The following is a 66,751-nucleotide window of genomic DNA, read 5'->3' as shown; positions in this document are numbered from 1 at the left end:
TTAATCTCTCCTAATAATAATCCCTTACCATGAGTACCAACTGGCTCCTTCACGCGACCACGACGCCCGCATTTTGACCACACTTCTACAGGCTGACACACAAAAACATTGTTCCATCCGCTTTAGCTTAATGTACGAACTAATACATAAAAAGTTTCAATCAATCAATTCTACTTTTCCCTCTCACCTTGAACCATTTCACATCTTCTGGGTTGTGGAACATATATCTGACTGAAGCTTTCATTTTTGATACTCTCTGAGGATACCTGAACCAAACCATATTTTGAACAGCTTAGAATTACAGCAATTTTTGATATCTCAGTTCCATGTCAGAACATTAGTATCTATGCAAACTAGCATATGTGATTCTACTTGGAAAGAGGAAGGTGATAACTTTACCCAGTTAATATTATCTTCTTTAAAATTATTTTGTTGGGTTCAATGCTTTTCAAGGAACCAAGGGCAGCAACGGCAGGAGCACCTGACCCTTCAGAAATCTTCAGAACTACCAAAGGAAGTGGCGGGAAAGATATTGGGCCGTATATAGAAGCCAACGAGAAACCCCCAGGATGCAGGAATCTCTCCATCTTGTGCTTGTCCGAGCTAAAATTGTCGGTTGAAAATACCGGCCTAGAAATTTCCCCAGACCAATATTATTAAAGATTGCAAGCAAGAAAAGCTACTGCACCAGATAAAGCAGAGAAATAATTTGCTACCTTGCAATAAATTGACGGAATCCGACATGGAACACAAGCTCTTCTTTTGTTTTAAGAGGAGCTTCATAACCATCATACTTCTTTACGCTACAAAGCATAGACATAGGTGATGAGAAGATAGCTGGCACCCAAGATCTCAACAAACAGATATCTAAAGAGTGATTACCTAAAATGCAGAACCGACATCTTGGATTCATGCTGCAAAAGCCCAAATCCTATAATGGGTTTCGTCGTGTTCACAAGCGAGGATAGTTTAGAGGCGGCAACAAGAGGCACTTCTTTAATATGCATCCGTACATATGACCCAGTTGGTACACAATCATCTCTGTCTTCTTCTTCAATCTTCAGGGCTTGCTTGAGCACAAGCTTTTGAGTCCTGGCGACGTTATCAAAAGCAAAAATTCGGGCATAGTCCTGAGGTAAAGACTCCTGCATATGCCAACAAGAAAAAATTAGCAACAAGTTTAATAAAAATAATGAACTTCACATCAAGATCAGTGTTATTACATTTGGATCCCACGTGGAGGTTCTGAAGGATTTGAGACCCCTGTACTTTGCAAAACGTCTTCTTGCAGGAACATCAATAGGAGTCTCTACTTCATCTGGAAATTCTGACAAATCATAACAGAAATTTTTTATTCAATTTGTGCAATCTCAACGAGCAAAATACAGAAGCGACAAAATCAATAAGCACAAAAGAGATTCAGACACTCTACAAGGACTCATTTGAATATGAACATATATCTAGAACTGATATAGCAAATAACTCCACATAGGAAATAAACACCAACCCTCGTCCTCAGCATGTGCCTCTTTGATTTTCTTGATTTCCTCCTTAATTTGCTCCTCTGTCAAGTCTTCATCGTCCTGTTAATGAGCAGATTGGCTTAAAACTTTACCAAGATACTCAGATGATAATAAAAATACTGTTTCGTTAGTCACAAAAGAGAATTATGTTTACCATCATTTCAGAGTCGTTCTGAGTTGCACTATCAAAATCGCGCACGTTCAGTGATTTTTCATCATCCTCAAAGTCTTGGTCATACCTTCGTTCTTGATTGGAATCCTCTCCTCTATCAAAGACCATACCGTTATCATCGGAATGGCCATCATCAGAATCCTCTTCATCTGTGTCATCCACAATCCAAGCAGCCTGCAAACCAAATCATAACAACCAACATAAGAGGGGTTTAAATTATAACATATCTTTTGGAGAAATTGCACCAGAGGGAAGAATAGTTAAAAAAGGGGTACGAATATCATGTTAAAAAATCATCCAGAAACCTGATATTCTGAAGTCCCTCGCGGCAAATTCCTCTTCTTTAGCTTCCCCTGTTTCTGATTTTTGTCAGCCTCAGCCATTTCTTCCTCTGTTGGCCATGTCTACGCAATGGAAAAATTACACAACAAGTGACTTTCCAGAACAGATAACAAGACAAGCCAGCTGCCCGCTTCTTTAGTAAGAGAACTAATCAGACTTACCTGTTCCCCTGCTAAAGGATCTGGAGTGTTTTCAACTATTAAAGGCTCTTGTTTTATGGGATCAGGAACCAGAGACTTCAATACCTGGTCAAATTAAACACAGGTACAAAAGAATAAACTGAGTTGACAGAGGGAAGGCCGTGAAGATAGCATCATGAAAGCACAATAACATCTTATTTTTCAACTGAGAAAGTAATCGTATCATGATTACAGAAACCATATAAGCTGTTTGTCTATAGCTTTGTTTGAAGGATGTTGTTCTAGCACTAAATTCAAAGTATCTTTTATAATATAATATAGATAGAAGTTTGTCAATATGTCAGAGGAAATATCATATCTACCTCTTCATCATGTGAAGCATCCAACTCCATGGAATTCTGATTCTTCCTTTCATTCAAGGGAATTGGATCCTTCAGCACTTCAATTTTTGAGAATTGAAAATCGCCAACGCCAGAAACATGGACCTAATTTAATATAAATAAATAAAATAATAATAAGGCATCATAGAGAGAGTAGAGTGGCTTGATGAGAACAGAATGGCTGGATTACCAGCTGATTTACAGAAAGTTTGCGAGCACGCAAGTAACCAGAGAAAAGTAGAGTGCACATCCCTGAGCTTTCATCATCCACCACCATCCCAACCTAAATGCACCATTGAAAGTTACAACTTCTGTTCTATGAAACCTTTTTCACATATTCAAAATAGATGTTATGAATATAAGCATAAGGCAAACACCTTCTGAGCCACAACATATGGTCGTTGACTTCGCCAGTGAGGTACAGTAAGCCTTTGTGCCTTGAATAACCACATAAACTGCAAACATTCCCAGAAATATGGATTTTCAAGTAATTAAGGACATTAAAACTATTGAAAATAACTCAGTAAGATAATATAAGAAATCAGTCATTGAAATTTACCTTATGCAACTCATCTCTGGTATCTGCTGGATAAAACTTACAATCCTCAGGAAATTCAGAAGCAATTTGAGAGGCACATATCTTTTTCATCTCATTTTTCTTTTTCAAATCACTGGGTAAATCCTGAAATCATGCAAAACGACCATGAGAAGCTCAACGAAAAGCAAAGTTTGAGAGCTGGTGGCTATGAAAATATAGAGCACGAAGAACATACACGAATCAACACAGTGGTACTTGGTAGACCAATTGATCTAAGCACAGAAAGACACTGACTTCCGAAAGAATCTATGAAGTTAGATTTATTCTCTTCCCATGGAGAGCTTGCAGATGCTACAAAAGCCATCAAATCAGCAACCTATTACCAGTAAAAAAAAAGTCAGTAAGCACCTATGACCAAACTCTGCTCACAGAAAGAACCAACAAATGCAGCAATAATGCACATGCCTTGGCCATTTCCATACATGTCAAAAGATCCCCATAAGGCGCCTTTAACACCTGTGATACATATTCACAGCATTGACCACACAAGGAATTAGTCTTCAGCAGTCAATTCAATACATATAAACCAAACTTAGTACACCACCAACCATCAGAAATGGAATACACATACAGTTGCTCGTAGCTTATACTCAGAAGATGCAACTGTTGAAGAAGCAATTCCAGAACCATCAGAAGCTAGTAACTTTAAAACATCTTCACCAAGTGAATTCAATTCAGCAGAAGCAGAGAGGGGAAACAAGACCTGTCATCATTAGAAAACACAAAACGTAAGGGTTAATTCCAAACAAACACTACGTAAAACCGAGGGCAACAAAAATGTAAAACACTCACGATGACACGAGGAGCACTGTTTAATCCCCCAGATGCTCTCTTCTCCTTCAAAACTGCAGCCCTTTTCTGCTCTCGAAGCATCTTGCCACGCTGAACACGAGCAGCTCTAGCACCTTTAACATAGCTACTATCCGATTTCCCAATCCTGCCACCATCTGATTCCATAAAAACGGATCAATTTTGGGAGAGTTACTCAATCTCTGAAGATTAAAGGAGGCGTAAACGTTAAGGATACCTTTGAGTGAGGTTCTGTGGAGGTTGCGAGAAGATTTAGAGGAGAATCTAGTCTTGTGAGCTTTGTTAACTTGAACTCGAGAGGGTCCCATGGCTTCTTGCTGGATTTGGTGTGACTGTCTGCACAGCGAGAGAGGAGTGCGGCTTTGAGGTTTAAAGTTTAAACCCTAATCTCAATTTTTCAGTTTCTTTTCTTCCTCGGGGTTTCGTGAAGAAGACGAAGGAAATACTGATACGATCGTTGGTTAAAAGAAGATGGGCCTAATGGGCCTGTACATATTTATCACTTCTATTCACATATCTAGCCCATGTAAGAAAGAAGAAAGTAAGGCCGTGTTCTTTTACGAAGTCGTTAAAGGTTGGGGACACCTTATCCCGTTGAAGGTTGTTAAAGGATAGGGACCAGGGTTCGAGAAATATCTGGCGCACTAATAAACTACTGGTGAATTTGGATGAATAGTTTCTGTCAACAGTAAGGGGTTAGGATCGATGCCCTGCACGGCCAGCTTGGGGTCTGTTGGGGCAGCTAACGGGGGCTAATAGGATCCGCAGAACGAGTTGTCACAAATACATTTGTTCTTCATGCGTATGTGAATAAGGACTATTTGTTTTCAAGAGGTAAAGTACCATTTCTAATCACTTGATGAACGTTTTGCCAGCGAGCCATGCTTTGTTCACTCTCTTTACTTTCCTTATAATCTTTAGTTTTGTTCGTAAGAGAGTGAACAGAGCATGAATCGTCTAAATCAACGAAATATATGATCGATCAATCAAAAAGTTTTTTTATGTAGAAACTTCTTTGTCTTCCTTTTTCTTCACTCTAACTCTTCTTCGATTCTCCCTCTATTTCTTTTGATTACGTTAAGCCTCATTCATCACTACACATGCTTTGGGCCTAATTTCAATGGTAAATACAGTTTCTAGGCCATACCAATAAGCAACAAAACTTCTTAGTCAGTCTCGAAGATCGAAATCTGCGTACATGAATTGGGGTTATTGCTTTAATTTTTGGGATGAAATATTGTTTTACTAAATAGATTAAAAAAATTAATAGTTACTTAAAGTCTAATAAGATTTGGTTTTTATTAATAGCATATTTAAAAAGAGTTGGAGATTCAACCGCTCGTTTTGTTACCAACAAGATATGCAATTGAAACAGATAGATGAAACGAATGTGTAGGATATATAGTTAAAAGAGGCGGTTAGAAGTTTAAACGAGGTGGTTGACAACCGCTCAATAATATGTGAGATACAAGGCCCCAAATTATAAAACACACAGTTGGAAATTTTATAACTATTTAATATTTTCTGTTTTCTTTTAAAAAAAATATATTTTCCACTTATAATATTCTCTTAAAGAGTTTTAAAAAAAACTGAATTTTTGTTTATGTTATTTTTCTATAATAATAATTTTATTATTAAACTGCTTGTTACGAATCATAATTATTATTTAACCGCTTGTTTTAACTCAACCACATTTTACTTTCCATCTTTTATAACCATTTTATTTTTAACCACCTTTCAAGGGGCATTTTCAAAAATACCTCATTTTCCACGTTCTTTTTAAAAATACTCCTTCATGTTGACTATTTTTAAAACTACCCATCTTCATATACAAAATGACCAAATTACCCTTTTTTTGAATGACAACAAGAATGTATAGTCACCAAAATCAAAAAACTTTCCCGCCAAAATAAAAAAAAAATCCCCCCAAAAATGAAAAAATTTCCCGCCAAAAATGAAAATTTTCCCGCCAAAATAAAAACAAATTTCTCGCCAAAAATTTTTTTTCCCGCCAAATTTTTGAAATTTATACATTTTAAAAACCTTGTAAACGCTTTTAAAAACTTTGTAAATTCGTTTACAAGGTGTTTAAAAACCTTTTAAAAACCTTATAAAAACCTTGTAAACGTTTTTACAAGGTGTTTAAAAACCTTTTAAAAACCTTGTAAACGTTTTTAAAAACTTTGTAAAAGCGTTTACAAGGTGTTTATAAACTTTTAAAAACCTTGTAAATGCGTTTACAAGGTGTTTAAAAACTTTTAAAAACCTTTTTAAAAACATTTTGAAAACCTTTTAAAAACCTTATAAAAACCATGTAAAAACGTTTAAAAGATGTTTAAAAAACCTTTTAAATACCTTTTAAAACTCTTTTCATCTAAGGGTAAAATGATCATTAAAAATTAAATTAGGGCAAAAATAAAATTGCCAAAAAAGGGGTATTTTTGAAAATGGATATTACAAAAAGAGTATTTTTTAAAAATTATTTTCCTATAATTGTAAAAAATTAACTGCTTCATTTAAACGATGTAACCTATCGAACCCTTTGTCATGTTGATTAACCGTCTTTTGAAACCCATAAAACACTTTATCTAATAGTATTCATGTAATGTTGTAAGCTTAATTTTACAAATCAAATGTTATGGCATCATCGTCGAGAGAATTTATATTGATGCTAGAACATAAAGGGAGACATATGTTGAAGCTACATTTTAGAATCACATAATCAAATTTTTATGTTAGAACCCTAGGATTTCATGTGTTGTGACTTGTGATGTCAACACCGTGGATTCGTATTTGACAACGAAATTGTAAAAACAATGATTTGATATCAAAATCACAAAATTTATGTTTTGGGGCTAACTCGAACATTCAAGAACATCTCTTTGTAAAATAACCTCTTTTAAAAAATTCTCACATACATTAGAATTTTTGTCTTTTACTTCTTTTTTCAAAAACGTCATTTAATTTTTTTACTGTTTTCTACTGTTCACAAAACTTTCCAATCCTCATCAACATTTAATATTTACAACACATGCCATTGAGTCTTTTATTTTTTTTTTTATTTTTTTTTCTTCTTTATTATATGCACCATATAATCTAAATATAAAAATGCTGACTAATTAAAAAAAATTCTAAATTTTTTATAGAAATAAAAAATTTTATGTTTTTTTTCTTTATAATTGGATATGCATTTTGTTTGGTGATTTTATTTGATAATATTAAATATTTTTTACAAATTTTAGATCCGTACACAATATTAAGTGTATTGATGTCTGTGCACACTATTATGTGTACAGATGTTTGTACACATTATTAAGTGTATAGATGAAAATTGTTTAATTCTTAGGGTTTCTAATGTCTGTAGATATGCTTGTACTGCAATGTTTTTATACAAATTACATCTGTAAAGTTAATAATGTGTGCAAACATCTGTACACATAATAATGTGTATAGACATCTGTATACATACTAAGGTATACAAATACAAAAGATTTATATAATATATTTAAAAATTATTAAATAAAGTTCATATCTTATTGTAACGAAAAAAAATGTATTTTTTTGTACCTAAGAATTTTTCTAAAAATAGATTATATTAACAATTATTTGAATAATTATGATTGGAGGGAAAAAAAATTTTAGTTCTTACCCACACACATACCCATTTTTGTCATTTTCTCACCAAACATATGTCCCACCATTTCTCCCTATCTCACAAACTCTCTATTACACAACACCATACTTTTCTAATTTTAGATAGTGAATTAGGGAATCACATGTGTTGTAGCACGGGTTATATTTATTTTTAGTAATTTGTTTTTTTTAATTTTCCTTTTTCTTTCCACAGACATATAATTTTCTTTTTTCTTGGATTATGGACATCTTGGAGGGATAGCTATAACCCCAAATATACAAAAAAAAAACACAAATATACAAATCTATACACTATATAACCCCAAATATACAAATAAACAATATATAAACAAAGAAAATAAGTGAAAATAAAAAACTACATTACAAAAATACAAATTACAAAAAAAGTAACTAACAAAATATATAATCTCGTGCTGTAGCAATAATAATAATAATTTGTGTTTACGAATGTTTAATATCCAAAGTAAACAATAAGAGAAGAACAAATTAAAATAGTAACATTAGACATGACTTATAAACTGATGGAGGTATCATAGTCCTTCATTAACCGCTTCAACATTTATTGTATTTAACCTGTACACCAAAATAGAATAAATATAGAGTTATTAGTATAGATATTATTCAAAAAAAATTATGATTTACCAAATAATTAGGAAATAATTACCGTTCCTTTTCCTAATGGTGATTTTGGAAAACTTCTTTAAAAACAACATTGGTTGTCTTTGTTTGAGGTTTTCTCTCACTATCGTAATTTTTATTTGTTTGACTTTTTACTAAGTAGATAAAGTTGACAAAATAAAAATCTCAGATTTGTTTGAGATTTCACTTTTAAAAGTTTTAAGAGTGAAAATATTAATATTACTTAAATATTTTTTAGACTTAAATATATTATAATATTTAAACTTTCGACGGAGTTCACATATTTATAATAATTTAAACATTCTATAAAAATTTAAAAATTTATAATCTCTTAAACTTTTTTAAAAAATGTAAATATATTATAATATGTTTACTTTTTAAAAGTTTAAATATGCTCAAATATATAACCAAATTAAACTGTTAATTTTGGAGACCTGATAAATCAAGTTTCCTGCTCATTTGTACTCAAAACATATTAGTCATATATTGATAATGATTATGAATCATATTCCAAAATATTTAGTCGATGTGGGATATACAATACACATTTTCTGTAAATTAGTTTACAACTTTACATATATATAATTTCTGCGGTTTTTATTTTTTGCATCTATGCTAATCATAATTAATTACTATAATTTCGTTAAGGAAATATTAAAAAATCTAAACTAAGGGATGATTTGTTTTTATTTAAATGTATTAAGTTGATTTGTTATTTCCGTAAATATCTCACAATATAAAAACAAATCAAATAAGTTTACATATATATACAATTTCGTATTTAATCTATACTATTAAAGCAGAAATACCCACTATACTCAAATTGGACAATCACTTAGTTTTGGTACGTTTTTCATTAAAAATGATTAGAGAATCACTTAATTTAATTAGATTAACATATAGTTTCGAATTGTCTAAAAGACAATGATACCCTCCGCTCAACCACTTATTTACGACCAGGTCGGGACGCGGATCATGTATGACCCGGAAATAGAAGAAAAAAAACTCTCGGATTTGTTTGTACTCCAGGTTTATAATATTCGGATCATGTATGTTATTTGATTCAAGAATAGTTAAGCACACAACCAAACAGAGTTATAATCCCTAGAAATAAGAAAATTGGTATCTGAGTATTTAATGGTTTCAGTAATATTAAATATTAACTACTATCATACTTAATCTCTATAATTATTACGAATAATAATGAGAAATCTTTAATACTTATGGATTGTGACTTTTTTGCTTCCAAAATAATCAATATATTAAATACGAAATTGTATATATATGTAAACTTATTTGATTTGCTTTTATATTGTGAGATATTTACAGAAAAAACAAATAAAGTTAATACAATTAAATAAAACAAATCATCATTTAGTTTAGATTTTTCAATATTTCCTTAACGAAATTATAGTAATTAATTATGAATAGTATAGATGGAAAGAATTAAAAATGCAAAAATTATGTATATGTAAAATTGTAAACTAATTTACAGAAAATGTATACTGTATATCCACATCGACTAAATATTTTGGAATATGGTTCATAATCACTATAAAAATATGACTAATATGTTTTGAGTACAAATGAGCAGGAAGCTTGATTTATCAGGTATCCAAATTTAACAGTTTAATTTGGTTATATATTTGAGAATATTTAAACTTTTAAAAAGTAAACATATTATAATATATTTACGTTTTTAAAAAAAGTTTAAGATATTATATATATATAAGTTTTTATAGAATATTTAAATTATTATAAATATTTGAACTTCGTCTAAAGTTTAAAATATTATAATATATTTAAAGTCTATAATATATTTAATTAATATTAATATTTTTACTCTTAAAAAACCCAATTTTAAAATATAAAAAATGTTTGAGTTAAACCTGTTAAAACATGTTTTTAATCAAACTATAAATTAAATTGTTTTTGTACAATTTTTTTCACTTCGTAATCGTCCCAAAACGCAAATGTGTGTAATTGCGAGATATTTTTAAAGTTGCTTCGTTAATAATCATTTAAAAAGTTGAAATTATCTATATTAAAGCACGAGTACTCATGGACTATTTTTTGGACCATGACTTTGTTTTGGTCTTTAAAATAAAATGTTTAGTAATAAATAATTATTAATACATTAGTATATTATGCCATTAAAATTCTCTAACCATTCAAATTAAATCGGATCTCTTGACATGTCATTTAGTACCTGGTTATTTGATCTGATTTTCTCATCAAACACTATCCGTTGATTCTCAAAATAAAATTATATCTTGGCCACATATTTTTTCATTGGTTTTAATTAAAACCATATATTTTGATTTCCAAATCTTACAAAATGTTTTGATTGCCGAGATTAATTTTAACTGCAAATCTAAAACAATCTTTTGGGATAATCTTACACATAGAATATTTATCTTTTAGTTATAATAAAACAAGAAACAATATATATTTTGCTGAGATTATATATCAAATATTAACTTCTAAATGATAACCTAAATATACCTAAGCTCACTATAAATACAATGGTTTCCTAACCATTGAAATATCTCACACGAAAATTTAACAAGCAACTTCTCATCTTTTGACGACAAACCAAAATAAAGAAAAATTCATCCTCTTACAAAACTACTATTCGATATTGCGCTGTGTCTATCCTCTTACAAAACTACTATCCGATATTGCGAAGTGTCTATTCTCTTACAAAATTACTATCCAATACTGCGGTGTGTCTGTTTTCATGAAAAGCTACATTCTGCAAACTATTTACTCTATTAGGATTTCCAATTTACCGTATAACCCATATACAAATAAATACTATATATACAAATAAAATAAGTCAAAATAAAACAGTACATTACAAAAATACAAATTACAAAAAAGAGTAACTAACAAAATATATAATCTTGTGCTGTAGCATGGGCATCCCCTAGTCTATTGATTATTTTTGAAGCAACAAAGTCACAATTGATAAGTATTAAAGATTTATCATTATTATTAATATTCGTAATAATTATAGGGATTAAGTATGGTAGTAGTTAATATTTGATATTACTAAAGCCATTAAATACTCTGATACCAGTTTCCTTATTTATTGGGATTATACATCTGTTTGGTTGTGTGTTTAACTATTCTTGAATCAAATAATATACAGGGTCCGAAAATTATTAATTTGGAGAACAAACAGATCCGCAAATTTTTTTTCTTCTATTTTCGGGCCAGAGAGGATCCGCATTCCGATCCGGCTAGTTTTAAGTGATCGACCCAAGGGTATAATGGTCATTTAGATAAATCAAAATTATAGGTTAATTTAATTAAATTAAGTGATTCTTTAATCATTTTTAATGAAAAAACTATCAAAACAAAGTCATTGTCTAATTTGAGTTTAGTGAGTACTTCAACTTTAATAGAATAGATGTATTAGTTTTTCAATTAAGTTTCCAAAATGTATTAATTTGCTAACAAACCCTATTTTTAATGATCAATAATGTGTTCAAATGGTATTTTTTGTGAAATGGAGAGTATATATATTTGTATAAAATTTCCAACAATTGACGTGTAATTTTACACAACTATAGGTCCATCACATTAACTTTCAGGAATTTATTATTTCAAGATGAAGAATTGACAAGTACCCTTTTGTATTTATTTTTGTTTATTATATATGTAGTATAAATTAAGAATTTAAGATGCAGCCCTTTTTTCCTATTTAATTATGAAAAATTGGAACCACTTGCTCTTTTTTCCCTATATGTAGTTGTTTAGTTTAGTAGAAAACGAAGGCGTGGCGTTGGAATGATATAGATCAGATGAGTAACCATCATTACTTTGAGTGGGTCGTGAAAAGCTTGATTTATTAATACTGCAGATGTGAATGTGTTATATAATATTATTGCCAAAAAAGTTAACACTTTCTTTTTGAGCACTGGTGTTATTTTGGCACTTGTTAGAATAAGTCCTTCAAAGCCAAAACATTTTTCTTAATTTAAATAGGGGCTCCGTATTTGGAATCAGATTTAATTTTAAGGTTAAAGAAATAAGTATCACTGTATACAGTATACTCTAATGTTCTTTTCTACAAAATATTGTGAATGTGAATTTGTTAACTCTTGATGTAACATTTAATGTGTAATAAAACTGAAAGAAATATGCATGTTCAACTTTCTAGATTGTTAAATCTTGTTTGGGTTCGATAGGCCGCACATATCACAAAATGATGGTTGGTTATCGTTAATCTTGTTTGTTTTCGGCCATCTTTTAGGGAAAAAAACCTATGAATAAAACTATTAATTGTAATGTTTCATATAATGTTATTTTTTGTTTTATATAGTTTGTATGATCTGAGTTTTATTATTTCGTCATTTAGCCTTAGAAATTCAGAATGGTCCTAGCTAGCGGTAGTTATTACATAAATGGAATAATACAGAAAAAATAATCGAAGTTGGTACATACTAGAAGTTTGAACGAAGGTGACGAAGCAAAAAGATTGCAATAAGTGTCGCAACTAGCAAATGACGACCAACTACCATCTTTATTTTTATTGGGCTAGACAATGCAAACTTAAAAGCTGATTTAAGTTAAAAACGAATGCTCACAAATCCAATTTGTAGATTTGATTTCTTTACGCAATAAGTGACTGCATATTTCAATTTTAACAAAAAGAAAAATTGAAAAAATTTAAATCATATTTCAATTTTAATTTTAACTCAATTAACAAGATTACTATAAATCATTAGGTTATAATTTATATACAAATATCATTTGTTTTATTTTGTGTTCAATAGTCTTTTTATATGTTAAAAATGCTTGTTTAACTTGTTTCTTAACTGGCAATGATAAATATCATAGTGTAAATGGAATGAGCTCCGAAGCAAATAGAATTGGCTCCACAGACGGAATTATGTTTGAATTAATGTGTCCGATGTGGACCTCACGTTATATCACACTCTCATCATTACGGGCACTTCCTACCAACCCCTTAAACACACCCTCCTGGCTCAATGTCACCATCATTTATTTATGTTCATTTTTTTTTTTTGGGTAAGTTCATTTTTCAGCAAAATATGACAACCTTCAAAATTTACTACTAAAATCAAATATATTACAAAATATATAATTTTTGTCAAAAAATATTAAACAAAAACCCAAACTTTTGAATTAGAAACTTTCAAAAATAACTGGAGCCACCACCAATATTCTTATTTCAGATTTTGGCAAAGTTAACGGTAAGTTGCACACTTTAATCACCTGTATCATTTCGAACAAAAATGCTCAAAATAAAACTATAATCTAGGTAACAAAAATACAAGACTGTAATCTGATTAGCAACAATATACCAATCTAGTTGGCTCTATTGAGAGGAAAAATATTAACTAAAAAAATATAAAAAATGGCAGAATACAGTACATGTAGTTTATTCTCCTCCATTTTGTATTTGTTTTCATATGTCTATTTTCACTTTTATAAAAACTTTTCATTTTTGTAATTTCGATTACAATTTATTTTTTCTATCTTTTAAAATCCATTTTCCTTATTTTTCTTTGAACTATAATGTTTTTGTAACACCCGTAACCAGTTTATAGATTTTTGGTATGGGTATTTTTGGTATTGTTTTCAAATATAGACACATCACTAAGCTACCCTGGTATTCGGACTTCGTAAACTACAAGGTGTGCTGAGATGTTCCTCACGAACGCCTCGGTGAGCTAAGTGATATGTCACTGGGAGTACCATATGGAACTTGCCAAAAGAAATGCTTAATCTTAAGGAGGTCGTGGAGTTCCCATGCTTGGGCTCTTAAAGCCATACATGTTGGGGAATATTGTACCTCTTCCACCATCTCTCTAGCCAATCCATAACCTGATCTGACCGGATATTTTTCAGACTTTGAATAATGCCATACCATCTGATCTAGCTTAAAGGACTTGCTTATAGTCATACTCCAAACAATATGAATATCCTTCGGATCCATAAATTTTTGAAGAATAAGTAAAAGCCACTTCTTAGTCACCGGTTTAATTAAGTGATTAATCATTAATTTTGGATGCAAAAATCTGCCTCTACCATTAGCGGGTAGAGAATGGTGATTAGGAATCCAAGGATCGCGCCAAACAGAAATACTTCAACTATTTTCCACTAATCACCTTGCACCATTATTAAAAATTTTGTCGCTAGTAAATTGGGATCGCGTCATTCATATATTATTATATGTAAATAGTTGTTTTTAAAAAAGTTATTACAAATTGGGAAATCACCGTTGCTTGGGTGTTTTTCTAATTTATGTAATTAACTAACTAGTAGAAAGGAAAAAAAGTGTAACTAATCTTATCTGTGAAGGTTGCACAAAACTAGCCTCATTAAAAGAGTTGTGGACGCACAAAGTTTACGTGAAGCAATTGTGCGGCAGAGTCAAGTATGTATGTGTTTTCTGGTGGCCATCCCATTTATAGTTCATCTTCTTTTGTTTCTTCTTCTGTTTCATATTTTGTGATATTTCTCATTCAACTGTATTTAGGTACGTCATAACAATGTCCTCAACAAATCAGTGGACGCCCAAGCAACAACCACGCTAGAAAAGATGAGCTAGTGCCACATAACACTTAGGGAGAACAATCCTAATTTAGATATTTTTATTTTAAGATTAGATAAAAAGTATCCCAAGAGACCCGGGGATATATATATTTCATATAGATCATCAGGTGATTTTGGGATAAATTAATTTTTGTTGTTGTACCAAAATTTGTGGATAACAATAATAAAAATTAATTAAAAATAGTGGGTGATTACTGATGTGTATGATAGTGATGATGGAAGGAAGAGATGGAAGGACAAGATGCAAAGAGGTGCACATGACACATATGCACACCCACTCACATTGTTTTTATTTCCCACAATCGTTGGGTTGGTGTTTGAGACGGGTTTCGATTTCCAAAAGTTATATATAATCCAACTCTCTCTACTTTCATACTTAATAATAGTCTAAAATTCAATTTTAAAATTTGTTTCTATATCATCAAACTCACTATATATATAGAGAATAAGAAAAAAAAAACAATGTACGTCTGTCTACTCGTTCCTGTTTTAGAAATCGCTAGGTGCTAGTCGGGCGATTGGGGTGGACCTAGCGCCTAACGAGAAAATCGGAGATTAAACGGGGATTAATCGGGGACTAGTTTTAGGGTTATTTTATTAATTTAATAATAAAATAAAAATATGTAGTTTTAAATATATATAATTCTGTTTATGTTAAAATATAAATATAAAAATAAAATATAAAACTATAGTATTATCTTTAAAAATTACAGTAAACACATAAAACCGTAATTTTAAAAGAAAATTTATGATTTTTATTAAAAGTTTATACGTTAGTTATTGTAAAACATCATAAACTCTTAACTTAAATGTCTAAATAACAAAAAAAAAATTTGATTTATATTTGGCTCTAAAAAAAAATCATTATATACAAAATTAAGCAAAAATAATCATATTATTTATAATCAAATTAGATAGATATAATTTAATAATCGATGCTAAATAGGGATTAGTCACTAATCGAGACGGAGATGGTGGGCCTAGCTATTTTGCAGGGCATAATCGATGCTAGGCGGAGATTTTTAAAAGAGGGCTGGTAGTGATAGGTAGGTCATCTTTGCACACGAAGATGATAAAATGACTAGTCCGCTTTATTTATACAAATTTGTTAAAGATTAATACTAATCTCATACGAAATTCAATTTTTTTTACTTTGTTACCGTGGTTTTGCAAATTGAACTACAAATAACCTTGTCTGGTCAGCGAGGGCATTGTAATGTGCAACGCATGACGTGTTCGATGCTCGAGCAAATAAAACCTTTACTTTGTTTGAAATTCTTGCATGAACAGAAAAAGGAATCCGAATACTAAAAATATATTTTAATATAATGATATGTAAAATGGGTTAATTAATTTTACATTATATATTTATATATGAATTACGAATATGGTATGGTTTTTACATATCTAATAGTCATAAATATATCTCCAGTAATTACATTAAACTATGAGATATCCATAAAATAATAAAAATTATAATATAATAATAAAAATTATCGTTATATTTATTTTAAAAAATTATTTTGATTGAAAAAGTATTATTTATTTTTAATATTGTAATTATATAGTAAATCTACATATATCTTTTTTTTTATCGTCTGGATTTAGTATTTTTTTTTTTTGATGTATATTATCATTTTATATGAGAATTTGTTAGAAATACTTTTTTTGGATCCGAGTTTTCAAAAATACTATTTTTGAGCATTTTTATTTTTACCCTCTTTTACACAATTACAATATGTTAAAATAATTTTTAGAATTTTTTTTATGTTTGGATTCTCTATTTTACATTTAAGATATAATTTTAAGGGGTTAGGGTTTACTAGTTGGAGTTTAAGACTTAGAATTAAGTTATTTTATACATAGAAAAGAGGTATTTTTGAAAATAGATAACATAAAAGGATATTTTTAAAAAGTGATATAGGAAAATGTGTATTTTTGAAAATCCTCTATTTTATATTGTATTTGCATTTTTACTTTGTGAAATATTTAAAGGTATTAACTATTATTTTTAATTGTGAGTAAATAAAATTTATTAATTTACCAACCACATAAATTTAGTTTTACCAACTTGCTAATGTCGAACATTAAAACACATTTTTTTAGACTTAGTTATATATTTTCGTTTTAAAAAATTTAAATCACAACATATGCAGAAAACTATAGATTTATTTATTAGATGTATTATATGATAATTCAAAAGAATTTGTAAATGAATTAAAAGAAAGATGATAGGAGAATCATAATTTAAAATCTTAACAAATTTATTAAAATAAAAATTTGGATACTTAGATATAAAATCTTAAATTTTAAAATTCTGATTGGTTTAAAATTTTTAAAATTAAATAGTAATTTTCTTCTATAATTAATTAGAGAAAGAAAATATTTTATTTTTTGAAATTAATAATCATTTAAAAGGTTTTATTAGTCTAAGATTGAAGTTATATTTTCACCCTTACTTAAAAATTAAACATATTTACCTTAAGACCAATGGTATGACAATGTAATTATTTACCATTTATAATATTAGTTTCATATTTGTAATAATAGGATTATAAATAATATCTTAACAAAAATAGTGAAAATAATGTCTTAGTTAAATATATAATTTTAAATGTTTTTAGATTTACAACCAAAACTAAACATATTTTCAAAACCTAAAAATAAAAAAAGAAAAAAAAATTACTACATTCAATATTCTCATTCAACACCTAAAAATTTTTTTTGTTTCAAAGAAGATAGAAACAAAAATCAGTTTCCGGAGGAACCGCGTAATCCTTTCTCCCAAGTATTACGGAAACGCCCTCTACGACGAAACACGTCAGAGAAAACAAAAAAAAACGAAAGAGAGGGTAAAATAGTAAATTATTAGAACTCTCTCTCACATCCCTAGGACCTGAGATGGCAGAGCTTTGTTGAAGCACACACATAATAATACACACAGACACACTGTGTAATGTGTATATAAATATATATTATAAAACCTCTTTCACACCTTTTGACTCCTCCTCTCTTCCTCTCTTTTGTCTCTCTGTTATTTTCTTCTTCCACGCCCAGTTTCCTTCTGATGAGATTCTTCTAATTGAGATTTTCAGAACCAAAAGGAGATTTACCATATTGCCGACGAAGATTATGAGGATTCTTGTTTTCTCTCTTCTTCTTCTGGAAAGTCCTTTTTTTTTTTTTTTTCTCTATCCATTTGCTTCTCCTCTCTTTTGGCAAATTTGTTTCTGCATTTTTTATTTATTTCAGAGATTTCAATTCGGATTGTAGCATTGATGCACACACTTTTTAGGTTTTTGTATTTTTTTTTTTTTAATTTTTTGGTGAAATCACTCAATCAGTTGATACAACAAATTGTGATTTATCAAGGAAAAAAAGTATTATTCAAATTGTGGAATTCTTTTTGTTGTTGTTAATTCATATTGTGATGATTAACGTATTGATATACAAACTTTTCACCTTTTTGTGTGTTTGAAATTTTTGTAGTTGGATTTTTTTTTTTTTTTTTTGAATTTCTCTGAATTTGATGTTATTGTGGAATTTTTTTTTACCAATGCAGATTCTGTTTGTTGGTTATGGAGTAGAAGCAAAACAATCAGCAGGATATTGTGCTATGTATGACATCTGTGGAGCACGAAGCGACGGGAAAGTACTAAATTGCCCTTTAAACATACCTGCTGTGAAGGTGAGTATGTGTCGTTTGTGTTTTTTTTTTTTTTTTTAAATTTATTGCTCAAGAGATGAAGCCATTTTTGTTGTCGTCGTCTCTCTGGCTACTAATTCCTTCTCTCTCTCTCTCTCTCTCTCTCTCTCTCTCTCTCTCTCTCTCTCTCTCTTCTTCTAGCCTGATGATTTGTTATCTTCCAAGATTCAAAGCTTGTGTCCAACAATCACTGGCAATGTTTGTTGCACAGAGACTCAATTTGATACATTACGTTCACAAGTTCAACAGGTATTATAAATAAATCCAGGCTTTGGATTTTTTTTTTTTTTTTTCATGATTCAAGATTCACTGAAATTTGAAATGTGTGTGTGTGTTTTTTGTCAGGCTATTCCCTTTATTGTAGGTTGTCCAGCATGTTTGAGGAACTTTCTGAATCTTTTCTGTGAACTTACTTGTTCTCCGGATCAGAGTTTGTTTATCAATGTCACTTCTACTACAAAGGTAACAACTTTTTTTTGAATGATGCACCTGTCTGTCTAATTGCTGCTGCAATTTGACCATTGCTGTGTTTTGTTTGGCAGGTCAAGAATAATTCGACTGTAGATGGGATTCAGTACTATATAACTGATGATTTTGGAGCGGGGATGTATGAATCCTGTAAAGATGTGAAATTTGGTAGCTCAAATAGCCGTGCTTTAGACTTTCTCGGAGCCGGTGCAAAGAATTTTAAGGGTAGATATTTTTGTTATATGCCTCAAGGACTAGTTCGATTGAGTTTTTTTTACTTAGCTTAATCTTGGAATAACTGTGATGTCTGTTGTGTCCATCAGAATGGTTTGCATTTATTGGCCAGAAAGCGGGTGTCAATTTGCCAGGCTCACCATATGGGATCGCGTTTTTGCCAGCACCACCTGTATCATCTGGAATGAGGCCTATGAATGTGTCTGCTTATTCATGTGGTGATGATACTCTTGGCTGTTCTTGTGGTGATTGTCCTTCTGCAGCTACTTGCTCCAGTAAAGCGGAACTTCCTACTCAGAAAAAGCATTCTTGTTCAATCAAAATTGGATCACTTGAGGTATATATGGATTCCATATTTTACTAGTGCTTGTGATAATGAATTCTTTGTTTAACATGGTCCTCCTGGTTGGTGGTGAATCATGCAGGCGAAATGTGTTGATTTCATACTAGCCATTTCGTATATTTTATTGGTTTCTCTGTTTCTCGGAGGGGGTTTACTTCACCGAGTAAGGGGTAAGAAGAACACCTCCCCGATGAGACCATTTTCAGAAGCTGGTGGAGAACGAAATGCTAATAATCTGCAAAAACCCGACACTATTCATGCACAGGTATTTTTGTGCTTAGCCTGACCACTACTTCAACTTATGAAGTTTGAGCTGCTGACTAATAATTGGGATGCTCATTGCTTTGTTTTGGTTTCCTCAGATGTTACAAAATACACCACAGAGAAACTGGGCTCAGCTGTCGACAGTGCAAGGACACTTGGCCAATTTTTACAGGTAATTGAAATTCATACACTAGGCTGCCTAGCTTCAAAGTAGGTTTGTTGACATTGTCGGGTTTTCTGTTTCCAGGAAGTATGGGATTTGGGTAGCAAGACACCCAACTCTTGTTTTGTGTTTGTCAATCTCTATAGTTCTTCTACTTTGTGTGGGCTTGATCCGATTCAAAGTGGAGACACGGCCTGATAAGGTAGCTATTTGAATTTTTTTCCCTCTTGCTTATTGTTTTTACAATGCTATGCTATTTGCAACCATATTTGACCTTTCCGGACAATGTTTATATAAATTTTTTTCATACTGTATATTGCAGCTATGGGTAGGACCAGGGAGCAGAGCTGCTGAAGAGAAACAATTCTTTGACACCCATCTTTCTCCTTTCTATAGAATTGAACAGGTTTCCCCATTTCTATCAACTTGTCTCTGTCACTAAAAGTTCTTGTGGCGCTGGGTTGTGCAGCATTTGTTTTTCATATGGGTATCAAACATTCAAACTTCTCTTAATCAGCTTCCTTTTCACATTGTTTTGGAAATTTATGCAGCTAATACTAGCAACAGTTCCAAAATTTCCTCATGAAAAGGCGCCTGAGATTTTGACAGATGACAATATTAAGTTACTTTTTGACATACAAAAGAAGGTATTTGCTTTCTCGTTTTCCATCATTTTAAATCCATCTGATCACCCACATAATGTTTTTCTGCACTGGACATGTAAAAAGTTGTTTAATATGGTAGGTTGATGGACTTCGGGCAAATCACGCAGGTTCTATGGTTTCTCTGACAGATATTTGCATGAAACCCCTTGCAGAGGATTGTGCCACACAGAGTGTTCTGCAGGTTGCACTCCTTTCTTTTTATAGTACTATGAGTTTAGCTTTTCCTCAATAGACCAGTAGTCCCTAACGTATCTGGTGGATTTTTTTGCTTCTGGATGCAGTATTTCAAAATGAAACCAGAAAATTATGAGGACTTTGGAGGCGTCGATCATGTTAAATATTGCTTTGAGGTAACTGGCGAATTGATATACTATTTCATTTTTCTCATTGTAATTTCTCCGTGACTGCACTCCACATTTTTAGCCTATTTTTGTTTCATGTTATTAAGTTTGTGGCAATATTTTTAGATATCTAACCACTTTATAATATGCTCACTACTTTCTTCAGCATTTCACTTCGACAGATTCATGTTTGAGTGCATTTAAGGGTCCCCTTGATCCAACTACTGCACTGGGAGGTTTCGCAGGGAACAGTTTTAGTGAGGTAGTATTCTTCAGTTTGTTAGACTTGCATAGAGCAAGTCCATTCATACGATGAGTATCTAATACCCCTTTAATTGACATGCTTAGGACAGGCTTCTGCTTTTCTTGTGACTTATCCTGTGGACAATGCTGTTAACAATGAAGGCAACAAAACTGAGAAAGCAGTGGCATGGGAGAAAGCCTTTATCCAACTGGCCAAGGTTGGAAATTTCATATTTTTAGTTATTTAATTTCACTAATTTTATGATGTACAAAGCTTCATGCTACCGTTCTTGTTCTTTCTTTTACGTTAGTACTCTTTATATGACAGGATGAATTGTTGCCAATGGCTAAAGCAAAAAATTTAACTCTTTCTTTCTCTTCGGAAAGTTCTATTGAAGAAGAATTGAAAAGAGAAAGCACCGCAGATGTCATAACTATAGCGGTGAGTTTCCTTATTTTGTACCTTCAAGATTCTATGGTCTATGTTATCTTAATATATTTATGCCATCTTTTGCTTCTATTTTTTTGTTTTTTATTTTATTCCTACTCTGTTTGGTTTCTAATGTCTTTCATGTCTTCTATTTCTCCTGTTTCTGTCCTTCAGATAAGTTATCTTGTCATGTTTGCCTATATATCACTCACACTTGGGGATGCACCTCGCTTAAATTCCTTTTACATTACCTCAAAGGTATGATAATGATTAACGGTTAGAATGATCAGAATCATAGTGTTACTCTGAACTTAACGAAGTTTCAAACCTCAAAGGATTTCCTTATACTTTATTCTGAAATGTAACCTTCTTAATTTCAGGTTTTGCTTGGTCTATCTGGTGTGCTTCTTGTCATGCTTTCTGTCCTTGGCTCTGTAGGATTTTTCAGTGCTGTTGGGATGAAATCGACTCTAATCATAATGGAAGTCATACCTTTTCTCGTTTTAGCTGTAAGTCATGTCTGATAAAATTGTTTGCAACTTAAATATGTAACTGATGTTGTTGCAAACGATCTACATCTTGTTCTTATTTTTTCCTTACTTCTACTTGAATTATCTATCGACAGGTCGGTGTTGATAATATGTGCATACTGGTTCATGCTGTCAAGAGACAAGATCAAGAGCTCCCTTTGGAAAGACGAATAAGCAATGCCCTTATGGAAGTTGGACCATCGATTACTCTTGCAAGTTTAGCGGAGATTTTAGCTTTTGCTGTTGGTGCTTTTATTAAAATGCCAGCTGTTCGAGTGTTCTCCATGTTTGCTGGTCAGTAAAACCTTTTCAGTATTTCAGTTTGAATACTTTGATTATCTACCTTCTGGCTTTTTAACTATTCTATATTTCTATGCTTCATGCTTGCAGCATTGGCTGTCCTTTTGGACTTTCTTCTCCAGGTTACTGCTTTTGTTGCTTTGATTGTTTTTGACTTCCAACGGACAGAGAATAGGAGGGTTGATTGCTTCCCATGTATCAAGACATCACAATCATCAGATAGTGGTGACAAAGGTAATCACTTTTGGGTTTTGATATATCACCGAACCTTTTTTTATTGTAGAATTTTGTGAAACTAAAGTTTCATTGGAGTTGCCTGGTATCACTCTCAGGGATTGGTCAGAGAAAAGCTGGCCTTTTGACTCGATATATGAAGGTACTTCATTAATTAACTCATACCACCTAGTACACCATTGGAGATTTGGTTTCTGTTCTACATAATTGAGATTTCCCTTGAAAAGAGAACATTTTACCTTATCCTAGCATGCATTTTATTCTAGGCAATTTTTCAAACTATTTATTTTGAATTTTTTATGCTCCATTCTACACTTCAGGAAATTCATGCACCCATCCTCAGTCATTGGGCAGTCAAAATATTGGTTATTGCCTTCTTCTTTGGCTTAGCAATGGCTGGAATTGTGAGTTGATACATTTTCCGGCCCATAAGAGAAATGTTGTATTGTTCATTTAGCTGTTGAAATAATCATTTTTATTTATCGTGTTCATGGATTATGTAGGCATTGTCCACTCGGATTGAGCCTGGTTTGGAGCAACAAATTGTTCTTCCTCAGGATTCATATCTTCAGGTTTCTATTGAACTTTAATAATGTAAAGTATCAAACCTAGGTTATCTAACAAGTGCCCCTCTTTTCCTTTTAGGGTTACTTCAACAATATATCTACATATCTTCGTATCGGTCCACCTTTATACTTTGTTCTGAAAAATTATAACTACAGGTATCTCACGTTCTGTTTCTCTTAGCTGTAAGCGTTTAGCTAATATAATTTGGTCCATCTTAATCTTATGATTAAAACTCAATTTGCCTCATGTCTCAGCTCAGAATCAAGACAGACAAATCAACTTTGTTCCATTAACAAGTGTGATCCTAACTCTCTTTTGAATGAGGTATATATAGCTTGTACGCCTTTATTTCCGTTTCTCCTCACAATAATCTGGTTAGCTGTCTTTGATATATATCAAGATTTTCTTACTTTGGTAAGCTAACATTCTTAATCTGTTCCACAAGTCAATGTGGAAAAGAATTAATACTTTATATGTCCTCACAAGATTTTAAGACATGGTACTATTAATTTTCACAACTTCTTTAGCTGTTGGCATTGATTGTGTTTCAGTAGTAATCGAATAGGCACATATCTAGCAGAGTATCTATTCTTATTCTCTACGACTGTCTAACATTCATTCTTGTCCATAGATTGCAAGAGCTTCTTTGACTCCAGAACTTAGCTACATAGCTAAGCCAGCTGCTTCATGGCTTGATGACTTTCTTGTGTGGTTATCTCCTGAGGCATTTGGTTGTTGCCGAAAGTTTACAAATGGTACCTTTTGCCCCCCTGATGACCAGGTAGGTATATGTTTTAATTTCACTGCCAAGGTTTTAGAGTCAAGATACTTTAGATGTAGTGGTCCCATATTCTACACACATAGGTGGACTTGAATAAACTGACATGCAGAAGAAAGTAGCTTCAATTATTATAATCATTCTCATTTGTTATAAATGGGACTAATCATTTCATTGTGTTAAAAAGTCACATGGGCATCCCCACTCATAATCTAGCTTTTAATTGGACTTGGTGTAGGGCCTACTATGGGATAGGCTCTTAACACATTCTTACAGATATTGGAAAACTTATTCAAAAGTAGCACATTGTGATTATTCAAAACGTATAAAATATCATACTTATTTATGAGGTCCAAAATATTATGGTAAAACTGTGTCGAGCGATTTATAACTTACTAAAGGCTAATGTTCTCGTACTTTTGTTGCATTTCTAGCCTCCTTGTTGCCCTCCTGATCAAGGCAGCTGTGGCCTAAGTGAAGTATGCAAAGATTGTACCACGGTAATTTATTCAATTAATTCGATTAGTGGGGATGTGTTTGACATCTCTAATGATGACTTGCATAATTTTTTTCTTTTCTGGTTGTCCAGTGCTTCCGTCATGCAGATTTAAGTAGTGACCGCCCATCCACAACCCAATTCAAAGAGAAACTTCCTTGGTTCCTCAGTGCGCTTCCTTCCGCTGATTGTGCTAAAGGTGGTCATGGTGCTTATTCTAGTAGTGTTGATTTGCAAGGTTTCCACACTATCTCCTTTTTCTTTTTTAGTCCACTTAACTGTCATCGATTGTAGCATGGTATTGATTCTCAAATCTGTAATATGTATGTTCTCCTTTCTTACCAGGCTATGAAAATGGTATCATTCAAGCTTCATCGTTCCGCACTTATCATACACCTCTTAACAAGCAGGTACTTTCCCATCTCATAAAATGTAGAGCAACTATTCACGTTTGTTGTTAGTCTCTATTCTTGTGTTAGTTTATACTGAAAGTTAGTTTTCAGGTTGACTATGTTAATTCAATGAGAGCTGCTCAAGAGTTTAGCGCAAAAGTTTCCCGTTCCTTAAAGGTACCATATACTGATCGATGCAAGTCATGATTTCATATTTTGGTATCTACTTGATAAAAAAATGACTAATACTTTTTTCCCCATGGTTTTCCTAATGGAAGCTGATCTAACTTGTCGCAATTTCTTCATCACTATGGTAGTTTCTTTTTATTGAACTTAATGTCTAACTTGTAGTTTATTCTTTTTCAGATGGAGATTTATCCATATTCAGTATTTTATATGTTTTTTGAGCAATATCTTGACATTTGGAAAACTGCATTAATCAACCTCTCCATAGCCATCGGTTAGTAAATCTTATATTCTCAGATCTTAGCTTGAGTTTCTAGTTGGTAGGTCTTGATTCTAACTTTTGACTTTGAGCTGACTTTGAAAGTTTTTTTCTTTTTTTACAGCTGCCGTGTTTGTCGTGTGTTTAATCATCACATGCAGGTATCACTCTAAAGCTCATTCCCACTGGAATATACTCTAAACTTTGTGTAAACATAGTTTTCTTGCTAGATATGGTTTAACCTGATTCTTTTTTCCCTCTGTCTGCTTTCTAACTCAGCTTTTGGAGCTCTGCAATTATTTTGCTGGTGATCGCAATGATCATTATTGATCTCCTGGTACTTTACTCTCTCATTGTTATTAAAAAACCGATCTGTTTCCATACTCTCAGTTTACTAATGTGATACTCGACCAACCCTTGATTTACAACATGCTAGGGAGTTATGGCAGTCTTTCATATCCAGCTAAACGCATTGTCGGTTGTAAATCTAATCATGTCCGTGGGCATAGCGGTAGAGTTTTGTGTACACATAACTCACGCTTTCTCGGTCAGTCCCCCTCTGTCTGTATTAACAGTATTAACAACCAAAATGCTATTTTCATCCTGACGGGAATTTCCAAAATGCTCAGATAAGCTCTGGGGACAGAAACCAACGGATGAAAGAGGCGCTGGGTGGCATGGGAGCTTCAGTTTTCAGGTATTTTGTCTCTCTTCAACTCGATCCATGAACATAGAACATAAAGCAAAGATTCTGTTTCCCTCGGTATAAGCTGATAAACGCTTAGCAAAGCCCATAACTTCCCCACGCGCTTACTTGGGAAGGATCTCACAAACAAGAATTGCTTCCTATTTATTAGAATTGCTTCCTAATACAATCTAATGTCCCTATTTTAACATATGTTCTGTATTTTGAATTATTCTAATATTCGTATCATGTACTGTGGCAGTGGAATTACATTGACTAAGCTAGTTGGGGTGATTGTGCTCGGTTTCTCAAGATCAGAAGTCTTTGTGGTATGTGTTTTTTTTTTTTTTTTTTTTTTTTTAATTCTTTCCTTTCCGTTTCTTATTTGGCTTCTGAATTTGTTTTTGTATCCCCCCCACAGGTCTACTACTTCAAGATGTATCTGGCACTAGTCCTACTTGGTTTCTTGCACGGCCTTGTATTTTTACCAGTAAGTCATATGATCATTCAAACATTCACTCATGTTAGATATTTTTCTTATGTATTATGGACATATTGGTTTGAATGATGAAGGTGTTCTTGAGCATGTTTGGTCCATCACCAAGACACGTACAAGGAGAAAGGCAAGATCATAGGCCTTTGGTTTCATCGCTGCCATAGTTGAATTAAAGTTTTTAGATTTTCTTTTTTTTTTTTTTTAATTTATAGCCATCCATTCGTAGATGATTAAAATTGTTTACCACCCACAGCCACAGGGATAGCTAAGTTCAATGCATAGAAAAAAAAAATCACACCAAATGTTCTTCGTTCGGCTGTTGTTACTGTTTCCATTATTACCCATTAATGATTTATATTTTATAGTGATAGTAAAGTATTATAACATCCCTACACTCATACAGTGAGCCTCTCTATATGAATGAAAACTTTGATTTGATAAAAACAGTCTTGCAAGCTAAACTGTATCATCAAATTTGTAGATAATTTACACATTTTGAAAGATGATACGCACATACTAAATAGTTTGAAACCAAGTCCAAAAGACTCCACCAAAACTTGATCTGGCAACAACTCTAGAGTTGTGTCCGACGTGGCTACAATTTTTTCTAGAGAAGTATCCGACGCGGCTAAAGCATTCGATTTCATTGGTTCATAGCAACGTATCAAAGTGATGACGTGTTCTTTACATAAATTCAAAGAGAGAGAGAGAGAGAGGGGTACAGATCGGCAAGTAAGAATGGCGAAACTGATGCTCTTCACCGCCGTAGTTATCGCGATTTTCTCACACGGAGCCTCCGTCGATGACAAATGCGCTGCTTGTAACGCCGTCGCGGTACGTCGAAACCCCTAGCTTTACTTACTCTCTTCGATTTCGTGTTATACACCGAACGCCGATTTAAAGAGATCTTCGATGGATATGTTGTCTATTCCCTAGTAACCAAACGAGTCATTAGAAATTTGCAATTGGGGGTTTATGTTTTCAAGATCACAAGTCTTTTTGATTCTAGGGAATGAGTTAGGGTATCTTCCTTAATACTAAAAATGGTGATTGGTGTTGTGCAGGAGGAATTAGAGTTACAGCTTTTAAAGGTAAGAAGAACGTCTTTAATATCTATCTCTCATGTTGGTACTTTATAGCATTACCAAAGCTTGCCTTTTCCTGTTTCAATGCTTTTAACCTTTCTCTAAATTAAACAGGAAAAACCACGAAACCATCTTGATATGAGAAACCGACTCAATTCTAAAGGTCAGCGTGAAGGGAAGGTTATTGACTACCGGTACAAACATTGTAGCCTCATTGTGCATTGATTGTGTATTCTTTGTTTTTTATGTGCACATCCTGAAATATCAGTATGGTAAAATAGGACACATGGGACAGGGAGAACATATTTTGCTCATTTTATGTACATTTGCATGATTACTTGATTTGTAACTGTGATATTTATTACAAGTAGAAGTGCGGATTGAAATCTGGATGGGAGTTATAAAATGTGATAACTAGGGTAACGTGTATCTGCTGTTAGGAGCAGTGACGAAAGGCAAACTATCCTAACAGTTGGACACTTTTAAGAGCGGGTGTCTGTAATTGATGTAAAACAACAATTGATACACTATGATTTCTTCAAAAATTGATAAATTGTTCCCGTAATATGTTGTTATTTTTAGTCATGGTGAATGGTCCTGTAACTTTTCTTTCTTTCTTTTTAATCCAAATAGAATAAGCGACCTGAGGGTGGTTGATTTGTTGGACGGGCTTTGTGATAGAATGCAGGACTATACTTTACAAAAGGTAAGCTAAGATCTTGTAGAATTCTTATCACACCCCTGTTCCGGTAGCAACATCTTTGTAATTTTTCAGCTATTATATCTCAGAGATTCTTATTGCCACACTTCTGCAGGTGGAATCAAAGAACAGTCAATGGGTGAAAGTGGGAAATTTTGACAATCTAACAAGTAATGTTTACTTTCCTTTTAAAACTTGCGCTCTGTGACATATTTGATAAAGTAAGCTTAGATGTCTCTCTTTAATAAGTTAAAGGGAAAAAATGCTGTTCTGTAGTGTATCCAGTTGTCTACTAGAACATACTGTCATTTGGATCTGCTGTCCGCTTTATCTGTTTTAATTTCTCATGAGCAACTGTGAGAGAGCTTTCATGATGATGGAAAATTTGGAGTAGTATCATAGCTGTGAAATCCTCATCTCTAGACACTAGTGAAATGTCTATATTTGTCTGTTTTCATATAGATAAGCAGGAAGCTAAAGCCCATGCAAATGACATATCAACTTATTGTGGAAGGTAAGAGAATAAGAACCTCTTCAGATCCGCGATATGGGTCGTCTCAGTATCTTGTTCCATCTTATAATTCATCAAGCTCCTCTAAAATCTATATATGTGATTTCTTATCACAGATTGCTGGAAGAAACTGAAGACGAGGTAAACTTGCGGGTAGCCTTTCTCTTTATTGATGATTAGAGTTTGATCAAATATAGTTGATGTTGGTGAGCGGATTGCAGCTCGGTGAGGTAATAAAGAATGGCTCCCTAAAAGCAGGAGAAGTTAGCAAGGTTCTGTGTCAAACTTTAAGTAACCACTGCAACCAATCAAGGTTAGCACAAATGTTTTTTCTTCCTATATTGTTCTGCCTCGAAACCATGATAAGAAATCTGATATGGTTCTGCGTTTTCGTTTCCGAAAGTAGTGAAACAGACTCTGAGGCTGAGGAGGACGACGATGCAGATGAATTATAGCTGATTCCAGCTAGTGAAAAGCTCACCACTTATTTCCCATCAAGTGAAGGTCTCATTTTGGTAGCATGTTATTGAGACATCTATGTACAACTCATATGTACCTCAAAATACCTTTCCATATCTTATGTTCTGTTGATAATCGGGTCTCCATGTCTTTTGTCGTCCCCATGATTTCCTGTAGTCGAACTCAGCTTAACTTAATATGGAGAGTTTACAATGGTTTATTTTGGAAGCTTAGGTTAACTAACCCATCTAGCAAAACTATACAACGAACTATAACTGTTCGTAAAGTTACAGAATTATATATGTTGTTGACTTGGCTCGTCAGATAAACAGACATTTCTACATAAACCCAAGTGTTCAAATTATACCAATTAAACAAGTGTAAAATACTAATAAGGTTAAAATATTGACAAGTGCTCAATCCTAATTACACTTCAACGTAGCAGCGAGACTTACCAAAACTACGTCGTATTGGTCATTTTTGGGTATTTTATAGCAAAAAATAACCAAAAATAAAGTCTCAAAACACACCCGAAAACAGACTCCAATATTCCATTTTTTGTCAAACGCTCTGTTTCTTACCACAACACACCTAAAAATGACCAAAACAACTTAGTTTTGGCAATTCCCAGTGTCATGTGGATGCCACATATCGTCTGACTCAACATAGTTAAACTCTGATTTAATACTATTCAAAATTAGGTTGAAATTAACAACAATTTATATAGTTTAGGTAGCAAATTTGATTTTTAATATAATTCATGTTGTTATTTACAACATATTGAAGTTCATCTATAAAAAAGCATTTGGTAAATAGTTGGAATTGATTTTGATCATTTTTCTCCTCTAACTATCAAGTATGAACTTAACACATTTAACATATGAGTTTAAATGTTTTTACTAAATTATTATATTTTCTGACTGAGAAAAAAGAATCAAAAGAAACAAGTTGAAAGGTTTCTTTCTTCTTTAATCCAAAAGAAAAAAAAGACAGAAGCAAAGACACACGTGAACGTGAATGTGTCCCTTCCTCACTTCTTTGAAGAATATGAGGTTGGGATTAATCTCAATTCATCAGCGAATCTGATTCCGTCACTTTGTTCTTTCCCCTTTCTTCTCCTTCTTCAATCCTCTTCTCTCTCTCTCTCTCTCCCCCTCAATATCCATATTTGGTTCATTTTTTTCTCATTGCTAGTTGCAGCAGCTTCACAAGGTACAGCTCACTAATTTTAATCATTTGATCAAGACATGTAAATTTTTGCTGCTTTAACTCTTACCATTTCTGGGTTTTTTTTTTTTTTGGGTGTGTTTGGTCCTACTGAATCACGCCAATAATATTTTGCTGCTTTTAGAAAATTTCCAACATATTTTTTATGTTACATGTCTTTGTCAGTAGAGAGAGATGAAGCAACAACAACAACTCTGGGCTTTGTTCTTCTTGTCTTTAGTTTTCGGAAAAGGGTATTCTGGGAAACCAAAAGTTGTGAAAATCGGTTCTATATTCAGTTTCAATTCAGTGATTGGCAAAGTTGCTAAGATTGCGATAGATGAAGCAGTCAAAGATGTGAACTCAAACCCAAACATTCTCACCGGTACAAAGTTTTCAGTTTCGATGCAAAACTCTAATTGCAGCGGTTTTATGGGCATGGTTGAAGGTACACTTTTAGTAATGTTTTTGGATGTTATCAACTTTGAGTTGTTTTTTACTTGAGAGTTTATTTTGTTATTGTTGTAGCGTTGAGGTTTATGGAGAAGGATATAGTTGGGATAATAGGACCACAATGTTCTGTTGTTGCTCATATGATATCTCACATGGCTAATGAACTCCGTGTGCCTCTTCTCTCGTTTGCTGTAACGGATCCCGTAATGTCGCCGCTACAGTTTCCTTATTTCATCAGGACGACTCAGAGCGATCTATACCAGATGGACGCTATTGCTTCCATCGTTGATTACTACGGTTGGAAAGAAGTGATTGCTGTGTTTGTTGATGATGATTTCGGTAGGAACGGTGTGGCTGCGCTTAACGATAAGCTTGCGAGTAGGAGACTTAGAATCACTTACAAGGCTGGTTTGCATCCGGATACGGCTGTGAACAAGAACGAGATCATGAACATGCTTATCAAGATCATGTTGCTTCAGCCGAGGATCATTGTGATTCATGTTTACTCCGAGTTGGGTTTCGCGGTTTTTAAAGAGGCCAAGTATCTTGGAATGATGGGAAATGGTTACGTTTGGATTGCTACGGATTGGCTCTCTACTAATCTTGATTCTTCCTCGCCGCTTCCTTCTGAACGGCTGGAAACTATTCAAGGTGTTCTTGTTATGCGTCCGCACACGCCTGATTCTAGTTTAAAACGTGAGTTTTTCAAGAGGTGGCGTAAGATTTCTGATGCTCCTTTGGCTCTTAACACGTATGCTCTCTATGCTTATGATTCGGTTATGATATTAGCGAGTGCTTTGGATAAGTTCTTCAAAGACGGTGGGAATATATCGTTTTCTAATCACTCAATGCTTAATACCTTGGGAAAAAGTGGAAACCTCAACCTCGAGGCGATGACTGTCTTTGATAGTGGAGAAACACTGCTTAAGGATATTCTCGGAACTCATATTGTTGGTTTAACAGGACAGCTTCAGTTCGCTCCAGACAGGTCCCGGACCCGCCCAGCTTACGATATTATCAATGTGGCGGGAACCGGTGTTCGTCAGATAGGTTACTGGTCGAATCATTCTGGTTTATCAACCGTATCACCAGAGTCACTCTACACAAAGGGTCGACCAAATATGTCTTATGTTACAACAAGTCCGAAACTAAGGAATGTGATATGGCCAGGAGAAACATTTACAAAACCTCGCGGATGGGTGTTCTCTAACAATGGGAAAGAGCTAAAGATCGGAGTGCCTCGTCGCGTCAGTTACAAGGAGTTTGTGTCACAGATTCGTGGAACGGAGAATATGTTCAAAGGGTTCTGCATTGATGTCTTCACAGCTGCTGTGAATCTCTTACCGTATGCAGTCCCTGTCAAGTTTATTCCTTATGGAAACGGGAAGGAGAACCCGAGCTACACGCATATGGTTGAGATGATTACATCTGGTGTGAGTGCCTATTTTATTATACGTTCTTTCTAATGAAAGTTATTTTAAATGTCATGTGTTTCTTTTTTCTTCTTCTTCCCGTTTCTCCTTACTTTTAAAATGGAAATTACTTACAGAATTTTGATGGGGTAGTGGGTGATGTTGCCATTGTAACAAACCGGACAAAGATTGTGGATTTTACACAACCGTATGCAGCATCTGGACTAGTTGTTGTTGCTCCCTTTAAGAAACTGAATTCAGGAGCTTGGGCCTTTCTCCGACCTTTCAATCGGCTTATGTGGGCAGTCACGGGTTGCTGCTTTCTCTTTGTTGGCATTGTTGTTTGGATCTTGGAGCATAGGACTAACGATGAATTCAGAGGCCCGCCGAAGAGACAATGCGTCACAATTCTTTGGTCAGTTTGCTAGGAGTAGCATAGATAGAACAAAGTCCCACTTTTCTTAACTTCATGTTTTCTTCTGCTGATCCATTTATCGTTTGCTTGATATCTGCAGGTTTAGCTTCTCGACCATGTTTTTTGCGCATAGTACGTGGGAAAAATGAAAAGAAAACTTACTGGTCACTAGAGTGATTGCTGTATTTTGACTGACACAAGTCTTTTGCCTTGGTTTTGGCAGGAGAGAACACAATTAGTACACTTGGGCGGTTGGTTCTGATCATATGGCTATTTGTTGTACTAATAATAAACTCGAGCTACACGGCTAGTCTCACATCGATTCTGACAGTTCAGCAGCTCTCCTCACCCATCAAGGGAATTGAAAGCCTTAGAGAAAGGGATGATCCGATCGGGTATCAGGTGGGTTCATTTGCAGAGTATTATTTGCGGAATGAACTCAACATATCAGAGTCACGGCTTCTCGCACTTGGAACACCTGAAGCCTATGCCAAGGCTTTAAAAGATGGACCAAGCAAAGGAGGCGTTGCCGCTATTGTTGATGAACGTCCCTATGTCGAACTCTTCCTCTCCAGCAACTGCGCCTATAGGATCGTTGGTCAGGAGTTCACCAAAAGCGGCTGGGGATTTGTAAGTATAAAATATTCTTACTACTGTATTTGGTTTCTTATATATGCTCATTTCGTAAGTATGAATGGTTTTGCATAGGCATTTCCTAGAGACTCTCCACTCGCAATAGATCTATCAACAGCGATCTTGGAGCTGGCAGAGAACGGAGATTTGCAGAGGATACACGACAAATGGCTAATGAAGAACGCATGCACTCTAGAGAACGCAGAGCTCGAATCAGACAGGCTTCATCTTAAAAGCTTCTGGGGACTGTTTCTCATATGTGGAGTTGCGTGTCTCCTCGCTCTCCTCCTCTACTTTGTTCAGATCATCCGTCAGCTCTATAAAAAGCCAAGCGATGATGCCATTGCGAGAGATCAGCAGCAAAACCATGACTCTTCCTCCATGCGCTCCACTCGTCTACAGAGATTCTTGTCCCTCATGGATGAGAAAGAAGACGTTTCCAAGTCCGGAAACAAGAAGAGAAAGATTGATGGATCAGTGAACGATACTTCAGGGTCGACACGATCACGAGGCTTCGACAGAGAAAGAAGCTTCAATTCGGTAAACCCTTTAGATTGAAAATGTAGTTACAGAGACGTATACAATATTTTTTTACTGATTTATAATTTCAAACTGTAATGATCTTAATCTTAGGCAAAAAGTGTTAACATAAAACACGGACAATATAGAAACACTGCAGCTACATGAAATAAAAATTAAATTTTTCGTGTCATTTATTATAGTGTATAGTACTTTTACACCTCACAAACTCTTAACAACCGCACAGTAGCTTTAGCCTATAGGACTAACGATTCTGAAACGTTGAACGAAACCATACGGGCGGCATTAAATTATCTGGGACCATAAGGTTGGTGTCTCTTTCAGAGTTGAGAGAAGGCCACGACATTCTAAATCCTCATCCAATCCCTTCACCAAATAATAAATTTTTTTCCATTTTGGACAGACCGAAACAATGAAACCTATCAATAACTATAACCACACAAACCCCAATTAAACCCTCATCTTCCTTATCCTTCTCCTGGGGAACAAAAAAATAAAATAGCTTCTTCTTCTTCATGGCAGGAGAATATTCCGGTAGCAGGAGTTCCAACACGCAGCTACTCGCTGAACTCGAAGCCTTAAGTGAAAACCTCTACCAGAAACCTCAGGTTTCAGTCGGTAACCGGAGAACCAACTCTCTCGCTCTACCGCGCAGTTCTGTTCCATCGCTTGTTACCTCTGCCGATGAAGTGACTACAGCACGAATTGAGGATCTGACAGTATCGAAGCGCCGGGCTCGGCGTTTGTCGTTGTCTCCATGGCGGTCGAGACCAAAGCTTGAGGTAGAAGAGGAAGAGAATGTGACTCACAACAACAGAAGTGTCAAGAAACCAGAGGAGTCGTCATCTGGATTTAGTGCCAAGGAAGAGAAGAAAGGGATATGGAATTGGAAGCCGATTCGAGGGCTGGTTCGGATCGGAATGCAAAAACTGAGCTGTTTGTTGTCAGTGGAGGTTGTCGCGGCGCAGAATCTTCCAGCGTCGATGAATGGTCTACGCCTTGGGGTTTGCGTGAGGAAAAAGGAAACAAAAGACAGTGCCGTTCAGACGATGCCGTGTAGGGTTTCTCAGGGTTCTGCGGATTTTGAAGAGACGTTGTTCATCAAGTGCCATGTGTACTACTCGCCAGCGAACGGGAAAGGTGCTCCGGCCAAGTTCGAGGCTCGTCCGTTTTTGATTTATCTCTTCGCCGTGGACGCCAAGGAACTTGAGTTTGGAAGGCACGTTGTGGATTTGAGCGAGTTGATTCAGGAGTCAGTGGAGAAGATGAGTTACGAAGGAGCTAGGGTTAGGCAATGGGATATGAGTTGGGGGCTTTCAGGGAAGGCTAAAGGGGGTGAATTGGTTCTTAAATTAGGGTTTCAGATCATGGAGAAAGACGGCGGAGCTGGGATTTACGGTAAACAAGGTGAATTTGGGATAAAACCGAGTAGTAAAGCTAAGAATTTCTCTGGTTCCTTCGCGCGAAAGCAATCGAAGACATCGTTTAGTGTTCCGAGCCCGAAGATGACAAGCCGGAGCCAGGCCTGGACACCACCGAGTGGCGTGGATCCAGGATCGGATGTTCAAGGAATGGAACATTTGAATCTGGATGAGCCCGAGGAGAAACCCGAGGAGAAACCGGTTCAGAAAACAGAGGAACCAGAACAGAGAGCTGAAGATGAGCAGGAGGAACCTGATTTTGAAGTTGTGGACAAGGGAGTCGAGTTTGATGACGACATAGAAACTGAGAAATCTTATGGAACCATTGGTGAAAGATCCGTTGAGATGAAGGAACAACATGCTAATGTCGATGATCCTCGGCACATAATGAGACTTACCGAGCTTGATTCGATTGCGAAACAGATCAAAGCGCTTGAATCGATGATGAAAGATGAGAGTGATGGCGGAGACGGTGAAACAGAGTCACAAAGGCTAGATGAAGAGGAACAAACGGTGACAAAGGAGTTTCTTCAGTTGCTTGAGGATGAAGAAACCGAGAAGCTCAAATTTTACCAGCACAAAATGGACATCTCCGAACTGCGGTTTGGCGAATCCGTAGACGATGAATCTGAGAATTATCTCTCAGATCTCGGGAAAGGTATTGGTTGTGTTGTTCAAACAAGAGACGGTGGTTACTTAGTTTCTATGAACCCTTTCGACACGGTCGTAATGAAGAAAGACACGCCTAAGCTCGTTATGCAAATCTCGAAACAGATTGTGGTAAGGGCCTGAATTAATAATATTTCCATAACAAAAGATTCCTAGAATCTGAAATCTTTATTACAGGTACTACTAGAAGCCGGATCAGCGACTGGATTCGAACTATTTCATAGAATGGCGGGTTTGGGTGAGGAACTAGAGTCGAAGATATGTTCGCTTATGGCGATAGATGAGCTAATAGGGAAAACAGGGGAGCAAGTTGCTTTCGAAGGAATAGCATCAGCGATTATACAGGGAAGGAACAAAGAGCGAGCGAACACTAGCGCAGCACGGACTGTTGCAGCTGTCAAAACGATGGCTAATGCGATGAGCAGCGGAAGAAGGGAAAGAATAATGACCGGAATCTGGAACGTGGAGGAGAATCAAATGACGTCGGCAGAGGAGGTTTTAGCCGCCTCTTTACAGAAACTAGAGGAAATGGTGATTGAAGGACTAAAGATTCAAGCTGACATGGTGGAGGATGATGCTCCTTTTGAAGTTTCTGCTGCCAAAGGTCAGAAGAATCCACTCGAATCGACCATTCCGCTTGACGAGTGGCAAAAGGAGAAGCGAAAGCAGAAAACGCTAACGGTTTTGGCGACAGTACAGCTCCGCGACCCGACAAGGAGATATGAGGCGGTGGGAGGGACAGTGGTGGTAGCGGTGCAAGCGGAAGAGGATGAAGAGAAAGGGTTAAAGGTAGGAAGTTTGCACATTGGGGGAGTGAAGACAGATGCAACTGAGAAGCGGAGGCTCACGGCGGCGCAGTGGCTTGTGGAACACGGAATGGGGAAGAAAGGGAAGAAGAAGAGTAATGTAAAGAAGAAGGAGAAGGAAGCAGAGGAGGCAATGTTGTGGAGCTTGTCATCTAGAGTTATGGCAGATATGTGGCTCAAATCTATAAGGAACCCTGATGTGAAATTGCATAGCTGATCTTGGAGATATTCATATTATACAATAAGATGCGTTTGTTTATTCTATGTTTTTTATATTATTCAAGAGTTTCAACTTACCGTCCACAAACAATAGTAAATTGTGTTTTACCAAAAAATTTTGATTTCAAAAAGCTATAAAGAGTACAAATGCATAATTGTTCTACCTTACTAAAAACTATTTGTACAAAACTATCAAAATGGACATGGTAAACATGTAGAACATTAAACCATAAGGAACTTATATTATACAAATAATTACATAGCTAAAGCCTATGTTTCCATTAAAAAATGTGTATAGAATATTAAGTAACCAAACTATAGACCGTTAAATTTGGTCAAGTAAGAGGAGATCCATAGGTCCAATTATTTCTCACTTTTCATTCTTTTTCCTCGCCTTCTTATGCCATTGTTCTAATGCTCTTGAAGTTTGTTCATCAAACACTGATCGCTTCATTGTGGATCCCATCTATAAATGAATTATGCATGAAGACAACTATTCTATGGAGAATATAAAATTTGAAAGAAAACAAAGGTAGAATTGTTGCATACTTGAGTGACGAGAGCATAAAGGGGGAATGTGATATAACTGCATAGGAATTGCACTCCCACCCTAAATCCAATACCATTAGTTCAATTTTCACAAACTCAAAAACTTGAAAATAATTGTTGATGAAATATTACACACCCCAGACACACACGAATGGTTATAAGGCCAAAATGGTGATGAAAACATGATCTTAGCCCAAACTCATACTGCAACAAGAATCAAAAACTCATTATTAGAAAACTTTATAGAAATAAATAAATAGAAACATAAAGCAAAACTAGATGAACAGACTCTGAAAAGTTTACCCACATCCAAAAAAAGTACGTAATCTCAAAAGCATTCTGAAAAGTTTCAAAAAAAAAAAAAACCAGTATTCATACTAAAACATCACATATATCAATAACATCAGTCATTTATATTACCTGAAACAGAACGAAGTGGATCATATGAAGGACTAAAGCAGGTTGTCCAAACCAAAAATGTTGGTCGGAGACATTGACAACTGGCATCCCTTGAATAAATGCATGTCTCTCTTGAATCTCCAATGCCATGTACGATATAATGGCTTGAAACTTTGTTCCTATGGCTAGTGTTAACTTCAAACCAACCACAATTAGCTCAAGTATAAAAAATTGTTTGGTCTTCTTATATAGTAGATAAACTAATCACTTACTAGAGGAGGAACCATGGTGATTACGGCAGTAACATACCATCCTGTTAAGTATAAGAAAAAAGCAATTACAGTATTAGCTTCTATATATGTTGGAGGTGAAAGAGAAGATATTACGTATGATAAAGGAAATTAGACTAACCGTGAACACCAAAGAGTAAAAAAAGCATTACAAAGGCCCATAGCTCAGGTCTGTCATTTTGAATGGTAGATTTTAAATTAGAAAAAGTAAGACAAATGATGACCGAAAAGGCGAAATTGTAAAAAAAAAAAGAAAGATACATTATTCCCACAACCACCTTGAAGTCGTCTTCCAACGATCTTTTGATGTACTTTTGAAAATCAAACTTCATACCAGGTGCCAAATGAACCTAAATACAGAGGTTTTTAGAACAGCAACTGAATTGTTATGGAGAAGTAATGTCGTATGTCATATCAATGCACTCTGCACTCACACTTATGAGTCCATGTCGCATTGTCAAGTAATCAGACTTTCTCACAGATCTAAGTATCTGATGGAAGAAGCACATCTGAAAAAATAATAAGTATTAGAATAGAGAGATAATAACCGACTGATCAAGAATAACAACACTTAATTTCAAGAAAATCGTACAACGTAGAAAAAGAATTTATTGCTAGCCCAAGAATTGACATGTTCTCGGACAAATGATGTCTCATGTGTAAGTCTAAATCTTGATGGGTCTGTATAACAAGTCAAAAAACAAGTAAGGATAGTAAAAATTTTCGATTGGCTTTCGTTTTGTGTGGATGGATATATCATCTAAAAAAAAAAGTTTAATCTACCATTCATCATTTCTTGTTCATGAATGATTTCTTGCTCCCATACTTTCCAACCACGAATCTGTGTTTACGAAAAACGAATTATTTCAATTAAAATTAAGGATCATCACGAGAATGACACATGCATTGTTGCAACCTTAGACATATACCTTTGCTCTTCCAAGCATCATGGTTATAGCACTATATATCACATGAAATACGGCCAAGAAGAATATGAATATATGCACTTGATGTAGTGCGTTTAGCGATCTAAGTGCGACATAATCCTGTAACAATAAAAATCAAATTTCTAATAAAAAGTACATATAATTTTATGCTGAAATTGTAATCATTAATATTACTTTCTTGCAATTCACTGGAGGAGCGTCGGCCGAAGAACGACGTTGAATGGAGAGGATACGCATTGCGTGTTCAGTATTCTTGAGCTTTTTATCATTATCATCATCATCACTAGGTCCATCAGACGGACCACAAAACGACATGGCATGGCCGTATCTTGATGGAACACATATGCTCGCAATGTAGTTTTGGCCAAATGTTAGAAGCAGAGATATAAATCCCAAAACCATAAGCTCTACAATACGTGACATAATATTGAGTTAAATAGGAACCAAATCAAATCGATTTTCCTATGATTTCAAAAGTTAAATTTCTAGATGATTACCACTTTTTATCTTTTCAAGAGCTTCAAACAAAGCTTTCTTTTTCTTTTTTACGAAAACCTACAAGCATGGAATTTAGTGTAACCAAAAAAACGCAATAAAGACAAAAAAAAAAAAACATATATATATACATAAAGTTGTGTATGAAATGACCTCGCCCACTTTGTGAATTATGAGTTCCAAAATAATGGAGATCAAGATGATCACACCACAAACTGTAGAAACGGCCCAAGTCGGGGTCTGATCTAGCTGTCTTGGACCTTCGCCTCCTCCACCGCCACCACCTCCAGCCATTTTTTAAAACCGTGATGATTAATCTTATCTTTCTTGTGTGTTAGTATGATTTTATTATCATAAATTCAATATCAATAGAGAAGAGACAATCAGTGCCGGTCTGATAATTACGAGTGCCCTATGCAAAACTAAAAAACATGAGCTTTTATATATTACCAAAAAAATATAACCAATTGTATATAAGACTTTATGTTTAATGTTTTGGAATTTTATTAACTTAACCAAAACCAAAACATTAGATTTGATGAAAGAGTTTATCTTATAGTTTAACAAAGCAATCATTTAACCTCAAAAGGGGGAAAAAAATTAAAATCAAAATCAAAACTAACAATTAACCTCAAAGTCTATGTTTTTTCACTTAATTGAAGCCTACATAGTTGTAAAAACCTTTAGATATATATAAAAGTTTTATAAAAAACTTACAAAAAAATGCCCCTAAATTTTTTGATGTCCTAATCAATTGTTTGAGTTGATTGTCCTATGGGCCCGGTCTGGAGACAATGAAAACGAAGTCAAAGAGATAGAGAGAATGAAAAGGAAGAGGATGATGTTGCCATTGACGTGCATGCGAAAATAGTAGAAAAAGTGTAGACAAATCCGGTGAATTATTTGTTTTATTTAATATATTTTGAGTTTTATGAATTTATTTCGTGCTTTTTGTTTTCTTTCCTATTTTACAGGTTTCCACATTGTTTAAGTGGGAATGTATGTATGGAGAGGAACGAGTGCGGAGGAATATTTAATGGACGAAATTTAGAGAGAAAAACAAGAAATCGACGTTGTTAGCTAACTGAAATAGACATCATTTCAGTTAGCTAAAGAAATAGACAGACATCATTAAACAATTGGACTCGAGACTTATAGTATTTAATAGATTATCATTCTGAGAGTTTGATCGTTTATGTTGTAAATCCACAAATTTTTCGTAATTTTAACATCATTCTCTTTTCATATTTGTCAAACGTATTGTTACGTATTATTATTATTATTATTGTTACTAGGACTTAAAAGGAATATATCTTATATAGAGTATTTTCAGTCCAAAATATCAAAGGAAGAGTTATTTTCGTCCAAATTCAAAGCAGCATATATTTAAGGGTCTGAATAGTAACAACGGTCAAAGCAGAGCGGACGCAGCGGACAAAACAACATCAAAACCGACACAACGACCAAAGCGGATGAAGTGGATCCAAAAAGCGGTTTTATGAGATGAATGGTAAAAGGCGGACAAATTAGACTATGACATGAATGAATATATATTATTTATCTTGATTAATGCTATTTTTTTTTATAGTAAACAAGCTGAACAAATAATAAAAATGTTGAGAGGATTTTTTTGTGTGTATTTTTTCAGTTTGTAGTGAATTTTTGTAGCAAAAGATGAGAGTGGATGATGTAAGTTTAGTTTCTCCCGATTATAAAGACAAAATATGAGAAAAAATTAAATTCAAAAGAATTTTTTTTTGATTGGTTGTCAAAAAACAGACCGCTTTTCTGTGGACTGGACCAGTCCTCTTGTGTGGGGACTGCTTTTCTGTAGCTCAACTAGAGCACTTTCTAGAGTTGCGAACCCTGTGGACCAGCTAGGGCTTCAATGTATGAGCCAAATCAGAGGAAGAGGAGCTCAAGTACCCGAGAACAACCATTTTCAAGGTACTCGACCGGGTCACTCGAGCACCCACTCGACCGAGCACCTCCAATATACTCGGCCGAGTTCCAGCCCAGATCAACCTATGGCTTCCCACCTCCAGCTGCTTATCCAGGTTACCCTCCCATCCCACCCCAGTACTTCATGGATCCAGTACTCTCCCAGCAGTTCTACCAGCAGCAAGGTCAGAATTTTGACACTCGTGGTCCAGCTCGACCCCCCCACTCGAGCACGTACTCGACCGAGTCCCGGTCGATTCCCATCGTCGAGCTACCCCAATCTCCACCTCCAAGTCACCAGCAAGACCCCAACTACTCCTATGACAGCATGCAGATGGATGTGGACAACTACTTCCACAATCCCTAAGGTACCACTATCACCTTCAATTGTAAATATCATAGCATTTGACATTGTGTTTTGTGATTGTTTTTCATCTTGAATCCTCAATCAAATTTCTTTCACACAGGGACTGTGTGATTTAAGTTTGGGGGAGAGTTTGAGATAGCATTTGACATTGTGTTTTGTGATTCTTATTTCAAATTTTTAGCATCATCATGTTAATACTTGCATAGCATCTAAGGCATAGAAAAACCCTATAAATTTGAAATTTTTTGAAAATTCTTTATAAAAAAAAAAAGAGTGTTCATGTAGTTTGCACTGCACATTAGGATCTTGTTTAGCATGTTTCATGTAGGATTGTATAGTATTTGCATTAGGGATCTATGATGAGTATTCCCTTGTTAGCTTGTTTATTCACTAGACTAGGATCAATGCCCAAATTAATAGTACTTTGATGCTAGTTGAGTGGTTAGAAGCATAAGATTGAACCAAGCCTTGAATTCCTACATTGCATTTGGTCTAAATTGAAGCATGTTGAGATTTGAAACCATTTTCTATTTATAAGAACCTAATATTGACTTTCAATTATCAATGTGTGCATTGTTTTAAACTCATAGATACCATATACATATTTGGATCATCTTCTTCCTTTTTACCACTGTTGTTGATCCAAATAGCTGATTTCACTTTTAAATCAGTTTCTCCTACCCTTAACCAACCCTTCTTTCAAGCCATGTTTATTCTTGAGTGTGTGAGGCCTTTTTGGGATTGAGCTTCGTAGAAAGTGTTAGGTTTGAGCTGACAAGAGTAAAGCCTTGTGTAGTTCTAGTTTGCAATTTTCAAACTAGATAGGACTAGGTGGTTTAATTGTTGGGTTAGGGACTTGGTTGTTTTGAAAAAAGAAAAGAAAAGAAAAGAAAAAAAAAAGGAAAGAAAAGGTTAGAGTCTTTAGGAGGGAAATGTGTTTAAGAGAATTTAAGCTCTAGTGAAAGAATGGGAAGTATAAAGATTGTTGAAGATGGTTCTAACTAAAGAAAAGAAAGAAAGAAAAGAAGAGTCTAGCAAAAAGCTTTTATGTCTTAAAGATTAAGAAGAAAAGGGAACCATATCAATTAGAAAGAAGTCCCCATTCCACTAGAAAGATCAAATAAGAAACCTCTCCTAAGACTTTAAAATCAAAAGAGAAAAGGGTGAAAAAGAAGAGAAGAAGTTAAAGGGTAGCACTAGGATCAATTGGGTTTAGATTGATAGGATAAACACTTTGGGTGCCTTTGGGTAGACAAGGTTTTGTTCTTGTATGTGTCTAAGTGTTCTTACCTTTAGTATTCTTCTAAAGCTCAATCCATTTTTTTATGAGAGAACCTTGAAATTGATAAACCCCACTCTAAAGAGAGACCATCATTGTCTCTAAACCTTTTACTGCCAAGCCAAATGAGTTTAAGCATTGCATATAATTGATTCATGTTCTTGATTAATGAATGTTAAAGGGAATGGTTGATTTGAATGCATGTGGACATCTAAGGCTCAAATCAGTAAAGGTTGTGATATGCTTGTCTAAAATCTTGAAGTATAGCTCATTCAACTTGCATCATAGTACTAGTAACTTGGACATTGATTCTAGATAGTCTATTTGCAAGCTTTAGGAGCTGAGATCCCACTTTCAAACCTCACCTACCTTCTTTTGTCTTGATTATTTGCTTGAGGGCAAGCAAAGACTAAGTTTGGGGGTGTTGATGTTCATATATTTTACCTTGTTTTCCCTTAGTTTATTCACAACTTTTGCATCTTTTGCTATCCATTTAGGCCATTATTGTGTAGCTTTAGGACTAATCATGCATTAGAGTATAGTTGCATTGCATTTGCATCTTTCATGCATAAACAGGTGATTTTGGAGCTTAAGGAGCATGAAAGCAATGCTGAGGAGAAGTGAAGCAATCCTGAGGAGAAAACAAGAGTGTTAAGGCTGAAGAATCAAGGTCCGGAGTCCAACTCGACCGCACACTCGACCAGGCACTCGACCGTGTGCTGAGAAGGACTCGACCGAGTGGAGAATGCACGAGAGAAGCCAGCTCGACCAGCCACTCGACTGAGCACTGGTCGAGTTGACCGAGCCGTTGACTGCTTTGACTTTTTGTATTTTTAGGGCTTCCACCTCATCTCCTATATAAGGCCCTTGTACCTGCAGCCACCAAGGAGTCCAGCTTTTTAGAGAGTCTAAAACCTAGTTTTTACCTTTTTTAGATTTTATTCCTTTTGCACTTTCTTTTATTTTAGATTTTGTACTTGTTTAAGAAAGAAAGACTAGATTCTTGTATTTTGTTTGTTTCATAACTTTCAAAATATTAAGATTTCGAGTTTTATTTCTTCATCAACATTGTAGATCTCTGTTTCATCTTTCTAATGATGTAAGTTTCAATATTTTCTGGGTTTTTGACTTATTTCACCATGTGTTCTTGTGAGTAGTTTGTTTAGGACCTTGAGGATGGGTTAGGCTGGGTTGATCTTGTGGTTTATTTGATTTGGTCAAGCTTGATTGTTGTAGATCTCTTCTAGGCTAGATGTTCTTAATGCTGATCCTATATCTGAGAAGGTAGGGTTTGATTTCAAGCATCTTAGCATCACACCAATGTTTAAGGAGCATAGATAAGGCTAGATCTAGAGCTCACCATTAGGCTTGCTAAGAGATTAGAAGTCTTGTTTGGTTTGAGATGTATTGCTTAATGCCTGCTTGTGTAGATTCTTTACTTTGTGAGAACAAGTCTAGAAATGCATAGGTTTGATTGTTTCTTGCTATGAGAGTGGATTAAACATGTCTTAGAATAGTATGTTTAGAGATCAGCTCAAAGTTTGCTTGAGATTTGTTGACCAAGTTAGATAACCACAATGATTAGTTCAGCCCATGAATCCCTCCTCAAGGCCTTCTTTGTTTATTAATATCTTAGTCTAAATATCATTGCTTGCTTGTTATTTGATTAGTTTTTGCATTGCTCTGTTTTTCTTGTGTTGCTCTGTTTTCACGTTTAGGCTAGCTCGACCCTGTACTCGACCTACACTCGGTCGAGTGCTGCTCGAGTTCGTCCCCAGAACTTGTGTTTATGATTTGTGATTGTCTTGTTTCATTCCTGTTTCATTTCCATTGCATTCACTTAGTTTTCTGTTCATTACTTGTCTTGCATTAGTTCATCAGCATAATGTCTATTTCTGTTCTAGTTTCATTATAGCTTTAATTTGTCTGTTCTGTTTCCATTTAGTATCTTGTTCTAGTTGTTTTTACTTTCTGCATTTCATATCTCATTATAGGATTGTTAGTGACAAACAATCTTTACAATTGGCTTGACTTAGACTCATATGCACATCTTGATTGTTCACAAGCACTCAGATTGGATTGACACCTCTTATACTACAATTGCATAAGGGGAATTGAAACACCCTGACATCTATTCATTCCATACATCATCATTCCATACATCATTCACCCAACCACAAAAAGAGTCAGTTTCAAGGCCCTTGTACCTGCAGCCACCAAAGAGCCCAGCTTTTTAGAGAGTCTAAAACCTAGTTTTTACCTTTTTTAGATTTATTCCTTTTGCACTTTCTTTTATTTTTAGATTTTGTACTTGTTTAAGAAAGAAAGACTAGATTCTTGTATTTTGTTGGTTTCATAACTTTCAAGATATTAAGATTTCCAGTTTTATTTCTTCATCAATATTGTAGATCTCTGTTTCATCCTTCTAATGATGCAAGTTTCAATATTTTCTGGGTTTTTGACTTATTTCACCATGTGTTCTTGTGAGTAGTTTGCTTAGGACCTTGAGGATGGGTTAGGCTGGATTGATCTTGTGGTTTATTTGATTTGGTCAAGCTTAATTTTTGTAGATCTCTTCTAGGCTAGATGTTCTTAATGCTGATCCTATATCTGAGAAGGTAGGGTTTGATTTCAAGCATCTTAGCATCACATCAATGTCTAAGTTGTTAGATAAGGCTAATGCTAGAGATTATCATGAAGCATGCTAAGAGATTAGATGTTTAAAGTGATTTTTGACATTGATGATCTGGGTTTTAATGCCTGCTTTGATATGTAATAGCTAGTGAGAACTAGGTCTAAGAAGTATCTTGGCTTGATTGTTATTGTCATGAGAATGGATTAACATGTATTAGAAGATCATTGTCTAGAGATAGCTCATTGTTGATTGAGGTTTGTTGACCAATTTAGATAGCCATAGCTTGAGTCCATCCCATGAATCCATCCTTAGGATTTTGTTTGTTTATTGATTTCCCTGTTTAAGTATTGTTAATTGCTTGTTGTTTGCTCTGTTTTCATTATTTGCTCTGTTTCTGTTCATTCGCTTGTCAACTCGACCCCCCACTCGACCATGCACTCAACCGAGTGCTAGGTCGAGCTCCATTTTACTTTCTTGCTTATGCATTGTTCTGTTCCTGTTTTCTTCTGCTTATTAGTTAATTCTACTTAGTCTTGTTTATTGCACTTGTTATATAGTTTAATTCAGCATCAATATTGTCTTAAGTTGCCTTAGTTCATTGCATTTCATTATTTTCAATAGGTTGTTAGAAAGAAATCAACTTGATATTTGGCTTAACTTGAATGCATTGATCACATCTTGACTGCTTACATATCACACTCTTTATGGATTGACATCCTTTATGCTACAACATCATAAGGGTATTGAAACACCTTGCATTACATTCTGATCATTCATACTTATGTTTGTTTGTTTGATTGCATCATTCATTCATTCATAAGTAGATACTTGAAAAAAGTTCTTGTTTCAATTGGCGCCGTTGCCATTAGGGTGTTTATATGTTCCAGTCGAGATTTCATTGTTTCAAGATTAAGCTATGTTACTTTTGATTCTATTACTCACCTCTCTCTTGTTCTGGTGTTGTGTTTTCATTCTCAGGTACCACTCGACTAGGCACTCGGCCGAGTACCTCCATGCAAACGGTCGAGTGCTTGTTCGAGCACCTGGTCGAGCACTTGTTCAGAGTCTCAAAAAAACAGAAGAAGAGGTGGAAATGGAACTACAACAGGATCAGATTGAACCTCCAAGGAGAAGGAAGATTGGTGATAGTGATGCTCCCACTACTCATAATCAGAGATATGGGATAGTGCCTCCGCCTGTCCACAACACAACCTTCACAATCAAGACTAGTTTGATCTCAATGGTTCAGAGCAACAGATTTTATGGACTGCCTAGTGAAGACCCCCTTGCACATCTTGATGAGTTTGATAGGCTCTGTAGCCTTACCAATATCAATGGAGTTAGTGAGGATGCCTTGAAGCTGAGGTTGTTTTCTTTTTCTCTAGGAGATAAAGCACATCAGTGGGAGAAGACTCTACATTCTGGAAAAATCACCTCTTGGGTTGATTGTAAGAAAGTCTTCCTTGCAAAATACTTCACTAGTTCAAGGACTGCACATTTGAGGAATGCCATTTCAGGATTTCTCCAACAAAATGGTGAATCTTTCAGTGAAGCATGGGAGCGCTTCAAAGGCTACCAGAGACAATGCCCACATCATGGATTCAACAGGGAAGATTTGTTGTGTACTTTGTATAGAGGTGTTCTTCCCAAGATCAGGATGCTCCTAGACACAGCCTCTAATGGAAGCTTCATGAATAAAGATGTAGATGAAGGTTGGGACTTAGTAGAGAACTTTGCTCAGTCCAATGGCAATTACAGTGAGAAATATGATAGAAGCTTAAGAGAAGGTGTTGCTTATGAGGAAGGGCATATAAAGGAACTACAAGCCTTAGATGAGAAGCTTGAGAAGCTAGATAAACTACTTCTAACCCAACAAAAGCAAGTACCTGTTGTTTGTGATGATGAGAAGTTTATGGTTCAAGTCTATCCTCCACAACAACTCCAACAAGCTCCTGCTCTAGATCAAGAGATGAAGAGTATGCTTCAACAACTGCTACAAGGCCAAGCTATTGGAGATATGGAAAAAAGTACTAAGCTCACAGAGATGAAAAACAAGATAGACTCCACCTATGGTGCCCTTAATATCAAGATTGAAGCTTTAACTTGCAGAATCCTTCACCTTGAGAGCAAGAGTGAATCTTCTTCTTCTAGAAAACTCAATGGGACATCAATTGACAATCTAAAGGAGTATGCCACTGCCCAAGCTATCTCTATCAAAGAACTACCTTCAAAGCTCACTGAGGACAGTGACAACCAAGTTGGGGAGAATTTTCTTCAACCAGAGCTGCAGAATGAGAAGAGAACTGAGCTTGAGACACAACTCGACCATACACTCGACCATGCACACGGTCGAGTGTCTGTTCGAGTGGCTGTTCGAGTCATTTCTCAAGAATCTAGCAAGCCGGTTCGGTTCATTCCTCCTCCCTATCAACCACCTTTGCCATTTCCAGGACGGTTTAAAGAGCAAATGCTGAAAAAGTACAAGGCTTCTATTGATCAGCAAGAAGTGATGGTCTTGAGTCATGAACCTTTGTTAGAAGATGCTGAAATGAAGGATAAGCCACAAGTGAAAGAGCTTGAGCAGAAGAAGCCAACTATTGATGGACAGACCTTCAGGATTAAAGAGAAAAGTCATGAAACTAAGTCTGAAATCTTTTAAGGTGTGAATGAGGTAAAAAGAGAAAACTCGACCTACTGTTCGGCCTACCACTCGACCGAGCACATTAAGTCACTCGACCGAGTGGTACCAAGTCACCCAAAATGCCCAGACTTCATCCCCAAGCTTCACCAACAACAAGAGCCAAGAAATCCTTCCTCTGATGGTTTGTCTGAGCTTCAAACTGTCAACATTCTGCATGATTCAGTGATGGAGTTAACAACTAAGGATGAGGAGATAAGGGGTAAAATTAAGAAGCTTCATGGTAGAGTGAGAAGTTCCTCTCCAAAGAAAGCAAGGCAAGGTCTGAGTATTATTAGCAGACACAGTTCTTTTAACATTGACCCAGGAATAAGAGGAGCAATGCAATCTCTAAGAACTGAGGGGACTTCACCACCTCTCTATCACCCTTCCAAAGCATAAGAAGTATGCAAAGTCAAGCTTAGAGACTTTAAACAAGCTCACTTGGGAGGAAGTCCCAAAGGTATCCTTGTACATATTGGTTTAAGTTTCTTGTTATTTTGATCTTGTTTTCTTTAGCATTATGGTTCAGGTACTAGAGAGGGAGCTTAAGCACTTGGTAACACTTTCATAAATGAATCCCACCCTCAGCCCATCCCAAGTAATACTCCAACTCTCTTTGTCTATACAATTGCATTTCTTGTTTTTATGTTGTTTCTTGATTCTTAAATCCTTTTCCAAATTTTTCTTACACAAGGGACTGTGTAATTTAAGTTTGGGGGAGGGTTTGAGATGACATTTGATGTTGTGTTTTGTTTTCTTATTTCAAATTTTTAGCATAATCATGTTAGTACTTGTATTTCATCTATGACATAGAAAAACCTAAAAATTTGAAATTTTTTGCAAAAATCTTTACAAAAAAAAGAGTGTTCATGTAGTTTGCATTGCATATTAGGATCTTGTTAATATGTTTCATGTAGGACTGTTTCATATTTGCATTAGGGATCTATGATGAGTTCAGCCTTTTTAACTTGTTTAAATTAGCTAGACTAGGATCAATGCCCAAGTTAATAGTACTTTGATGCTAGTTGAGTGAGCTAGAAACATAAGATTGAACCAAGCCTTGAATTCCTATATTGCATTTTGGTCTAAATGGAAGCATGTTGTGATTTGATGTCATTTCCTACTTATAAGAACCTAATATTGAGTTGTAATTATCTGGTTGTGCATTGTTTTAAACTCATGGATACCATACACATATTTGGATCATCTTTTTCCTTTTTACCACTCTTGTTGATCCAAATAGCTGATTTCACTTTTAAATCAGTTTCTCCTACCCTTAACCAAACCTTCTTTCAAGCCATGTTTATTCTTGAGTTTGTGAGGCCTTTTTGGAATTAAGCTTGGTAGAAAGTGTTAGGTTTGAACTGACAAGAGTAAAGCCTTGTGTAGTTCTAGTTTGCATTTTTCAAACTAGATAGGACTAGGTGGTTCACTTGTTGGGTTTGGGACTTGGCTGTTATGAAAAGAAAAGAGGAAAAAGAGAAAGAAAAGAGGGTAGAGTCTTTAAGAGGAGAATGTGTTTAAGTAAAAGTCTAGTGAAAGGATGGGAAGTAAAAAATGTTGAGAATGGTTCTAATTAAAGAAAAGAAAAGAAAGAAAAAGAGAAGTCTAGCAAAATGCTTATATGTCTTAAGAATAAGAAGAAAAGAGAACCATAGCAAATAAGTAAGAATCCCCCATCCCACTAGAAAGATCAAATAAGAAAATCTCCTAAGACTTGAAAACCAAAAGAGAAAAGGGTGAAAAAGAAAAGAAGAAGTTAAAGGGTAGAACTAGGATCATTTGGGTTTAGATTGCTAGGATAAAACACTTTGAGAGCCTTTGGGTAGACAAGGTTTTATTCTTGTATGTGTCTAGGTGTTCTTACCTTTAGCATTCTTCTAAAGCTCAATCCATTTTCATGAGAGAACCTTGATATTGATAAGCCCTACTCTAAAAAGAGACCATCATTGTCTCAAAGCCTTTATTTCCAAGCCAAATGAGTTTAAGCATTGCATAGAATTGATTCATGTTCTTGATTAATGAATGTTAAAGGAAATGGTTGATTTGAATGCATGTGGATGTCTAAGGCTCAAATCAATAAAGGTTGTGATATGCTTGTCTAAAGTCTTTAAGTATAGCTCATTCAACTTGCATCATAGTACTAGTAACTTGGACATTGATTCTAGATAGTCTATTTGCAAGCTTTAGGAGCTGAGATCCCACTTTCAAACCTCACCTACCTTCTTTTGTCTTGATTATTTGCTTGAGGGCAAGCAAAGACTAAGTTTGGGGGTGTTGATGTTCATATATTTTATCTTGTTTTCCCTTAGTTTATTCACAACTTTTGCATCTTTTGCTATCCATTTAGACCATTATTGTGTAACTTTAGGACTAATCATGCATTAGAGTATAGTTGCATTGCATTTGCATCTTTCATGCATAAACAGGTGATTTTGGAGCTTAAGGAGCATGGAAGCAATGCTGAGGAGAAGTGAAGCAATCCTGAGGAGAAAACAAGAGAGTTAAGGTTGAAGAATCAAGGTCCAGAGTCCAACTCGACCGCACACTCTACCAGACACTCGACCGTGTGCTGAGAAGGACTCGACCGAGTGGAGAATGCACGAGAGAAGCCAGCTCGACCAGCCACTCGACCGAGCACTGGTCGAGTTGACCGAGCCGTTGACTGCTTTGACTTTTTATATTTTTAGGGCTTCCACCTCATCTCCTATATAAGGCCCTTGTACCTGCAGCCACCAAAGAGCCCAGCTTTTTAGAGAGTCTAAAACCTAGTTTTTACCTTTTTTAGATTTATTCCTTTTGCATTTTCTTTTATTTTTAGATTTTGTACTTGTTTAAGAAAGAAAGACTAGATTCTTGTATTTTGTTGGTTTCATAACTTTCAAGATATTAAGATTTCGAGTTTTATTTCTTCATCAATATTGTAGATCTCTGTTTCATCTTTCTAATGATGCAAGTTTCAATATTTTCTGGGTTTTTGACTTATTTCACCATGTGTTCTTGTGAGTAGTTTGCTTAGGACCTTGAGGATGGGTTAGGCTGGATTGATCTTGTGGTTTATTTGATTTGGTCAAGCTTGATTGTTGTAGATCTCTTCTAGGCTAGATGTTCTTAATGCTGATCTTATATCTGAGAAGGTAGGGTTTGATTTCAAGCATCTTAGCATCACACCAATGTTTAAGGAGCATAGATAAGGCTAGATCTAGAGCTTACCATTAGGCTTGCTAAGAGATTAGAGGTCTTGTTTGGTTTGAGATGTATTGCTTAATGCTTGCTTGTGTAGATTCTTTACTTTGTGAGAACAAGTCTAGAAATGCATAGGTTTGATTGTTTCTTGCCATGAGAGTGGATTAAACATGTCTTAGAATAGTATGTCTAGAGATTAGCTCAAAGTTTGCTTGAGATTTGTTAACCAAGTTAGATAACCACAATGATTAGTTCAGCCCATGAATCCCTCCTCAAGGCCTTCTTTGTTTATTATTATCTTAGTCTAAATATCATTGCTTGCTTGTTGTTTGATTCGTTTTTGTATTGCTCTGTTTTTATTGTGTTGCTCTGTTTTCACGTTTAGTCTAGCTCGACCCTGTACTCGACCTACACTCGGTCGAGTGCTGCTCGAGTTCGTCCCCAGAACTTGTGTTTATGATTTGTGATTGTCCTGTTTAATTCCTGTTTTATTTCTGTTGCATTCATTTAGCTTTCTGTTCATTACTTGTCTTGCATTAGTTCTTCATCAACATAGTTTCTATTTCTGTTCTTGCTATTATAATCATTCTGTTTCATTTGCATTTAGTTCTTAGTTCTTGTAGTTTGCTTTCTGCACCTTGCATTTTCATTATAGGATTGTTAGTGACAAACAACCTTTACATCTGGCTTGACTTAGACTCATATGCACATCTTGATTGTTCACAAACACTCAGATTGGATTGACACCTCTTATACTACAATTGCATAAGGGGAACTGAAACACCCTGACATCCATTCATTCATAAGTCATCATTCCATACATCATTCACCACACCATAAAAATAGTCAGTTTCACAACTATAAAGAGCAAGTTTAATAAGAGATATACATAATACATGAAGACATGAACCTGGGTTTGCCGAGTTTGTGTGACAGGAAACAAAACCATAAAAACGATGAGAAAGGTAGGCAACCATGTAATATCATGCATAAATTTACATGTTCAATAAAACGATTAAAATTCAGAGAGAAACTTATTCAAATATGATAGTAACAAAAATTCTCTTCAATAAAGGATCTCAACTTTAAATAATAAAACTTCCTTCATCATTTCTAAATCATTAGATTATATTATGTATCATTCCCAGAAAAAAAAAATTCAGAATTTAATACTATTCAAACTGCAATTGTATCGCTATGAAAAGAGGCCAAGACCCTAGAACTTCTCCCAAAGTGGGATTGACTGAAACGTAGGGGTTAGTGAAAATTAGTTCATTTAGTAATATAATAGTTTATTTGGTGTTTGGTGTAGATATGAATTGGCGTTGGTGTTTTGAGAAATGAGTTTAAGAAAAAAGCTTTACGATTTTATCACAAAGTGCAGTTTATTATCTTTTCCACCAAACCGATCAGGCAGCACTAATATGTGTCATTGAAAAGCTTTTGTTTCTTAAATTTGTCCTATCAACTTCTTTGAGAATATTTCATAGATTATGAAATTATTCTAATTTTTGTAGAAAAAAATTATGAAATTTGAGGAGTTCCATTGGGATAGAAGTTAATATGATGATGTTGATGATATTAGGTTGATAATGACAAAATTGATGGGTTAGTGATTAATTCATAGACCCATTATAACTAAACTTATTTGATTTAGGAATTCATTTAATCATCAACTTATTTAACCCATCAACTCATTAGAGTTAATATTTTCAACTCATTAGGGTTCATGAGTTGAGTTGAATTGGGTTGACTCATTAATCTTATCCATTTTGACACCCCTAGATAGAACAATTGGCAATTCGTCAATACATAGGGAAAAGGATTTGTAGTATTCATCACATTCGTGACACTCTTATTTTTTCCTCATCAACGCCATGTGCCATATTTAAAAGATGACTAGGGTCGTAAAGAGATTATCACAACAATAGTTTGCTTTATTGTTAGCTTCATCTCTCATGGAATAATTTTTATTATTTGTAATTTATAAAATAAATTGAAATGGTTACCAAAGGGAAGAGAGGCTCTTGTAAAGCAATGTAACCACAAATGCAAAAACGTACACTTTGTCCTGCCGCAACCAAGATTTGCTCCCCGAGTTTGTTAATAATCTTGTCACACCGAGCTTTACAGATATCTTGATTGTTAAACTCGGCCGCTGGCTATTCAATTTCCTTGAAATAAGATTAACATTTCTATCTATAGCAAACCCACTTTTGGGGATCACTTTAATCAAATGGATGAGATTATTTATATTATCTCATCTAACGGTTTAGAACTATTAAAGATCCCAATAGTTGTAAGTTTTTTTTCCAATGATTGGTTTTATTGTTTCATCTAACGGCTTAGATTTGGTAATCATCTCAAAATTTGCAATGTTTTGATCCAATAGTTGTGTTTCTTCGTCGTACTCCTAATTTTCAATGTTTGCAATTGTTAGTTTTTGCACTTTTTTATTTCACACCTCTTTGTTTATATATACAGATTTTTATGAACTTTGAAAAGTGTTTTTGTTTTTTTGAGTATTGCTTCACACCTTCAAGTTTTAAAAACTCTGAGTATTATTTTCTTTCAATTTATTAATCAACATTGTTTCACTCATCTTCATTAAAATTTGGATTGTTTTATTTATTGATTCCTTCAATTAACTTTTGTTTAGTGTCATTTTCCATTTATACCAGCATCAATCATCTCTTTCAAATATTAATCTAGGTAATTGATTGTGATTTCTAATTTTTCATAGATTTATATGTTTATATATTATAGCAAACCCACTTTTAGGAGTTAATTTAAATCTAATGGATGAGATTGTTTTTATTATCTCATCTAACTGTATAGATTTGTTAATGATCTCAAAAGTTGCAATGTATCGATCCAACAATTGTGTTACTTCGTCGTACTCCCACCACCTTTCAATGTTCACACTTGTTTGTTTCGCACATTTTTGTTTCACACCTATTTGTTTTCACACATCTTTATATATATATATATACAGATTTTTATGGACTTTGAAAAGAGTTTTTATTCTTTGAGTATTGTTTAACACCTTCAAATTTAAAAATTCTGATTATTATTTTCTTTTAATTTATTAATCAACATTAATTTACTCATCCTTGTTAAAATTTGGTTTTTTTTATTTATTGATTGATTCATTTAACTTTTGTTTGGTGTCATTTTCCATCAAATACCCACATCGATCGTATCTTCCAAGTATTAATTTAGGTAATTGATTGTGATTTCTAATTTTTCATAGATTTATCTTTTTAGTCAATTTGGTTGGTTGGTTGCAGGCATGCAGCTATGCGCTCTTTCTCCCTGCTTCTATTATTATTATTTTTTGTAAATTTTGATTGAATAATGATTTAAATTTTGTTTGATGTGAATATCTTTCAACATTGATTATCTGAGTATGATTCAGCAAACCTAGATTCATATCTATATATACATTTTTAAAATATATTTTGTGTTCTACCCTTTTAGTTATGGTTATTTATTTTTTTTTATTTATAATTTTAGTCCTTAGTGTGATATTTACATACCTAATAAAGATTATTTCCACAATCATTCAAATATAGCAAACAGAAACTAATAAACTCTAGACAATATAGCCAATGGAAACTAATTAATAAAAAACTGAAATCATATCTACATTTCATATTCTTATTATATATTAACTCGATATAGTATAGAAAATAGAAATTAATTCTATACATATGGGACAACTTAGTGAAATATTCGTTGCCTTAATCATAAATCTTTTGCATTAATTCAAAATTGTCATATATATTTTTAGATTTTTTTCTTGCTCCCCAATATTTTCTGGATCTCATATCACATCTAATTTTACCATCTTCAAAGAACTATATAAATAACGTCTCAATAGCAATACAAAAATGCATCAATTCATACACAACTTAGTATTTCAACTGGCGTAGTAATCTTCCCAGTTGAGACACTTGATTTGGTTTGTTGGCGATAAACAAGTGCACACTTATTTCTTTATTAGTTTATTGGTACAAAATGTTTATGCTTTCTTTATTTCATCTCTAATACCTATTCTTTTCTTATCTTAGATGGTTTAAATCCATTTATTTGAGAAAAAAAATTTGGTTTCATGATAAGTGAACATGCAACTTTTCGGTTAGTAAATAATCTAAATGTTTTGTTTGATTTATTTCATATCTACACTAATTTTTTTTTACTCCATGTAGTTGTATCACAAATACATGTTGAGAAAAAAACCAATTCTGATTTTAGCTTACGGTGAGCTGCTCACCTTTCTAAGTATCCTCTTTATATTTATTATTAAATATATATTATCTTCTTGACTTATCAAGCTTTTCAGTTTTTGGTACACCCTAGGTTTTTGCTTTGATCCATTTGTATATCTTTTCAAACGATTGGGAGTAAATTAAAGGGGCCGATATTGAGGCCACAAAGGAGGAAAATATATAGGAGGAGGAGAGAAGAAAGAGATGAGTTTGGTGGAGTTGTTCATCGTTTTTGTTGAATGATGATTGTTTAATTGATTCCAAAGTGGCTATTAAATGCTCTCTGTACTTTGTAATGATTTAGTAGAGTAATATGTAAGCATGACAATCATGTAATTTATATAATAATTTAGGATTTTTTTTCCTGTAAATAGATTCATATTTTATTATATATGTATAACGGGTTGAATTGAAAAACAGTAATTTAATACTGAAAAAGCTGTAAAAATCTAACCTATAAACTATAAAAAAGAAATTTTGTCCGTGTACAATCAATATTAAAATAATAAATATATCTATTTTTAAGCTAATTTAATTACGAATGTAAAAAACAAATCATCTTGTGTGGTATACGGGTGAAATCATAGAATTAACATTCTTAATATAAATATACAATATTAAACACAAAAAGCATAACAAATAAAATTAAAAAAATTATTATGCGGTGTACCGCGGGTTAAAATCTAGTATCTTTAACATTATTCTCTTATTGTCCCTGAATCGATTTTTATATATATAACAAAAAAATTATCTAAATAATTTGGTTGATTCATTGTAGTCATTATTTCTGACTTTTATACTACACAGTTAAAGAATTACTATAAAGTTTCCACTTGAAATGTGAAATTAACAATTATTGTCATTTTTTTTTGTTCAAACATATGGATTCATTCATTCAAAACAAACCACATACAAGAAGGGGGAACAAAGACCCAAGGTTTAAAAAGTTACAAAGAAGGGCTTTCCCCAAAGCACTAAACATAACGGTAGAAACATAAGACATCAAGTAGTAGTCCATGAGAGTTGTGATACAAACGCCTAAGGGTAGTTTGGAACATGTGAGATCACAGTTACTTGAAAGGACATCTTCGAGGGACTCGACAGATGATACGGTTGTCATGGTCATTAGACTCTTTGACGTGAAGAAGAGATCATATCCAAGGGTCTCTGAGAGAGAGCTTTTGGGTTGAGCACGGTTGATGGTGTTCAGGTTGAGGGTAGTAAAAGGGTTGGTTACGGTTTTTGGAGCAGGTGTGAGACACTTGAAAATTTTGTGGTAACCCCAACTCCATTGGTTTGGGATCATAATGCCACTAGTCTTCAAATGATTAGGCAGAGACTTCAAAAAGTTGATAACTTGCAATTTAAATGGTTCAGAGGGCATATGAGATAAAGAAAAGATCTTGAAGACACATCGGTAATCACAGCTCCATAGAGTCTGGATCATAATGCCGATTTCCTTCAAGATTCTAACTTCAAGGGCAAAGTCCCTAAGTGAATCTAGTAACAGGTTTTCTAAAGAAATATATAGCCAAACTAGCAATATTGGTGACTTACATTCCAAATGCAGTCTTCGAACAAAAGGATTCATAAATCCACACAAAGATTGACTAGGGTGGAAGAGATTTGAGATCCGATCAAACCTGGCTAAATGCAGAGGAAGGATTCGTACAACACCATTTGTTAATGGGCTCATAAACCTTATTGGGCCGAGGGTTGTTGAGCCCATCAAAGAAAACCCTAGTTTCTCATTTGGGGGCAAGGAGTTCGCGCGGCGGCCTAGTTGAGCTGGTGTCGGATTCAGGGACTCTGACATCTCCAGTGAGGGGAAAGATGGCGGTTGAGGGTGCAAAGCGGGGCTTGAAGCATCCGAAGAGGAACCTAGGAGCTTGAGTTCTCCAGTACAGGAAGTCGGAGCCAAGAATAATAGATCGTCGTGTGCCGTCGACGACTCCACCAGGTAATTCGCCTCTGATGGACCAAGGGATTCTGCTCCTGCCATCAACGGTACTTGGTGGTGATAGATCTCTTCTTGGGGAATCGGAATCCTAGATCTGAGGGTTATTGGTTCTTTGGTTAGCTTCACCGGGGCGGAGACGAGTAGCGGATAAGAGCTGCGGAGCTCCGACCCCCAACTGATCTCCCTGGATTTTGGATCGGCTAAAGGTTGCATGCGGTTGGGAAATGGTCGACGGGGACTAAAAAGCAGAAAAAGCTTAAAAACAACTAAGATGAAATAGCTAAAAGAGCGAGAAGAAAGACAAGCAAATTGGATTATGTCCCGACGCCGGTAAAGTTTGCCTTTACCAACGTTGGAGGGAAGCCAAGGGTAAGATTTTTCGATATCTGTGTCCTCAGAGAAAAAGAAAAAGTTTTGTTTACTACAGATTGTTCAATTATTTAAGTTTACACTTTCGTGTACCGCAACGCACGACCGACATTTTAGTGCTTTTAAAAGATAGCTTGTTAATGAAAAAAGAAAAAATTATCCTAGTAGTCTAGTGAGAGCGAGACCCACACCAGATTAGATGACTAATTTGATCATATACCCATGATGGTCATTTCTCCCAATTCTTGATTTATTTTTTTTGGTCATATAATATTTATAATTATCACTGAATGGAAGAAGCTTAGATATCATCGAACGTCCTCCAACTGCTCTCTCTCTCTCTCTCTCTATTACGATCTCTCAGTTCCTTCCTTCCATCCATGGCGTCTCTTTCTACCTCTCTCTCTCTCCCCAATAACGCTCAACAACTCCATCCTTCATCCGGTAAAAAGCTCTTCAATCTCTCCTTGAATCTTTACACTAAAATCTTCGTGCGACTCTTCTCCCTTTGAGCTAGCTCAGATTTGATCCTTATGTTGTTACGATTCTAATTTAGTACGTCAAGAACCCAATTTAATTGTGTATTGGATGATCCAAATTGCTTTATCCCACTGTGATTTTCCATTTTTCCCCAATCACTCAATTGGGTATAGCTTTAAAGTCTCGATTTTGCAATGTTGGGTCCTCTCTTTTGCTTGATTTGATTGTCAAGAATGGGTTGAAATGCATTTCATGATGCAAAATCACAACTTGAATATCTTTGGTTGAGATGAGTGTTAGTTCGTTTCTAAATCCATTTGTGTTGGCATATTTTATAAATCCATTAATACTGCAGAAACAATGGTTTCATTTCTCAGTTCATAATAGTGAAAGTGACCCATTCTTCGCGTTTCTCTCTCGTATCATGTCAAATTGGATGTAGCTTCTCCAGTATGATCTCTCTTTCTCTCGATATTCACTGATCTTTGTTCGTTCTTTCATGTTAGGCTTTTCCCTGAAGCCATGTGTCAGTGTTTCTTTTGGACTGAATCGATCCAACAACCTTCATATTTCTGCTCCTAGAAGCAAAAGGATCGTCACCGTTCAATCAGCATACAGGTAAAAAGAGTTGGTCCTCTTCTTATTTGTTTCATTTTTGGACCTTGGTGAAAGATTGATTACATATCTTATAAAAAAATCCTCCCGGTTATGGTTAGTTAGTTACTGTTTGAGATGTCTACAAGTGTGGTTCTTGTAACCCCTTGATGTTTTCTGAACAAAACAATTTTGAGAGTGTAGGTGGTTTGACTATAAACATTGTACCTCCTGAATATAAATATATCTTTGTTTCCCATTGGCAACTTAATGTTTACACAGACTGTTTGCAAATGTCTAATAACATCAAATCTTGCAGAGATGATGACGGTTCAGGCAGCACAGGCTTATTTGTCGGAGGGTTTATTCTGGGCGGACTCATAGTTGGTGCCCTCGGATGTGTATACGCACCACAGGTAATATTGTGAATCACATGGTTTAGTTATAACCCTCTCTGCCCCCTTCTTGAAAAAGATTTGACACTGTACGAATGATGTTTTTGTGAATTATATCAGATCAGCAAGGCTATAGCTGGAGCAGACCGAAAGGATCTCATGAGGAAATTGCCGAAATTCATATATGACGAGGAAAAAGCTTTGGAGGTAAGTTGTAATAATCACTTTTATTGAGTCATAATATATCTCGTTTTTATGGATGTACTTATGAAGACGATGGTCTGTAATGTTAATGCAGAAAACACGGAAGGTGCTGGCTGAAAAAATTGCTCAGCTCAACTCTGCTATCGACGACGTGTCCTCTCAGCTCAAATCAGAAGATACCCCGAATGGTGCAGCTCTAAGCACCGATGAAGTCGAGGCTACAGCCTGAAATCATCTGTTTTTAGGATTTGAATTGAATCACGGGTGATTGCTTATTATGATCCCAATAATTGTTGGCTATTTCTGTGTAATGTTGTACAACTTTTCATCTATCTTGAAATGACTGCCTTCTTCTCTGTTTGTCTTGAAATCGTGTTGAAGGATGATATATATCACAATTATATGCCAAACCAGACGTTACAAAGATTTTAATCTCCGGATCCTTAAGGAAAGTATACGACATGGAAACAAGAATTAAAAAAAAAAGTGCCTTGAGAAACTTGTGATCAGTGACTCACAGAATCTTATCCCCATTTGTATCTTACCTACATAATAACCACATATTTCTTTGCTTCACTTTGAACCATTGGTTGCTTGCTTTTGATCAAAAACCAATGGATGTGTATGTATGTATATATGCTAACGCTCAAAACTGATCAGTAGTATTCCTAGATTTTTCTTTTTGTTTCACTTGCAGCTATGGCCTCACATGCAGCTCTCGCCGTCTCCAGAATCCCGGTCGCACAGAGGCTGCAGTCTAAGAGTGCCGTGCACTCCTTCCCTGCTCAATGCTCTTCCAAGGTACAAACTCCCTTCTATCTAGCACATACCATCTCTGTGCTGTGTGTGTGTGTGTTACGGTTTGTTTGATCTGCTTCTCTTGTTATTATCTGCACAGAGGCTAGAAGTTGCTGAATTCTCTGGCCTGCGTATGAGCAGTAACGGTGGAGAAGCATCTTTCTTTGATGCCGTAGCTGCACAGATCACAGCCAAGGTGACTGATTGATTGATTGAATCAATAACTGTGTTGTTGTTTATATATGAATGTGCATATGTATGATGTGTTTGTGAAATATTAGGCTGTGACAGCATCCACTCCTGTTAGAGGAGAGACAGTGGCCAAACTGAAGGTTGCGATCAACGGGTTTGGAAGGATTGGTAGGAACTTCCTCAGGTGTTGGCACGGGCGTAAGGACTCTCCTCTCGAGGTTGTTGTCCTTAACGACAGTGGTGGTGTCAAGAATGTAAGTCCAGAGAATTAAAGACATTAATTCTCTATTGTGGAACAACATTTTTGACATTGATGATGAAATTGCAGGCATCCCACTTGCTCAAGTATGACTCCATGCTTGGAACCTTCAAGGCTGAAGTGAAAATTGTGGACAATGAAACTATCAGTGTTGATGGTAAGATCATCAAAGTCGTCTCCAACAGAGACCCTCTGAAGCTTCCATGGGCTGAGCTCGGCATTGACATCGTTATCGAGGTGAAATACTTTTCTATCTAAAGCTGCATTGTTATGATGGCAAATCACGCCTTAGTTAATCGAAAAAGATAAATTGTATATGGTTATGATCATCAGGGAACAGGAGTGTTTGTTGATGGGCCAGGAGCAGGGAAGCACATCCAAGCTGGAGCTTCGAAAGTGATCATCACTGCACCAGCCAAAGGTGCTGATATCCCTACCTACGTTATGGGAGTCAATGAGAAAGACTATGGTCACGACGTTGCTAACATCATTAGGTCCGTTTAAAGTTAAACCTCTCCCATTATAACCAAAATTTAGTTTGAGTATTCATGTTTCATTTTTGGTCTCTCTTGGCAGCAATGCATCTTGCACTACCAACTGTTTGGCACCTTTTGCTAAAGTCTTGGATGAAGAATTTGGTACATTTGCTAATTCCCTTCTTACTACATGTTAAAAATGGTTTCTTCTAGCTCATACATTAACTGAATTACAGGAATCGTCAAGGGGACAATGACAACCACACACTCCTACACCGGAGACCAAGTAATATACTTATACCATCTTTGTCTGTCTATCTAAGTAGAAGAGATTGCTTGTATTCTTAAAATATTCACTACTCGTATTTAGGAGTATTCAATCTAGGTTTCGGTTCAAGGTACCAAATCCAGGGTTTAATTTTGGTTACGGTTTTTTGAATGCATGAAAATGAAATCCATTTAAGCCATATTAGAATGTGTTTTGAGTTGATGGATTCGTTGTATGGGTTCGGTTTATGTAAATTAAATACTCCTACGTACAGCTTGTATATAAGTGTATAACAAATCATTAGAATATGTACTGTGTGATTTGACTCAATACAACCAATAGTAACATATATGTGTTTGAAATGAATTGTGACAGAGGCTTCTAGATGCATCACACAGGGACCTAAGGCGTGCAAGAGCAGCAGCACTGAACATAGTGCCAACCAGCACCGGTGCAGCCAAGGCAGTGTCACTAGTGTTGCCGCAGCTGAAGGGTAAACTCAACGGCATTGCACTCCGTGTGCCAACGCCAAACGTCTCAGTGGTTGACCTTGTTATAAACGTTGAGAAGAAAGGTTTGACGGCAGAGGACGTGAACGAGGCCTTCAGGAAAGCCGCTAATGGACCGATGAAGGGCATTTTAGACGTTTGCGACGCCCCTCTTGTCTCTGTTGACTTCAGGTGCTCTGATGTCTCTACCACCATTGACTCTTCGCTCACAATGGTCATGGGTGATGATATGGTCAAGGTGGTTGCATGGTATGACAATGAGTGGGGTTACAGGTGAGATATATATATATATATATATATATAACACATTACAGTACATGATATGATCAGTTTTATAAATTTTAACCTATATATGAATGAATCTTTACGTTTGGGTTTGCATTATTCGTATTATAGCCAAAGAGTAGTGGATTTGGCTCACCTAGTGGCTAGCAAGTGGCCAGGAGAGAAAGCTGTTGGAACTGGTGACCCTTTGGAGGATTTCTGCCAGACAAACCCGGGCGACGAGGAATGCAAAGTCTTTGAATGAAAAAAAGAAAATGAACTTTTTTTTTCACCAAACAAATACTTTTATCATGAGTTATTTATTCGAAATCATATATAATGCATACCGCTTCCTTTTCGTTTATTGTCGAGTATAAAAATTGTTTCAGTGTTAAGGAAAACTTGGCAATAAATAAAAGTTTCGCATTTAGAAAATGATAAGACAAAGTATATTTTCCCTATCCAAGTAAACTGAGTTAGAAGTTGAAAGAAGGGTTTTTTAAATACGATTTTATGTTTTGTTGTCTTTTTTAATATGTTTGTGCTATGATGTTTTTGTAAGAGACTAGTTAGTTACTCTTGGATTCTCACGTGCATAGGAAAAACTAATCGTTTAGTATTAGGGTTAGCTAACTATGCCTGTTTTCATTACCATCAAGTATTCGTCTCTCTTCAACGCGTTTCTAATCGTTTGTAATGGTGGTACGTATCAAATCTCTCTATCGACATTGACAAGCGATTTCGTTTGGTTGGACGAATTTAAGAACCGCTTAGATGAAAATGTATGTCCCTGTTAACATCTCTCATGATGTGTTTACTGTTACTCTATTCATCTTCAGTTCTGTTTTGTAATCAAATATTTGGCGTGTGTTTCGCAGAGTGAAGGAAAATTCTGCGAAACATTACATGTATAACAGTTGTTGAATGTGACTCTCTCTTGTAGATCATAGAGGAACCGGATGATCGAGAAATTGACTCAGATGGGATATTAGAGCTTGTGAAGGATTTGCTACCTCCTATGCCTGCTACTGAAACTTATAAAGATATGGGGAAGAAGAAAGAGAGAACGTTGAACAGTCGTAAACATGCAAATGAAGTTTTTATGCTAATATAGTGAGCGATTCATTTGCTCTAATTTTATTGCGGTTAATTTACGTTTTAAATAATTGGAGCGATGCAATGCGTCGAATTTTGTTGTAATAGGCGGTGCATGATTTTCTTCGTACAGTTGAGCCTGAAGCAATGTGGCTTTGTAACTTATACAACGAAGCGGTGAGCTATATAACTTGTCGGTTAGATCTTTGAGTACATTGTATCATGTTTCAAATCCTATAATTAATTTGTAACTCACAGGGAAGAACTCTAGATTCCTACTTAGCTGAGTATCAGATTCCTACTCACAGGGAAGAACATTGTATCATGTTTCAAATCTCTATCAATGTTACTCAACCTAAAATCTCTATCAATGTTACTCAACCTAATGATATTATTTTCTGGCATTTAGAAGTGATATTACCTTAAGTTTTGACTCTTTTAGATCAAAAGAAAATTTGGGATTTTATAGACAGAAACATTATTAGGTAGATATCATGAGCTAGAATAGAAACCATCCAAACCATAAGACCCACATTGACTGTTGATTTATCCCATATATTAGACAAGATAATTTCCGACAGCGAAAATACAAAAGACAACTAAGACACTCATTCATCTACGACTCAAGTGCGCAAAGAAGCAGTTAAAAAGGCGCTGTCACGCCACAAGGGTTAAGATTTGGACTTTCATCCTAGGCCTTGAACCCTTGCATCTCCGACTCACGCCGGTATTAGATGGGTTGGTACTACTCCCTAGCCCGTTTAGAACCAGCTTTTCTGGTTCTGGCTGGAGGAGGTAACACTTTGTGTGGGACAGATAAGGGAATAGGCGAATGAAGTTTACTCCCAGAAGCCAAAGCAGGGAACCCAACAGCAGGGATTCCAACAAGAGCACAGCAGACTCCTGCCTTGTCATCATGGGAGTATTATTGCCACTACCCTTTTGCAAACAGTACCGAAGAGACTGGTTCTCGGCAACGAAGCACTCAAGCATCCGTCCCAGTCTCAAGCACTCTCTCTCAAGATACTTACTCTTCTTCTCTAAATCTTGCACGTATTCCTTCTTCCTCTCCCTCGACCGGACCGCCGCATCTCTATTTCTTACTCGCCTGAACCACAATCACACATCCCAATTATCAACTCTCAGATTCTTTTCAAGGCATTTATAACACAATCTAAAACCAACCAGAATACACAAACTTGAGATCCATATGACAAACAAGCCAATCATATCACTCATGAATCAACTCTCTTATCTCACACATACAATACAATAACCCAGACTACTTAAAACAAGAATACCAGAAGCAAGAGCCAATGCATATTTTCACAATATAAAAGGCAACCAGAAGTTAAACACATTCATAATCAACTCTTCAATGTCACACACATACGTATCTAAGATTTGTTCTCAAAGCAAAAACACACTTATAGCAATCTAAAGGCAACCAAAATCAATACAAAATACCCAAAAAAAAAAAAAAAACCCTAATTATAGCAATCTAAAGGCAACCAAAATCAATACACAATACCAAAAAAAAACCCTAATTATTAAATTACTGAGTAAATCAGATGTACCTTCTTCTTTTCTTAGCCCCAGCATCATCATCGTCACCTTCATCATCATCCTGAACCTCACTCCCAGAATCATTAGCCTTCTTCTCAACCAACAGATCCGTACTCTCTTTCCCAGAATCATCATCCTGAACCTCACTCCCAGAATCACTAGACTTTTTCTCAACCAACAAATCCGTACTCTCTTTCACGGCGGCGGCTTGTTCGGTCACCAAATCAACGGAACCAGAATCGTTTATCGGATAATCAATGAGTAGATCCGCTATAAACTCCGAAACAGATTCATGATCCAACTCCAAAAGACTCTCCTCCTCCTCTTGATTCTCATCACTCATCAGTTTACTCTCAATCTCTTCGATCCACGAATCCGGTGCAGATCTGAAGAAATCCTCCGCCGGTGGAGAATCTATGACGATTGAAGGATCGAAATCGAAGAAGAGATTATCATCTATGAGTAAATCAAAGCTACCAAATTCCTCCGCCATGATCGACAAAAAAAAAAAAAAAAAAAAAAAAAATTATAGAAAAAAACAAAAAAAAAAAAAGGTGAAAAATTTTAATTATTTAAGATATTGAGAGAAGAGAGATGAATTTATATAAGAAGAAAAAACTGTCAGCAGTCTAAATTTCTTCGTGACCAAGTAAAAAGAGTCAGTAGGACACGTGTTAGTTATGGACGCGTTTTTAGATACTTTTAGCCAATAAGATGATATAGTGCACTGTGTTATAATGTTCCTGTTAGCAGAGAACTATTTTTATTATGTATCGTCACACAACCAATGAGAAGGCTTCATTCTAGCTGGAAGAATTGGATTTTCTGATAAATATTCTTTTGTTTTCTTTACTTTTTTATTTTCGTCTAAATTATTATTTTTTTTTTTATTTATTTATTTATTTTTTTTATTAATAACCCAGTATCCGATCCGAAAAAACTGATCTCCCTGTATTAAAATAAATAATATTTTAGAAATTTATCTTTTTTCATAAAGATTTTTTTGATATTTTTTATTAATTAATGTTATGAAATTGTAGATTTTAAAATTTTGATGAACTAACATTGATTAATAGTTATGAGAAATATATTTTATAAAAAAAATATATTTATAACTAAATATTA

General features: G+C 35.0%; 10 protein-coding genes and 1 non-coding gene across 17 annotated transcripts in view; 7 read left to right on the top strand and 4 right to left on the bottom strand.

Annotated features, from left to right (window-relative positions):
• LOC104777638 (uncharacterized) overlaps positions 1–4,438 on the bottom strand; it is a 4,815-nt gene extending 377 nt beyond the window's left edge. Inside the window, exons 1-19 of one of the 2 annotated variants that reach the window (XM_010501923.2) lie at positions 4,183–4,438; positions 3,948–4,102; positions 3,727–3,858; positions 3,561–3,611; positions 3,331–3,471; positions 3,117–3,239; positions 2,935–3,012; positions 2,748–2,840; positions 2,540–2,662; positions 2,199–2,282; positions 2,001–2,099; positions 1,678–1,869; positions 1,508–1,583; positions 1,224–1,327; positions 883–1,145; positions 717–803; positions 400–630; positions 188–266; positions 29–92 (exon numbers count right to left, since the gene is read on the bottom strand). In XM_010501923.2, the coding sequence (XP_010500225.2) occupies positions 29–92; positions 188–266; positions 400–630; positions 717–803; positions 883–1,145; positions 1,224–1,327; positions 1,508–1,583; positions 1,678–1,869; positions 2,001–2,099; positions 2,199–2,282; positions 2,540–2,662; positions 2,748–2,840; positions 2,935–3,012; positions 3,117–3,239; positions 3,331–3,471; positions 3,561–3,611; positions 3,727–3,858; positions 3,948–4,102; positions 4,183–4,273 (2,266 nt within the window). In that variant the 5' untranslated portion in view covers positions 4,274–4,438. Of the gene's footprint in view, positions 1–28; positions 93–187; positions 267–399; positions 631–716; positions 804–882; positions 1,146–1,223; positions 1,328–1,507; positions 1,584–1,677; positions 1,870–2,000; positions 2,100–2,198; positions 2,283–2,539; positions 2,663–2,747; positions 2,841–2,934; positions 3,013–3,116; positions 3,240–3,330; positions 3,472–3,560; positions 3,612–3,703; positions 3,859–3,947; positions 4,103–4,182 lie in introns of both variants that reach the window. The other variant, XM_010501924.3, reaches the window with a different exon arrangement.
• Positions 4,439–17,580: 13,142 nt separating this feature from the next.
• Positions 17,581–27,015, top strand: LOC104779157 (uncharacterized). Of its 4 annotated transcripts, none has more exons than XM_087506518.1 (38): positions 17,581–18,018; positions 18,412–18,537; positions 18,697–18,804; positions 18,901–19,017; positions 19,098–19,248; positions 19,347–19,594; positions 19,683–19,865; positions 19,963–20,036; positions 20,112–20,229; positions 20,350–20,433; positions 20,579–20,674; positions 20,772–20,873; positions 20,974–21,042; positions 21,200–21,295; positions 21,387–21,494; positions 21,605–21,718; positions 21,881–21,964; positions 22,087–22,215; positions 22,332–22,530; positions 22,627–22,770; positions 22,869–22,912; positions 23,091–23,174; positions 23,274–23,342; positions 23,416–23,492; positions 23,592–23,661; positions 23,969–24,118; positions 24,550–24,615; positions 24,705–24,849; positions 24,957–25,021; positions 25,115–25,180; positions 25,370–25,463; positions 25,573–25,609; positions 25,728–25,785; positions 25,885–25,995; positions 26,078–26,145; positions 26,396–26,462; positions 26,555–26,623; positions 26,707–27,015. In XM_087506518.1, the coding sequence occupies exons 2-38, from the start codon at positions 18,466–18,468 to the stop codon at positions 26,791–26,793; spliced, it is 3,723 nt and encodes a 1,240-aa protein (XP_087362644.1). In that variant the 5' UTR covers positions 17,581–18,018; positions 18,412–18,465; the 3' UTR covers positions 26,794–27,015. The 4 variants fall into 4 exon arrangements, 2 of the variants coding, with proteins under 2 accessions (XP_087362644.1, XP_087362648.1); XR_015593975.1 differs by having other exon boundaries at positions 17,764–18,018; positions 23,597–23,661; XM_087506522.1 differs by having other exon boundaries at positions 17,785–18,014.
• Positions 27,016–27,264: 249 nt separating this feature from the next.
• LOC104777636 (uncharacterized) lies at positions 27,265–29,604 on the top strand. Of its 2 annotated transcripts, none has more exons than XM_010501921.2 (9): positions 27,265–27,463; positions 27,694–27,720; positions 27,829–27,908; positions 28,348–28,420; positions 28,530–28,584; positions 28,877–28,928; positions 29,042–29,066; positions 29,147–29,238; positions 29,332–29,604. In XM_010501921.2, exons 1-9 carry the CDS (start codon positions 27,302–27,304, stop codon positions 29,378–29,380), a joined length of 615 nt encoding a protein of 204 aa, XP_010500223.2. In that variant the 5' UTR covers positions 27,265–27,301; the 3' UTR covers positions 29,381–29,604. The 2 variants fall into 2 exon arrangements, with proteins under 2 accessions (XP_010500223.2, XP_019099406.2); XM_019243861.2 differs by having other exon boundaries at positions 27,292–27,463; positions 29,329–29,604.
• A 604-nt stretch (positions 29,605–30,208) lies between these two features.
• Positions 30,209–34,215, top strand: LOC104777635 (glutamate receptor 3.3). 2 transcript variants are annotated; one of them, XM_010501919.3, is made up of 7 exons: positions 30,209–30,596; positions 30,777–31,038; positions 31,119–32,476; positions 32,593–32,870; positions 32,971–33,002; positions 33,094–33,500; positions 33,579–34,215. In XM_010501919.3, the coding sequence occupies exons 2-7, from the start codon at positions 30,786–30,788 to the stop codon at positions 34,059–34,061; spliced, it is 2,811 nt and encodes a 936-aa protein (XP_010500221.1). In that variant the 5' UTR covers positions 30,209–30,596; positions 30,777–30,785; the 3' UTR covers positions 34,062–34,215. The 2 variants fall into 2 exon arrangements, with proteins under 2 accessions (XP_010500221.1, XP_010500222.1); XM_010501920.3 differs by having other exon boundaries at positions 30,307–30,596; positions 30,780–31,038.
• Positions 34,216–34,339: 124 nt separating this feature from the next.
• On the top strand, positions 34,340–37,289 carry LOC104777633 (protein PLASTID MOVEMENT IMPAIRED 1). The gene is made up of 2 exons (XM_087506498.1): positions 34,340–36,244; positions 36,311–37,289. Exons 1-2 carry the CDS (start codon positions 34,559–34,561, stop codon positions 37,154–37,156), a joined length of 2,532 nt encoding a protein of 843 aa, XP_087362624.1. The 5' UTR covers positions 34,340–34,558; the 3' UTR covers positions 37,157–37,289.
• A 69-nt stretch (positions 37,290–37,358) lies between these two features.
• Positions 37,359–40,132, bottom strand: LOC104777634 (MLO-like protein 9). The gene is made up of 15 exons (XM_010501917.2): positions 39,992–40,132; positions 39,841–39,898; positions 39,518–39,750; positions 39,326–39,442; positions 39,180–39,237; positions 38,989–39,077; positions 38,831–38,905; positions 38,658–38,746; positions 38,518–38,567; positions 38,379–38,419; positions 38,128–38,301; positions 38,011–38,046; positions 37,844–37,911; positions 37,708–37,768; positions 37,359–37,624 (listed from the first exon to the last, which is right to left on the bottom strand). The coding sequence occupies exons 1-15, from the start codon at positions 40,130–40,132 to the stop codon at positions 37,529–37,531; spliced, it is 1,386 nt and encodes a 461-aa protein (XP_010500219.1). The 3' UTR covers positions 37,359–37,528.
• Positions 40,133–47,556: 7,424 nt separating this feature from the next.
• Positions 47,557–47,662, bottom strand: LOC147947540 (small nucleolar RNA R71). Its single transcript, XR_015595657.1, has one exon. It is a non-coding gene; the product is annotated as a small nucleolar RNA R71 (small nucleolar RNA).
• A 10,965-nt stretch (positions 47,663–58,627) lies between these two features.
• Positions 58,628–60,569, top strand: LOC104777632 (uncharacterized). Its single transcript, XM_010501912.3, has 5 exons — positions 58,628–58,970; positions 59,513–59,624; positions 59,920–60,016; positions 60,116–60,202; positions 60,294–60,569. Exons 1-5 carry the CDS (start codon positions 58,907–58,909, stop codon positions 60,426–60,428), a joined length of 495 nt encoding a protein of 164 aa, XP_010500214.1. The 5' UTR covers positions 58,628–58,906; the 3' UTR covers positions 60,429–60,569.
• Positions 60,570–60,678: 109 nt separating this feature from the next.
• Positions 60,679–63,400, top strand: LOC104777631 (glyceraldehyde-3-phosphate dehydrogenase GAPB, chloroplastic). The gene is made up of 9 exons (XM_010501911.2): positions 60,679–61,000; positions 61,098–61,193; positions 61,279–61,443; positions 61,518–61,685; positions 61,782–61,942; positions 62,025–62,086; positions 62,161–62,210; positions 62,568–62,974; positions 63,098–63,400. The coding sequence occupies exons 1-9, from the start codon at positions 60,899–60,901 to the stop codon at positions 63,228–63,230; spliced, it is 1,344 nt and encodes a 447-aa protein (XP_010500213.1). The 5' UTR covers positions 60,679–60,898; the 3' UTR covers positions 63,231–63,400.
• A 49-nt stretch (positions 63,401–63,449) lies between these two features.
• LOC147947539 (uncharacterized) lies at positions 63,450–64,275 on the top strand. Its single transcript, XM_087506490.1, has 3 exons — positions 63,450–63,747; positions 63,909–64,078; positions 64,194–64,275. Exons 1-3 carry the CDS (start codon positions 63,601–63,603, stop codon positions 64,195–64,197), a joined length of 321 nt encoding a protein of 106 aa, XP_087362616.1. The 5' UTR covers positions 63,450–63,600; the 3' UTR covers positions 64,198–64,275.
• Positions 64,276–64,521: 246 nt separating this feature from the next.
• On the bottom strand, positions 64,522–66,252 carry LOC104779156 (bZIP transcription factor 60). The gene is made up of 2 exons (XM_087506482.1): positions 65,638–66,252; positions 64,522–65,168 (listed from the first exon to the last, which is right to left on the bottom strand). The coding sequence occupies exons 1-2, from the start codon at positions 66,117–66,119 to the stop codon at positions 64,718–64,720; spliced, it is 933 nt and encodes a 310-aa protein (XP_087362608.1). The 5' UTR covers positions 66,120–66,252; the 3' UTR covers positions 64,522–64,717.
• Between the last annotated feature and the right edge of the window lie 499 nt (positions 66,253–66,751).

The sequence above is a fragment of the Camelina sativa genome, chromosome 3 (genome assembly GCF_030686135.1).
Source record: "Camelina sativa cultivar CO46 ecotype springtype chromosome 3, ASM3068613v1".
NCBI classification, from domain to species: domain Eukaryota; kingdom Viridiplantae; phylum Streptophyta; class Magnoliopsida; order Brassicales; family Brassicaceae; genus Camelina; species Camelina sativa.
This window is presented reverse-complemented; position numbering and strand designations above follow the sequence as displayed.

Bases quoted from the DNA above. Each gene is read 5' to 3' on its own strand.
- LOC104779157 (XM_087506522.1), top strand. From the start codon at position 17,982: ATGAGGATTCTTGTTTTCTCTCTTCTTCTTCTG. The intron at 21,296-21,386 runs GTAGTATTCTTC...TGCTTAGGACAG, and splicing joins CAGGGAACAGTTTTAGTGAG to GCTTCTGCTTTTCTTGTGAC. The intron at 26,463-26,554 runs GTATGTGTTTTT...TCCCCCCCACAG, and splicing joins CAAGATCAGAAGTCTTTGTG to GTCTACTACTTCAAGATGTA.
- LOC104777636 (XM_019243861.2), top strand. From the start codon at position 27,302: ATGACGTGTTCTTTACATAAATTCAAAGAGAGAGAGAGAGAGAGGGGT. The intron at 27,909-28,347 runs GTACAAACATTG...TAATCCAAATAG, and splicing joins GGGAAGGTTATTGACTACCG to AATAAGCGACCTGAGGGTGG. The intron at 28,585-28,876 runs GTAATGTTTACT...GTTTTCATATAG, and splicing joins AAATTTTGACAATCTAACAA to ATAAGCAGGAAGCTAAAGCC.
- LOC104777635 (XM_010501919.3), top strand. From the start codon at position 30,786: ATGAAGCAACAACAACAACTCTGGGCTTTGTTCTTCTTGTCTTTAGTT. The intron at 31,039-31,118 runs GTACACTTTTAG...TTATTGTTGTAG, and splicing joins TTTTATGGGCATGGTTGAAG to CGTTGAGGTTTATGGAGAAG. The intron at 32,477-32,592 runs GTGAGTGCCTAT...AATTACTTACAG, and splicing joins TTGAGATGATTACATCTGGT to AATTTTGATGGGGTAGTGGG.
- LOC104777633 (XM_087506498.1), top strand. From the start codon at position 34,559: ATGGCAGGAGAATATTCCGGTAGCAGGAGTTCCAACACGCAGCTACTC. The intron at 36,245-36,310 runs GTAAGGGCCTGA...TCTTTATTACAG, and splicing joins AAATCTCGAAACAGATTGTG to GTACTACTAGAAGCCGGATC.
- LOC104777634 (XM_010501917.2), bottom strand. From the start codon at position 40,132: ATGGCTGGAGGTGGTGGCGGTGGAGGAGGCGAAGGTCCAAGACAGCTA. The intron at 39,443-39,517 runs GTAATATTAATG...TTATTGTTACAG, and splicing joins CTCCAGTGAATTGCAAGAAA to GATTATGTCGCACTTAGATC. The intron at 39,078-39,179 runs GTAGATTAAACT...CTTGTTATACAG, and splicing joins TGAACAAGAAATGATGAATG to ACCCATCAAGATTTAGACTT.
- LOC104777632 (XM_010501912.3), top strand. From the start codon at position 58,907: ATGGCGTCTCTTTCTACCTCTCTCTCTCTCCCCAATAACGCTCAACAA. The intron at 60,017-60,115 runs GTAATATTGTGA...GAATTATATCAG, and splicing joins GATGTGTATACGCACCACAG to ATCAGCAAGGCTATAGCTGG. The intron at 60,203-60,293 runs GTAAGTTGTAAT...ATGTTAATGCAG, and splicing joins ACGAGGAAAAAGCTTTGGAG to AAAACACGGAAGGTGCTGGC.
- LOC104777631 (XM_010501911.2), top strand. From the start codon at position 60,899: ATGGCCTCACATGCAGCTCTCGCCGTCTCCAGAATCCCGGTCGCACAG. The intron at 61,194-61,278 runs GTGACTGATTGA...GTGAAATATTAG, and splicing joins CTGCACAGATCACAGCCAAG to GCTGTGACAGCATCCACTCC. The intron at 61,686-61,781 runs GTGAAATACTTT...TATGATCATCAG, and splicing joins GCATTGACATCGTTATCGAG to GGAACAGGAGTGTTTGTTGA.
- LOC147947539 (XM_087506490.1), top strand. From the start codon at position 63,601: ATGCCTGTTTTCATTACCATCAAGTATTCGTCTCTCTTCAACGCGTTT. The intron at 63,748-63,908 runs GTATGTCCCTGT...TCTCTCTTGTAG, and splicing joins AGAACCGCTTAGATGAAAAT to ATCATAGAGGAACCGGATGA.
- LOC104779156 (XM_087506482.1), bottom strand. From the start codon at position 66,119: ATGGCGGAGGAATTTGGTAGCTTTGATTTACTCATAGATGATAATCTC. The intron at 65,169-65,637 runs GTACATCTGATT...ATTGTGGTTCAG, and splicing joins GGGGCTAAGAAAAGAAGAAG to GCGAGTAAGAAATAGAGATG.